At 40.7% G+C, this 71851-nt stretch overlaps 2 protein-coding genes across 3 annotated transcripts in view; both read left to right on the top strand.

The window, feature by feature from the left end:
* Positions 1-40988: 40988 nt before the first annotated feature.
* ZBTB41 (zinc finger and BTB domain containing 41) lies at positions 40989-54338 on the top strand. 2 transcript variants are annotated; one of them, XM_066324615.1, is made up of 11 exons: positions 40989-41088; positions 41752-42955; positions 44121-44328; positions 45047-45116; positions 47552-47699; positions 48395-48524; positions 49140-49235; positions 49761-49867; positions 51287-51392; positions 52441-52529; positions 53283-54338. In XM_066324615.1, exons 2-11 carry the CDS (start codon positions 41833-41835, stop codon positions 53924-53926), a joined length of 2721 nt encoding a protein of 906 aa, XP_066180712.1. In that variant the 5' UTR covers positions 40989-41088; positions 41752-41832; the 3' UTR covers positions 53927-54338. The 2 variants fall into 2 exon arrangements, with proteins under 2 accessions (XP_066180712.1, XP_066180711.1); XM_066324614.1 differs by having other exon boundaries at positions 40995-41088; positions 41720-42955.
* A 12068-nt stretch (positions 54339-66406) lies between these two features.
* ASPM (assembly factor for spindle microtubules) overlaps positions 66407-71851 on the top strand; it is a 26929-nt gene continuing 21484 nt past the window's right edge. Inside the window, exons 1-4 of the mRNA XM_066324631.1 lie at positions 66407-66727; positions 67858-68001; positions 68363-69719; positions 71589-71690. Coding sequence (XP_066180728.1) covers positions 66425-66727; positions 67858-68001; positions 68363-69719; positions 71589-71690 — 1906 coding nt within the window. The 5' untranslated portion in view covers positions 66407-66424. The remainder of the gene's footprint in view (positions 66728-67857; positions 68002-68362; positions 69720-71588; positions 71691-71851) is intronic.

Below are 71851 nucleotides of genomic sequence, written 5' to 3' on the forward strand. Positions count from 1 at the left end.
ATTCAGACCCAGCAGTCTCTGATTTCTTCCCAGTTCTTGAACTGAGATTTGGGAGAGCAGACACAGTAGAGATGGAAATGGGGCACTGAAAGAGAAGTGGTGAGCAGAGATGGAGACTCCAATAACTGGAGTTAGAGCAGTGCTGATAAAGGTCTGTGACAGACTTCTGGAAAAGGGAGAGGCTTGGGTTGGTCACCTGAGTATAGCAGCCAACCAACCAACCAACCACGAGGGAGTGTCAGAGAATACAAACTGACTGGTCCTGGTGTGTTTCCATAGTGTGCATTTTAATGTATAATACAATTTAACCTAGTTTTCTCCTAGGAGGGGGAAATGGAGGAAGAAAGTATTAGAAGGGTTAAGTAGCTCAGGAAAGACTGTGTAGATTTGACACTAAGATAATAAATGGAAAGGCTGAAAAATTATCTGTGCATGACTGTTGTGCTTTCTGACTTGAGGTGGACACAGGAGCAGCAGTGCCTCTGAGAATTAGAAGCACAGTCTGAATGAACTTGATGTTCATGAATAGGCACATTTACTGAGCCAAATAACTGATTAATACTTGCTTGAACAAGGGGAATAGAGATTTATGTAGTAACACTGATAGCAACAGTGATACCATGATTTAAAACCAATAGTGGTCTTAAGGATTACATAGAAAGTAAGCAAAACATTGATTAGCAGGAGGAGAACTTCAGCGTTACCTCATGTTCTCTGAAGGAAAACAGGAAAAAAGTAGTACTTTGGGATTAGCTTGCCTTAAAAATGACCATCCCCAAAGCTGTTCATAATCAGTTTTGGAGCAAGTATTTCATCCTGATGTGGTTGCATGTGCTCTAGCTCAGAGCTCTCACTGAATGCAAAAATTCGAGACATTGGTCATGTGTACTGACCTGCACTACTGCCAGCAGTAATTCAGACCCTTCTCTTCCTCAGCACACTCTCATTTATGTTCTGATGTCCTGGTTTACATAATTTTGTGCTTTACCCACGCATTTAAGTTTTTTCTTTAGCCTGGATAATAGAGAACTTGCTGCAATCTATTAATTGCAGTTAAAATGAGCAAAATTGTGTTCCTTAGGAACTTCTGCATCCTGTGTTTACCTTGCACAACTTTATAGAGCTTTCCTTTCAGCCTGTGTACCTACTTAAAATTCATTAAGTGCATGTTTGGGAAACATTGCAAATTTGAAGAAATTAATTATGATCATGTTGTAATGTTGTCTAACTGTTGTACTGTGTAAGCTACAAGAGGTGAGGTTAATCATTCAAGTGCTTTCTTACACAGGACCACGGTGACATGAGAAGCAATTTATTTAATTATTACTGCTTTTCCAGAGATAATTGCATGCAACAGGCTCAGTTTGTTATAATGACTGTGTGAGGACATGACATGTTTGCCAGTCTGCAGGTTTGATAGCAGGAGTAGCTGTGAGCACTGGTTAAAAAGCTTCATAGCTCTTGGAGGTAGTAAGATTGGAGGGAAAATGAGGGAAGGGGAAGGACAGCCCTAAAAGCACTGCCTGAATGTGGTGAAGGCAACCAGTTTGTCTCCAGGGTGACATCACTGTGGGAAAAATACAAAACAAAAACCTTTCCTAGTTTTGGTGGGGTTTTTTTAAGCAGTATTTTAATTTCAATTTTTGTAGCTTTTATTAAGCGAATTTCATATGCAGAAATTGCCAACAGATTATTCAATAAACCAAATGCTCCCTAGAGGATACTCTTGTCTGATTTGTACAACAAGTTATAGTGAAAGAGCAACATTTCTGGCATTGTCTTTATTCTAATGCGCTGTGCCATGGTTTTTTATTATTTGTATAGTTTCTGAGGAGTTCTGAAGGTCTTAGCAGAGATGTAACCATGCCAAGTTTTAGCTTCGTTGTGGTTTTAATGCTGGCACCAAGAGTTAAAGGTACTCTATAGCAGTTTGTCTCAGCAGCAAAACTGCATCTCAAGAAGGTGATCATCAAAGGTATGCAGTTACCACACCATGGTTAACAAATGGTATGCAGTTCACCTGGACTTTTCCATGACTTTTTTTTTTTTTTTTTTAATGAATTATGTGAGTGGTTCAGCTAATCCTTGGATTCTGGCCTGCTAGTTCAAACATCATTTTCCACCTATTTCAGGTAAGTTATTTGCACTACCTCCCTTGCTGCCCTGGGGAAACTGAGTTTCCCTGCTGCTCTGGAGTGATGTGGAAGGATGGATTGGGAACCTCCTGAGCTAAGAGCTGCATGGAAGTGGGATGAAAAAAAGAGTATGGCAGGTGGAAGCTCCTGTGTGCCCTGTGATGCAATGGGATGATGCAAAGACTGTCTCAGTTTAAGCAGATGCCTAAAAAATACTCACTTCTTTCACAGAAAGAGCTGCAGAGGGACAGAATGTTTCAGTGGCATTTGGTTTTTGGCCAGGTTGCGGAAGGATAACCAGGAAAAGCCTCGTGCTCTACCTCAGACGTGCAGAGGAGTCATTTTTCATTCCTAAGCAATTAAGGTCGCTTCAGCAGTGACTTGTTCTGACAGAGTCTTAAAACTTGTACATAAGGTTAGGAAAAATGGAAACAAAATGCTGATTGCTTTGGATTTACACTGACTGACACTTGAGGTAATTATCAGTCTCTTTATAAACAGTGGTACATTAATCTAATTACGAGAGGATTGAGTGCCAAGCGTTTTGCCCCATGGTTAAATCCTTGAGATGCAGATGAGATGGTTGGCAGTGAAATTCTTTGCAGTAAAGCTTGCCATCTACTGGCACATCATCCATACTACCAGAAACATGGCCATACTTGCAGCTATTACTGGAATTGGCACAAATAACTTAATATAAGAAATGCCAAGAAAAAGACAGTTTTAGCTTTGTTTTTTTTTGCTCTTGGATAGGATTATTTAAATTCATTGAAGTGATCTTGTTAGTGTATTGCGCTTATACAGCTAATCAGCACAAAAAATGCATGATTTTGGCTGGTAAAGGTTTCTGAATGATCAGAAACTACTGTAGGGATACAAACCAATTTTTATGATGTTAGAAATGCATGGCAATGAGGATAGAAGGTCAAAATTGAATTAGGGAAAAGTTATCATGAACAGGGCAGGGATTTTGAAATGGCCAAAGCATTTTGGCACAGACAATCTGATTGTTAAACTACTTTTCCTCAGTAAAGCAGGTAATTTTGAAAAGCTCCTCTGCATATTTTTCCTGAAAATTTCGAGGGCTTTTTCATAGATCCTGTTTTTGAATCAGAGATTTACTGAGTTCATGTCTATTTTTCAAAATATTCTTCTAAGTTGATAAGATCAAAAGTAAAGTGAATTGATGATCCCAGATTCTGGCAATTAGCAATCTCAGCCACTCAAGGCCCCCAGATAAATCATTTGCAATCTGTTTTGGGCTCTTTGTGTCAGAAATGTCTTTCAGCAAAGACTTGTTCTTTCAGGACATGACTCGTCCTACGAGTTGGTGAAATATCATAATCAGTGGGAGCATTTAAAATTAAATTTCAATCACTGCTAATCACGCTGTTATGAACCAGAGTTCACTTCGCTGTGGCCATGCCTGCACTTTGCTAATCATCTCATCGTGTCTGAAGGCTGCTTGTAATTTGCAGTGCTGTTCTTCAGATGTGCTTCTGCCCCTGAAGGAGCACTCTGAGCTTCACAGAAGCTCTCAACACTAACAACTTCAGAATCTTTTACATATGCTGCAAGATTTTCTGATCTTCTTAACAGAGCCAGTCTGTTTTCTAGGGGGAAAAAAATCTGTGGTAAGATAGAGAACGTCTTGATACCCATATAGTCATCATCACTGATGATTTTACTGTGCTTTGACTACTTTCTTCCTTTCCTTTTTTTTTTTTTTTTTTTTGTTTTAGCAAAGATTTATTACTTTACACGTTTGAATTAAAACTAGGAAGCTACACCAGCCAGTGCAGATAAAGCAGTTCAAAACAAAACCTGACTTTTTACTAAGTCATACATCTTGGGAAAAAATGAAGAGCAAAAAAAAACCTCTGGTCTATGTGTTGAGAGAATAAATTTAAAAAATAATCTTAAGGAAAGAAGGATTGAATTGAAATAGCAAGATGTTTCTATAAAAAAAAACCACTGCAACATCAGAAAACGTGTTACCTGTGAGTTTGTTTGTTTTGGTTTTGTTTTGTTTTGTTTTTTTTAATTTGTTGGAATGGCATGTATAATTGACATCTTGGTGGTGGTCAGTCACTAGAAAGAAAATCAGATCACAAATGAAGCAACCACTGCTTCTCTTAGTGCTGTTATTTCAGTCTGGATTCTGTTGAATCAAAACCAGCGTACAGCATTTGTTCACAGCTAAAGGCTTACATTGTGATCAAATCAGCTCACCAAAAACGTCACAGGATAACATGATGGTAGCAAGGGTTTAGATAGCCCAGTGGCTGGAGTCAGAGACATGAACCTTCAATGCCTGTGCTCATTACTTGTTTGAAACCTGCCCTTGGGATTTTAAAACAAGTGTGTGAATCTGTGTCACTGAAATATCAAGCTCTGTTACTATACTGAGATCTTGAAATAATTATCATTTAACTGGAAATATTAAAACATTGCCCAAGGCATTTAGTGCTGCATTGAGGAGCTGTGGCTTTGGTGTAACTAGTCCTCTCTCCATTTATCTGCAGTGCACTGTGCCACAAAAAATACAGTTCATCACTATGACAATAACTTCCCTGCAAAGACAGCCTTAGAAAGTTGTGGGCGTGCAGATGGATGTTCAGTGGTGATGGATCATGAAGACCTAGGGAAGAGATAAGCACAGCTGCATAATCAGCAGGGACAGAGATTGGGATCAGGTACCTTGGACTAAAAGGCAAAGATGTCACTCCTGAATCAGCATTTGGCAAATGGGGAAGGAAAGGACAGGAAACCCTGTTCTGGATAAAACAGAGCCAGGTAAGGGGCTATCTTAGCCCTCAAAATAGCTTTTCCATGTAAACAAATCATTTCAGTTTTTCCACAGAGCCTCAAACTTTCTAAGTATTGCACTTACACAATTTTACCCTTTTCCATCTCCCAATACGTTTGTTTTACCATCTTAATAATTCACTGTAATGAGCAGCTGGTAATTACTGTCGTGACATTTGTCCTTTGCAAGCTTCACCTGTGAGTCAGTCACCACCCCCCAGACCCTACTGCTCTATCCACAGCTGGAATCATCATTACTCAATGTGCTCAATAGGAAGTCTTACTTTGGGAAGGGATGATCAAACTTTTGCCAAACAAGCAAGCACTTTCTGTGTTTACAAATGCTGTGGTCATAAAGAGTTAATCCTGAATCTTTAACTTCAGTTGTGTGTCCAAAACATCCTAGCATGTTGTTATAGAAACCACTTTCAGGCTTTAAATCTTGAGTCACCTTTATTACCATAGTAACCAGCACCACACACAGGCAGGAAAGAAACAGGGCGGTTACACAAATATTCCATTACTATCAAAAAAGCCAAATTTGGTTTTAGGTACATTTGTATCAGCAAAATCAAGGCAATTAACTTATTTTCTGAAGAAAACGATGGTGTGTGTATATATATATGTATAAAAATAACAATGGAAAAGCATTAAAATTTTAAAATGTTGTTCAGGCAACACTTTAGGATTAAAGCTATTTGTGACTGAAATTGCAGAACTGGTTATTAAACCAATGTCTCCATCTTACTCTTCCCTAAACTTTTTTGTTCACACTGACTTGCTGCTGGTTCCTGAGAATAAAGGCAGTTAAAGGCTGGCTGTTGTTGTCCTTCACTGTCTTTTAACATTTGCACCACCCCACGCTCCCTTACCCCCTGAGCACTGCAGCAGCAGCCCTTACAGCACCCACTGACTGAGCACCACAGCAATGGCACCAGCTGTCCCAAATAAACAAACAAAAATGAGGTAAATGCTTTCTTTACTTCTAAGTGTAAATCATTTTTGGCTTTCACTTTATTTGGCATCATACCCTAGTGTTTGTGCTGGGAACAGGAGGAGAATCAGGCCTATAAGTTCATTTTCATTGAATTTGGAGGACTTTTGGTTCAATTAGCCTTCAAGGCACAGTGCTACTAGCAATGCAAATAGACTGGTTTCTAACGAGAATGAAAGATTTTGTGCTCTGCTGCTTTACCTTTACGTTTAGCACTACAGCACTGCAGTTTAAGGTGATAGTGTACAGTGATCGTCCTCCTTTTACTGTGCACAGATATTTTTGTTTGTCTAAAATGTAGACAGTGGCTGATCAGGCCAGGAGACAGCTGATATCCATTGCAGTAAGTTATGTGGACGCAGAGGTAGAATCTGAACTGATTTCTGCTGTGCAGTCCTTGCTACTGCACACACTTTCTGTGACTGTAGCTCTCCCCTTTAAAAGTTTCGTTATATCTGTCCTCATTTTTGTCTTCTAAGTCTGCAGAAGAGAAGCCATATGAGTATAATGAAGTATTCCTTGTCCCTCAAGAAGTGCTGAATTTTTTTTTTTTTTTATTTGAGGTCACACAGCAGAATTTACTCTTAATAGTGCAGAACAGGACTCTTCCACCCAGGGACACAGGAGATAAATAGATAGGTGAGCAGCAACTGCAATACATGGTAGCAGGACCTGTGGGCCAGCTTCAAACTTATCTATCGGCTCTTCAGAGGTAAAGAACATAGAAAATTCATTTTGCTCAAAATCTGAAGCAGTTTTATTTAGGTAATAAGCTTGACTGCTTATAGGAAAGATTTGGTGATTCTGTGGGTTAAATGTCTTTATCCCAAGGATTCAATCAATATCTTTGCTGCCTGAACTGCTCTTAAGGCTTCATTAAAGCTGGGGACTTCCTTAGCATGTAACTCAGGATAGAGCCACATGTGTAAAGATCTCTCTTGTGAGATCAAAGGTTTTGCCAGAAATAAAGAGAGAAAACCTTAGTGGTTTAGTTAGGGGTGTGAATTATGTCTTACACTTTAAAATGTTATCCTGGGTTGCCTTTGGTGAGGTTTCTTGGCATGCCTACATGAACTTGTTTGGATGGGTGGATTTGTGGTGCCTTTGTGAGAGGTGTTGCTCCTGTCTTGCTCTCTAAAGCCACAAGCATCTACATCAAGTCTTGTAAAATGAATGGAAGCGCAATCTGCTGTTTGTAAACCCAGTACCAGAACACACTGAGGGGTGCAAGTGGTGCTGGGGAAGAGGAAAGATGAAAGCAGTGCTTGCAGTTGGGAAGACAGAAGCTGTGTTTGCAGCTGTGCTAGGAAGGAAGGCTGAAGTGTCCACCTGGGAAGTGGATGCCTTCCAAAATAACAAGGGAAATGGTGCCAGAGCTAGAAAGGGTTGCAGAAAGACCAAAGCATTGTCTCCTCTGTATCAGGGGGGAAATTTCAGGAACACAGAAGGAATAACACAGCATAAAAGTGTCAGTTTGTGCATTTGGGTGAAATCCAGTTGTTCCTGCTTCTGTATGAATTCCAAATAGTGGAAAATAGGGAGCAAAGGAGCCGTTTGTCTCTTGAAGAGGCCAAATATCACCTTGAGAGACACAAGGTCTTACAGCTTCTCTGGAGTGTGGAAAGAGTTTAAAGGATTTTTGTAAAACAGAGGCCTCCAGCTGCCACTGAACTCCTGGCTCCTCTTGAATGTAGCCTCAGGAAGGAGCTGAGGGCTTGGCTGAGCTGGAGATGCTGCCCCTAAAGCAGACCAACTGCTGCTCACTTGCAGCACTGAGGTTTGGTTTAGGTGAGAACATGCAAGCAACCAAGCTCCCAATGTGCTCAACTGCTAACACAGAAGAGAAAAAGCACTCAGAAATGCTGCCAAATGCTGCTAAGAATCCTTCCCAGTAGAGGGGCTAAAAACTGAGGGGCTATCAACAAAATTGATTTCATGTCAAATTCTGTGTCCATGTGTTGTTTGCATTTGAAAGGCATTGTAAGACATCCTCTTCAGTCTCCTTCAGTTGTGGTTCTGACATTCATTCCTTCTTTCCTTTTTTTACTATGAAAAGAGCATGAAGCAGTGATTCTGATAATACAGTGGCACATAAAGGTGCTGTGATTTTAAAATGTAGCCTCAAATATCTGGAACACTGGCCAGGTACGATTTCTTTCTGTGAGTCGTAACTGGATAAGCTTAAAGCCCCAATGGTTAGAAATGCATTGTAGCAGTCTGTAACATGGGGCAACTCATTTAAAGTCTCTGGGTGCAAAGCCATGTTTTGATGTGTGAAGATATTGAGATTGCCTGCAGTAGCTTCTCAGTAACACAACTGAGGACTAGACAGATGTTCCTGATGACATCAAACTGCAGTGTATCAGAGTCCTGATGCTGCTTCTCCCATCTTTCCAGACTTAAAATATGTAATACAGAGCAGCATTATGTGGCTGGAAATGCAGTACACTGTGCCTTAAATGCCACAGGTCTCAGAAGAAAGCTTCAATGTGGCTACAGTGGGCAGTAAATACAGAGAAAGCAAGGCCATGCTTTTCCAGCATGAACTTTGTACAAGAGTTCGCATTCCAGGCCTTTCTGCAATGTGCTAAATTGTTTTCAATAGAAATCACCTACAATTAGCTCTGCATGAACTAATTACCAACTGGGATTTCAAGACTGCTTGGGGAACATTGCAGCTCCTGTGTTTTGGGACAGGCTGGAGAGTCACAGGGAACTGGCACAACCCGAATTTCCTCAGCTGTCCTGCTGAGCTCCTGTGCTGAGAGCAGCTTCCCCTCAGAGCCAAGGGCATAACACATCATTGTGATGTGATTGTGAGCTGCACAAGTTGCCCTCACCAAATTCATACAGACAGAAATAGTCCCAGGCCCAGCAGAAGGATATTATCATGTGAACTGCAGAGGGCTGGCCTTTTGAACACTAGTTCCAGTGACCCGTGAAAGTGAACAGAGTCATGGCTCTGACACAGAATCTGTGGCAGCTTTCCTGACCTGCAGACTGTATTGTAGCATCCTAAAAACTCTACTGACTTGTAACAGAGCATGAATGAATTTATTTCATGGTTTTACCACTTTTTATTTCCAGAGCAGGCTCAAGGACTGAGGAGGAGAGACTGACCCAAAAGAAAAATAGGTATTGAAAACCCACTATATAATTAGGGATACCTTTCCTCTTAAACCTTTTTTAAGATGCTTTACTGTAGAAGTAAAACAAAACCTTAATATTCACCAGCATCAGGGTACACCCAGGAGCCTTCCTTGGGGAATATGCTAAGAAATAAGCCTTCCATATTAGAAGAATATCACTAAAAGTCAAATTGTTAAAGCTTAAGGTGATGGTATGCTTTAGCAATAAAAACACCTGCCACTAGGGCATTAAATAACTGCTACAAGTGAAGAGGTATCCAGCAGGCCTTTATCAAAATTAGATCAGTACCATTTTTGCCAGTAAAATGACAAAAAAATTAAACCATGAATAAATGAATGAATGTTTATTCACCAGTACCAATCAGTATAGTAGAGTAATTTCTTGAAGGCTTTTTAAATTTTTATTTCCCCGTTAATAGTCTCCTTTATTTTCTCTGTCTATTTAATGTATGGAAGAGGTAGCTCTAACTCCTCATCTCTCTTTCCTTTCCTAGTTCTCCCTTCTCTGCCTTAGATTTTTTTTCCATGCACTCTCTTCTTCTTCCTCTGAAGACTGATCCAAAGCAGACTTGGGTTTCCAGGACAAGGATGAGAAATTACAGTAAGTTTGTGTGGCTGGTGAGTGAGCCCGCAGTAATTGTAGCCCCAGAACACAATGTCAGCAGTGGCACCAGCTCCACAGACTCCTCTCTGCTCTGCTGAAGTGCTCACACTCCTCAGGATGATCCAGAGGACAATGATGCTGCTCTGGCCTGCTATTCCCCTGGATGTGACATTTAGCCATCCTGTTGCAGTGACAGGGGGGGGTTATTTCACACAAATCTGCTCTAAAGACACAGGGAGAGCTCTGGGTGTTGGTGGTGCTGTGGCTGGGGAGTGGGAAATAAGATCAGCAAGCAGGAGCAGGGAACTAAAGCCTCCACAGCTTGACATCCAGGTGCTTAGTCTATTTCAAGAAACTTTGGTGCAGTACAATGATTAAAAAACAAATACCCTATTTTGGGGAATGGAGCCTTCCTCACAATATCAGTCTAGACCTGCCAGTACAGAGTACATTATAGGACAGCATCCTGCCCTACTTTATATTAAATTATGCTAAATAAATAAAGGAAATCTATGTGACAGTAAGGGTCTGGCCAGGAAAAGAAATAAGGAAGATTTCATGGCAATAATGAATAAGTGATAAATATCTAGTGACTATCTTGCTGGGGGCATTTTTTTTTCACAGAGATCTATGATGAGGCTTGTTTTATGACCCCAAAGGGCATCACACGTCATAGTGTGCTGAGAGGCTGCAGAACAGATTGCGAAGTAGTTCTCAGTACTTAATACCTAGGGATCCTCAAAAGCCATTTCCTCTCAGGATCACATTTCCTTTGATCATTGGGGTCATTAATTATAGATATCTTGAACAGAACAAGGCCCTGCTACTGTACTCCTCAAACAGTGTCTCATTTAAAAGGAACAAAATATTGTACTTAATTAGGGGTTCAGCTCTGGTGTCTTTTCAAGGCACTTTGGTATTGATTTGACCATGATAGCCTACTGTAGCAAATATTATGCCATTAATAATAAAGGGAGCTTGTAGAGATAAAAGTGTAGGAAGAAAGCACCAATATATTTGTCATTCAGCTTGCCAGAGCAGTTGGAGTATAACTATCCAATATTGCATTTAGAATAAAGGCTATATTCAATGGTTCAGAAGTGTCTGCATTTATGTGGAGACCTTTCCTTTGTGCCATTTTCTTAATTGTATCAAGACCATGCTCCATCAAGTGAATTCAAGCAGAAGCATTTGAAGCTTAATTTTCTCTCTGGATAAATGGAAGCATGTTGTTTCTGCCTTGGCTCTTTAGGCTAATTTTGCCTTTGTTCTGTTTATGTCTTACTGGAGCTTTGGTCATCATGATTACACATATGAAATTAGCCATAAGATTAACCAGGCGAGCATCAATCTGCATATGTGAATGTTCACTTTACTCTTGGCATGTGCTGATTCATTCTTGTCATCAAAAATTGTATTAATTGACTGAGAGAGGTTTATTTCTGTAAGTTCTGGTCTGGTAAGAAGCTTTCATTAACATTTTCTTCATGCTGCAATCTTAGAGGTGTGAGGCAGAGCTACGCTCAGGATTTACTGAATTGCATTCCTTGGTTACCTCTCAGAAAGCAGAGGGTTTTGCTCTCCAGTGTGTGGTGGATATGGAGAGGCAGGGACAGGTCTGTCAGCAGGTTACAAATTAGCACCTCCAGGCCCCTGGCTTGGGGTTAAGGAGGGAGATTGGGTTAAGGTCTCATGGAGCCCTGAAGCCCAAACCTGTGCCACCTCGTTTGGCTGTTGGATGCCAGGATGGCCCTGAAGTTTGGGAGGTGCTGAAGAAGAGCCTCTCTTTGTGAGGAGAGCCCTGCTGCTCCCAGGGGCTCTGAGAGAAAGGGAACAAGCTTAAGATGCCTTCCCTCCCTAATTTATTTAGGGAGAAGACAGCAATCTGTGGTAATGGAGAAGGAGAGGGGAAAAGATGCTCCTCCTGGAGGTGCAGTGCTTGTGTGACCTGCAGGGAACACCACAGGGGCCCTACAGAGAAGTGTTGATGAGCTTCTGCTTTGTGAGGGATGAACTTTAACTGCGCTTTTCAGGTAAGATGTGGCTTGTATGCATGCCAAGATAGTATAATATATAGATTCTTTAGGTAAGATTTTAATTACCTAGGTGTTCTTGTAACTAGTAAGAATTTGAACTAGTATCAAAACTATATATGCAGGGATTTCTTTTCTAAAACAATCCAATTAAAAAACCAGAAAATAAAACCCATCAACCCTCCCCACATGGTTCCTGATGATCAGAATTCCTACTAAAATCAACAGTAATTTTGTCAATTGTTGAACCACAAAGCTTAACTTGTCAGGTATAGCACTTTAGTATGTCCATACTCTATGCAGTTAAGGAGTTGCTCAGAAGTTTAATTCAAGCAGAGAAATAGATACTAAACTTGCCCCACTTGTGCTGGATTTTTTACCTGTTACTACAACCTTTGGCATTTGTCAGACTGATTGCAATGCTTTCTTTCTAGGATCCTCTCTTCTAATTTGTGAGCCAACAAAACAAAATCCTATTTTATTATTAGCAAAGGGAACTAAAGCTCCAGTTAACCTGATTTCTTTTTTCTGTGGCCACCTTTCTTTTCTGGTTGCCTCCAAAAAGGGTCCCAGTTTGAACGACATGCTTGAGAGAAAGTGTGGCTAGAAGAGTTCCAAAGCAGCATTTCAGAGCAATTCCGCATCCCTGCTCCCCAGGAGAAGGGCTCCCATAATGTTCCTGAACTCACAGCAGTAAGAGGGATTGTTATCTTGGAAAATCTGAATTTCAGGTACAGAATCCATAACTGCCAATCGCCTTTGAGATGACTTTTGCCAGCCTTGGCTGAAGACTTTCTTAAATCAGCTTTTTATTAAAAACTCACTAGGACTGTGGTTTAGAAAAAGTAAAATCTTGTTTTCACTGGCCTGTAAATCTTCACAGTTCCTCAACAATTTTCATAACACTTTTCCTTTTTCTTCTCCGCATTGTCATGGCTGCTTGCTGCAGTGATTGAGTTTTCTTAACTGTCAGAACAATGTCAAGACAATGTGAAGACAGTGTCAAGGCAAATATAGAAAGGTGACAGTGTGAAGGAGGGAAAGAGAAAAGAGCTGTCAGTACTCAGAGTGCTCTCTAGAGAAAATATTTCCCTGATAAAACCATCGTCACCATGCACTGAGCAAGAGAGAATAAAGTGGAGGTAATTAAGTTACTGCACTAGGAACATATCTGGATGACAACTTGGAGGTGAAGAAAAACTTAGAAAAGCAGTTTGTGAGGATGTCTTTTGTCCATTACTCTTGTCCCACATCATCTCCTAGATGACGCTCCCTAATACTTTTTCTAAGCTGTGTACCTCAGGGAGGAAAGGTAAGGCATTGCCCACTGAGGGGAGAGGGTGCTCCTACTTGATGTGATTGCCAGACACTTTATTAGGTGTCATGAGACAAGACCTCTGCTTGTGGGTAGTCAGCACTGAAAGGTGCTGAGTGTCCTCCTCCCAAATCAGTTTGGAGTTAAGGCACAATTTACCTCCACAGTGTATATTTTTTCTGAGATATCCTTGGAAAGGTGACACATTGTCACAAGGATGAGCAAAGTACAGAAGTGTGGCTCATCTGGGGCTAAATTCTGGTACCAAAGCCCTGTAGTACAGTACCTATCTACTGAAGGATTGTGCAGAGTGAGGTGTTAACTTTTAGAACGTTTTCAAATTAGGCACTGGTCTTGCAGAAAATCTGTGAATTTTGTTTTTGTGCGTGTGCTCTTCCTCCCTCCTCAGCCTTAGATATGGGGAAAATGAAAGGGTTTTTTACTATTTCTGTCCTTTTTTCTGGACATCAGGATAATTGGATATGAGGGCTTAAATGGACATTTGTCAATATATTGCAGTTCTGGAAAAACAGACACCTTGTTGTCAATGATTTCTAAATAACATTATAAATCCTACTGGAGAGGTTTAGGAAAAAATTAATCATAAATAGTTCCATAAACTCTAACAAATACTTCAGGGATTATATTTTCAGATAAAAGAATTAAGTGTTAACTATTCAAAATTGAAAAGGCCAAGTATTTTCCATATATTGCATTTACATATTTATTATAATTTAAAGGAGGTAGGTCGAATAGTTAACAGATTTTCTTACTTGTTGCATATGAAATAACTGAACCATAAAAATGCTTGCTTTTTTACCGTTATCCTGTTGCTGGGTTATGCTTATTTGCAATTCATTAAGTATAAAAACATCAAGCCTGGGTGACCCGTTTAGATGAACTGCAAATTTTATCCCCAGCTGCAGCAGCAATGCTCAAAGGGAGCTGCTTAAGCTGATTGCAGCCTGGGTTATGTATCACTGAAGGCTGACTTTTCCCCCTCGCCCAGTTAAGGTTTTTTAACCTGAAAATAGTCTGCCATTTTGGATTGAGCATCAGCTGGAGAAGAGTGTGTTTCTTGCCTGGGGCTCAGATGCCTCCTCCCATTAGTGTTCACACCTCAGCCATCATGTGCCTCTAGTATAATCGCTGGATCTCTCCAATCCTCACAAAGGGAGGGCTGTGGCATGGTGAGTGAGTGACCTGATCCCTTCCAAAGAGGCAGCTAAGAGTGAGCAAATGAAAGGAGTGATATGTAGATTCTTACAGTCAGCAATAGAAATTGCACATGCAAAAAGTGCCTCCATTTGTTGTAAGGGTGAGTAAACAATAATGCCATTTTTAAAAAAGAAATGCTTGCCGTATTACAGATCTCTCAGGCAGAAGAAGAATCTAGAAAACTATGTGTGTGTCCTCCTGCTAATACATATCTATATTAATGTGTGTGTATAACATATGAAGGGAGAAACACAAGATCTAAATTTAGTGATTTGAACAGGGAGATCACTTGGATTGTGTTCACAGCTCTCTCACTGCAAGCAAGGTATTCACCTTGTCCTTCTCAGCTCAGCTTTCTCACCTATAAAACTGTCATGTGCCTCCCTGCAGGCTCTGAGGCCCAATCTGCTTATGTGTTGTAAAACATGCAAAATACCTCACAAGGAAAAAGCTGAAAGTATTTTCAGGGGAGAAATTGTCTCTGCACATTTGCAAGGAAGAGAAAGAATCTAAACGAAGTCTGTTCCTCCACACTTGTATAACTCTGCTGGACACGACCACACCTCTAAGGAAAACTTTAAAGTCAGTGAATGTCTTTGAGAGAGTCTAAACTGATGTCTAAACTCAAACTCGAGGTATAAGGGTAAGTGCAGGGAGACAACTGAGTTTTACAAGGTGAAATGCTCGACTGACCCTGAACATGAAAGCAGAGCCCTTGGTATTAGCAAAGGAAAATGTTAGATTCTAAGACTTCACTTGAGAAGCAGAACTAATTAGAGAAGATTAACAGAAATGAAGCATGTAATAGCTGGAATAGGGCATGACTGCAGTTTGAAAGGCTGAATCACTGGACCTCTCATCGAGGTCAAGATTTTAAAAACACTAGACCTTTTTTAAAGGAAAGTGACAAGTTTTACAGATGTCCCTGTGGTAGCTGAACATTCATTATAGAATTCAAGCTCTGTTCTGCACGTAGGAGTTTCCTCTGCATTAAGACTGTTTTCATCCTTGATGTCTGGACACATTTCTGAGCATGGGGTCTTATTCAGGGCCACATTCACATTCCTACTACTTTGCAGGGGTCCTGAAGAGATAGTAACCGAGTCTGCACTAAAGTGGTAACACAGTGGAGACTTTTTCTTTGGTGGTGGGTTTTTTTTCAATAAATCTAGTAACTGATTTTTTTTTTTCAAAAGGAGTCTGAAATATGCATTGCAGTCTCTTCTCTCATACTTTCCACTTTGCAATTTTTCCTGTCACTAGCCAGCTTCCAACAAACTCTAAAGACCTTGCATTACTGAATGGTAAAAAAAAAAAAGTCAGAATTGGTGAGACAGCACTTCTGATACACTCCCTGCAGTGACTGCTTTACCAGCATTGTAGTAATGGGCTCAGCTAAAACCCAAGTGGTTCACATGGAACAGAAAGCATTGGAAGGGACTTTTGGTGATCATCTAGTCCAAAACATTGCATCAACTAGAGCAGAAAGCTCAGCACCCATTGCCCATGATGTGACTGCTTCTCGGAACTTTCTGTAATGATTTAGTAGAAATTTCTTACTTTTGGAAAGCCAGGTTTACTGTAAGCATGTGTAACCACATGCCTGTGGTTAATGAAAGTGTTGGTTCTCATCAGGGATTGCAGAAAAGAAGCAGTCACCCATGAAGACCCAGAATTCTTCAGGCTGATTCAGAGCCCTTGCATAAAAGATGTGCAGGTCTAAAAGACAGGGAAATCCATTTCTCAGCTCTCTGAGTGTTTGAAGTTATGCTAATAAAAGTAAAGAAAGGGTTCCCCTGGCTATAGAAATGTTGACACAATATGTCTGAAACTGAAGCACAATTAAATAGCATTGGCAGTTGTTGTGTGCGTGCCCTCTAGAACATGTTTTTATGTTAGACCATAGAAGAAATTGAGCAATTCAAGATGCAACAAATTTGGGATGCTGCTTATCTCTTGCACAAAAAAATCTCAGTAAGTATAATAATAATCTCAGTAAGTATAATATATAGTCACCATTTGCTTGTAATAGTATTGAAGAATGCAGTTCCCTCAAAGTTTAGTTTAAGAGCTGGAATATACTAAGCAGAGTAATTGTCGCCAGCCAATCAAAGTGTCAGTCTCAAATACCTCAAAAGACATCATTCTCCATATTCCTGAAAAGTAACCACTCTTGATTACAACCTCTGACTTCCTGGTTTCATAAGCAAAGCCATGCTGGTCCTTGCTGGACATAACCAAAATGAATGGACTTAGGAAGTTAAACCAGAAAAAAATAAAACTGAAATCAACTCTGCTCAAGGTTCTTTATGGAATAGCAGAATTATAGGCAACATCTGCCTGTGTGACTGCAGCAAAACCATTGCCAGCTTGGAGGTGTTGGCTGGGGATACAGGAGGGCCACTGTAGGGTGGGTATTTTCCTTGGTACCTGGGCTGTGAGGACACTTAGAGAGATGTCTGGGAACACAAAGTGCCTGCATGAATCTATGGGCAATTCCTCAAACAAAATGAAGAATGGAGTGTTTATGGCTTTAAGGCTGTAATAGAAGCACTGTAAAAATAGATCTGATTTTGTTCTGCTGTGTGCAGAAAACTACATTTCTCCTTTTTATTCCTTTCTATCATTTGTCAGATTATCAGGTCAGTCTGTTTGCTGGAAAGATTTTTATATCCAGATCCTTCAAAGGTGTTCAGTGTCAATCCTTCCTTCTCCTATTTAATTCCATTAAAGTTTTGTGCCAAACACCTCTCAGTCTTGTCACTTCACTACTGTGGAAAATGTTGGCAGTTCCAAGTTGCCCACTTGTTTTTTAGGAAACACTATATTCTTTGGAAACAGCCTTTTGAATGTGAAAATGGCAATTGATTTTAGTAACTTTAATCTTCTTGCACTTTTCCACGAGCTCCAAAATGGGAAGATGTTAGACTAAATTGAAACAGACATTTAAGACATACTCATGAGAAAACAGAACAGATAGTTCTTGTTATATCAAACTGAGGGGATTTTTACATGGATTGAGGCTTGCAAAATGTTCAGTACCATTAGTATAACAACTCGAATTACAAATGTCAGCTGTATTTAATGAGAGAAAAGGGGTGGGCTTAGTTAGAAAAACTGAATTGGTGAGTCCTACAAAATGATGGCAAGACATTTGCTTTTTGCAGTTGCATTGCAGAGGCACCTACTTGCATTCTGCTCCAAATATATATATGCAGACAAGGATCGAAAAAGCTTGGATTATCATTCCACAAACACGTTTTTCATATTTTCCTACATTTTATGGCAGGAATCCTTGGAGGCTAGCTTTCAGAATTCTTTTAAGATTGAACAAAGAAAAAAGAGTTTACAAGGGCTTTGCATATTTTCATCCCATTTAAGAGCTCTGTGATACATCAGTGTCATCCCCTGGCTTCTCTTCACTGGCATTGCACATTTCTTTTGTTATGCAGCTTCTGTTCACTTATTCCACAAGATTGGTGCCTTCTCTGTCTGTATCTTATTTATGAGGTTATGAAAGGAAATTAAGGGGCTGTTGGAGAAGAGCAGGCACAGTTAGGATTTCTTTACACCGTGTCAGACCTCTGTAGTGTTTTTGCCTTTCTCACAGCCAGCATAGCTGTAGCCTTCCTGTAACAGAGGTGGCTGATGCCCAAGGAGCAGCAAGGTGATGTGCATTAGTTCAGACACACTCTCAGGGGCTCTCTTTCCAGCTGTTGGGAGGGTGGTGAGTTATACTGCAGGCTCTTCACTGCAGATAACAGAGCCTCATCTCTTCTTTCAGCTGTGTGGACACATTGTGCTCAGACTCATGATGGTTTGTCATCTGGGGAGTGCTATCACAGCTGCTTTTGAAGCACCTACAAATTGCCACAAAGCTTAGCTAAACACGTCTGAAGCTACTGCTGTATCCAGATGTCTTTTCAAGGCTACATTATTACAGTGAGAGTTTCGGGTTCCCTGCTGTGAGTAATCTGTCAGTGCCGGTTACTAAAATTGCAGTTGCTTGAATCCTTGCAGACTGATGACTGTCTGTCATTCTGAGTCCTTGCTTTGGCTTCCTGTCAAATTATGTTGTTTTCAAAGTCCTCTAGCTCCTCTAGCATTCAAAGAAGGAAAGAAATGTATCTCAAATTCAGAGCTAGGGCCCTCCTTGTGGAAGAAAGAGCTAATGAAGGGTTCTGTGTCATCCTGTTGGAAACCCCAACGAGGGAGACTGGAAGTGTCAAGGAAAGAGGGTGGTCAGTGTACGCTGCCTCTTATGCTGCCTATAGCCTCCTTGGCAATCTGAGTGTGAATTACAGCTTCTCTGGCCTTTATTTCAGAGGACAGTCAGACTTTGGTAGCACCACAGTATAGGAACATAGTGGTACCTCTCAAACCTCAGCAAAGGAACTGACACGCCCTTGTATCCATGGCTGAGCTCTAAGGGAGGGGTTACAAAGTTTTGTTTGTTTACTCGCAGCCTTGATCTCGGTCACTGTGATTGAGGGCACTTTGAAGGAATGTGTCCTGTCTGCAAAGCCCCTGACTAATGCAGTTAAAGATGCTTTGTCTGTCTCCTTATTCAAGGAAAAGTTTAAGGGACTAGGCTGCAAGTATGCTCAGCCTTGGGCAGGCAAGCAACAGCAGTAAAAAGAAGCAAGGAGTTTCTCCCCTTGCCTGCCAGCATCCATCCAGGCCACAATTATTCAGGCACAGCATTTCCCAGCACAGAAGGATGCACCAGGCAAGTGCCCTGATCCTTAGCTGCTGGAGAGGGAACACTCTAACGGGTTAGCAGCCCATGCCCCTTTTCTACCCACAGAAATATTTAGCCCTTGAAATATTCTGATTTCTGTCCCCGCTGATAAGATTCCAGGCAGGCAGAAGCTGCCCTAACCCTGAAGTTGCAGCAGCCTTGCTTTGTTGATGCCTGGAGAGGGACGTTTTGCTGGGCCTGGAGGAGCCCTGCAGAGCTGCAGTGGCAGCTGCGTGGTGCCTGCCCAGAGGCTCTGTCAGCTGAAGTCTTTGTCAAAAGATGGAAGCAGCTTCCTGTTGACCCATTTTATGGGTGAGTAAGATATAATCAATATAAAGTGAACTTAAGAATCTCATTGGAAAAGGGTTTATCTGGGTTGTTGGGGTTTTTTTTTTGCTGTTTGCTGGTGTGAGCGGGCTTTCATGTGATACAGCACTGGTAATGGCTGAGGAAACAGAGAAGTACAGTGAGAACTGACAAAACGTATCAATCCCTAAACCCAACGAATTAATCTGTGATCTCAATCTGGAAAATAATATGTATCACTTATCTCCTTGCTGCCTACCGTCTGTGACTCCAGATGAGTCAATTAGTTTTAAAGGCTTCCCTCATAAAATGTAAATATCAGGACCTTTTTTTCCATTTTGGGGCCACCACAAAGAGCAAAGGGAATACTCAAGGTTGTCTAGAGATTGAGGCATTGTCTAAAAGATTTTCTTAATGCTGGGATATGAATTATAAAAACAAACCCAAAAGTAGAAATATCCCTGGGAGGTCTTTGGCTGCAACCCCCTGTAGGCAGGATCAGAGGCGCTTAGGTTGCTATTTCTCTAACTTATTCATTAGAGAGAGTTAAGTAACATAGACTAAGACATGTTTATTTACTGCTTTGTAGCTGGCTGGAGATATACATATATATTTAAACCCTGATATTTCATAAATAAATTTGATTTTTGCTGCCATCAAAATAAAATGTTAAACTTCTCTTAGATGAAGCAGAACTCTAATGTTAATTTGTTGCACTGTGTCCAGAATGGCCAGTTAGAACAGAAAGTAGATCCCTAGTTTCCTAGGAATCTACTGCTATTTGTTTTTTGGGCAGTAAGTTCCAGTCTTGCATTACTTTTTTATATGAAGTGAAAAGCTGGCAGGTTCAGCAGGCAAAGCATATTTTCCATTCCTTTTCAGGTTTCTGACCAGGAAATTTTTGATATTGGTAATCCATTCATTAATTATATTTTTCTGTATCATACTGTCAACCTATCAAGTATACTCAAAATGCCAGTAAAAATATAAGTGATTTCACTGCAAAAGCTGGAAATCAAACTACATGATCTCTAGCATGGGGGTACTTTCTGTTCTTATTGTAATCACTGCCTTCAGTAGCCAAGTGCTTATTTTAAGTCTAAGGGCACTGAAACATAAGGGTTCTTGATGTCTCAAAGAATGAGAGTAAACTATTTTCTCCTTGAAATTTAAACAATTCTGGTTTTGCTGCAGCACCGGAGGTTAGGTACAGGGCTGCCTTTGTTTTGCACAGCACATAATCCCCAGTTGTGCAGAAGGGAAGGAGCCATCGGCTCACCCTGTCCCAGAGCTCTGCCCTGAGCTGCCCTGGAGCCTCAGTGCCACCACAGCCTTTGGGGCAAGTCCCCACCAGTGTCCCTCTGGGGCTGTGTCTCCTGAGACCTTCACAGATCCCCTCCAGGGAGGGTGCTGCTGACTGCCCGTGGTCTGTGTAACACCAGCTGTGAGACAGCAGTCTAGACAATCTCTGGCAGATATTTATCTTACCCATTCATTTAAAAGTTCTGATACAGCGTCTTAATTATCCTTCAGTTGGGAAAGTTCACACAAATCTTCCCTGATGTACATGGAATCTATTATTTTCCAGAGCCTGCCCTTCTAGAGGTCACAGGGAGTAACTGATCTCATCAAGACCATCCTTGATTGTCATTCTCTTTTGTGGAGGTAAGACTGTAATCATGTCTTCCCTCAGGCTTCTCTTCCTGTGACCCTTTCTCAGTGGGCACATCTTTCTAAATGTCTTTCTATTTTTTCTGTCCCTTTCCAGCATTTTCCTAATTGCCTCTCTCTTGCTCACAGCAGCACTCAAAACTGGATACAGCCAGTACTGAACAGTGGTTTGATTGCTCTCCTGTGTCTTACATGTCATTTCACTGTCAACACACAACAGCAAAATATTTGCCTTTCCCTGTAACTTTTCAGTGGGGAAGTGCCCAATTTGGCTATCAAAATTTGAGCACTCTCTAAACAGCACTCGGTTGTATGTTTTTCTGAGCTTCCTCTAAGAGAGAGGAAAAGGTGTAGAGATTTGCACAAGGAAAAGACTCCCTAGGTGCTTTAGGTTTACCAAAGTAACTCAGGGAGAACAAAAACCAGATAGATGGATAGATAGATAGATAGATAGATAGATAGATAGATAGATAGATAGATAGATAGATAGATAGATAGACAGATAGATAGGTAAATGTGTGTGGGGACACCTTTGAAAGGTTTATGTAATATTAAAACCATAGGTTTATATCCTCTGCTTGTATGAAATACTTTAACTTTCCAGAATCAGTTTCTCCAGCACATAATCACAGATTCAGAATAATATCCATGAGTGTTTCAGGATCTTCATGAGGTGTCTGTGGCTGGTTAAGCATAAATAATAAAACACCTTTTTGCACAACTGCTTTTCTCGCCTGTCAGACTCTTTCCTAATATGTCATTTGTCACAAACAACCTGCTTACAGAGATTGATCCTGCTTAGAGAGATTGTGTCCTTGCTGCAGAATTCCCATTTTATCTCGTGACTGAATACTGCATTCAGTGGTTTGTCCTGTATTGCCAAAATCACTGTCATTTGAGGGCTAAAGTTTTGAAGAAGCTGGTATCTTGCACTGTAATTTCTGAATGACAAAATGGGATATGGAAGAATGTTTAATCTTCAGAGGTTCTCAGTGGTGACAGTTCCCAAGCTACAGAGCACACAGCAGAGAGAGGATCTGTAACGTGGTATCCTTACTCTGCTCTTGGAATGGTAGGTGTAGCACCCTAAGGGTGCCTTGTAAGAATTTGAACTGAGTGGCTCAAGCACTGTTATGGCTGGGATGTTCTTAATGTCATTTTTACACATTTATCTTGTTGAAGTTGCAGCCTTTTTTTAAAGTTACAGGGCTACTAGTTTTCATTCTTAAGATTTAATTTCATTCCAGAGATGGGGATGTTATCCATAATAAAATACATAAATGAAAAAGAAAAAAAAACCCACCCAACCCAGCACTGTTAAAACTGGGTCTAGAAGCTGTTGCTCTTAACTTACTGGAGGTGATGGCAGACATCTGAAGGATGTTTCATTTTTGCTGTGCTCCAGATGCCATGTGTGACAGCCAGGAGGGAGGCAGGGCTGCAGGGCTGCTGCTGCCTGTGCTCAGAGGCTGCTGAGTGCAGCTCTCACAGGCTCAGCTCCACGGAGGGCTAATGAGGAGCTGCTGAATGGGCCGTAAACTCATCAAACCACACTAACAAGACTTTGCTGGAAAGCTCCTTACATCATCCGGGTGTGCATGAGGGATGAGCAGTGTGAGCAAAACCACAAACCTCTTTATAAGCAGAGCTTTATTCCTAACACAGTAATTAAGCAGTAATTAGAAGTTTCGTGAGTAATGGGAATAGTTGTGCGAAATTAAGAGTTCTTGTCCACGGGGAAAAATTGCGTAGTGCCAGCATCTCAGAGGGGTGGAAAAAGGCTGCAAGTAAAGCTCAGATACTTTGCTCACATTAACAGCAATTCCAAATGAATTTCCATTCTTAATTTATGAACATTTGAACAATTTATGAAGTATTCATTTTGAAGTAAATAATACGTTTTTTCAGCTCTGCTGAAAGGTGACTAAAAATAGAGAAAAACAGAATCACAGAATGGTTTGGGTTGAAAAGGACCTTAAAGATCATCTAGTTTAAACACCCCTGCTGTGGGCAGGGACAATTTCCACTAGACCAGGCCTTGAACACTTTCAGAGATGGAGTATCCACAGCTTATATGGGTGATAGTTTTGACCTTAAAATATTATTTTTCTGTATTTTTCCCAAAAGGAAGACAATTCTGCAGTACTGATAGGTAATCTTGTTAAAAAAACTTGTTTAAAAAATCAGTACTTTAACGTTGAATTAAAAGATTTTGAACTTGACTTCAGACAGTATCACTTGCAAAACTGATGTGTAAATATACCTGTATTTATCAGAATTTCTCTTCCTCTATTTCATAAGCAACTCTCTGCCCACAGTTTCATGCTTGTAATTCCTGTTAGATAGTAGTATGGCAGCAAGGAGTTATCAGTGTTGTTCTGGATTTGGGACATGCTTCCTGTCACCTGTTGTACATAATGATTCATGGTCCCTCCTCACACAGAACTGGGCATCTCTGGATGCCCCCAGATTGATTTTCTGTGAGTAGTTCATTTAGTATGATTTGTAGAAACAAATGATGTTCACAAAATGTCATATAAATCCAACTGGTTGGGTTCATTCAGTAATGCTTGCATACAGAGTTCATGGCTTCTAAATACTATTTATTTTCCAAAGTGTTTAGAATAAATAGCTATAAGGAACATTCTGCCTTTAAGCAGGACCTAAGATTACAATCCTTTGGGGGAGGACAAATCCAGTAAACTGATTTTAAAAACATAATGGCTGATACAACTTCTATAAATATCATCCATCACCTCTGTTCTGTTTTATCCTCAGCTTTTCTGTCTTGGTCTTTCTCAGCTTTAATTTTTAAGTAGGGAAATAATTGCAGTCAATTCTTCTGCTTCTATTTCTGTCTTATCTGTTCACAGTTACACTTTTATTAACAGAAACTGTTAGCAGTTTCAGACGGGGTACAAACTTTCTAAAGAGAAAACACCTATGAAGAGCATTAAATACGCAGCACTGACAGATAAGAGATATACTCCTGAGCCTGAATCTGGTTCCCTATGCAGCTGCTCCATCCTGGGATATCAATTTGTATCACACTGTGGCAACAGCCACAGTTCTACCTCAGAAAGTTCTCCAAGGCTGAAAAGCCCCTTGCTTGAGACTGGCCATATGGCCATAACCCAGAGAAAACCTGTGCCACATCCGAGATGTTATCCCAGTTAAGTGGGCTAAGGAAAAGGCATAAAATAATGTACAATTACTTTCCTCGCCTTTGGCATCCTGCATTGAGCAAAGCTCACCCGAGGTGAAAGCTGAAACTTGTGTTTATCTTCTTTCTTTAAACTGATTCCTGGGGGGATTTTCTCTTGTTTTCATTCTAGCAATGTTTTGTGCATGACGTTTTTAATGTGACCTTCAAATGTATAAGAACTTAACTTTTAATTCCCATTCCTAAAGCTTTTATATTTTGTTCTGATTTGCCTGCCTCATGGATAAATGAAATTATGAAATTTTATTAACTAATGCTACTACTATTACTTTCCTTTACTTATATAGCACTCTGTCTTAGAGACTTTTCTGGTTGCTCATCCTACAGGATGTAGACTTTGAAAATTGCTTTATGAAAGTTAAAGGTCTAGTCTCTCTCTCCCTCTCTCTATATTTTTTTTTTTTTGGGGGGGGGTATGTCCTGTTCCGAGTTAATTTAGAAAAAAGCACTTTTGCTTTCCTGATTCACTCCAGTACATCCCCAAAAAGAAAATTACTGGCATAAAATGATGTTTCTATGACATTCTGTATTTTTCTTATATTTTCAAGTGTGGGATTTTTTTTCAGTGCTGGTTGATTCAACTGCATCTGTTTGCTTTTTAGTCTTTAATTTATGTTGGGCTGCAAACTGTCCAAGTAACAATTTGAGTGATGCAGCAACAGAAGGTGACCCAGATTACACAACACTGTACGTTAATGCCAAGTCTTCTTGTTTAATGGCAGCTGCTCAAAGCTTTGTGTTATTGCTATTCACATGCAACAGACACAAATCAAACAGCCTCCTCAGGCACACATCCCACAGATCTTCTTTTTAAACATGTTCAAGAGCTGCTGCTTTTCACACACACAGAGCAGCCTCACCAGCTGAGGCCATTTAGCCTCCTTGGCTTGTATTTACTCTCAGCCATCTGACACAATTATCAAGGAAACCCATTGTGACTTCCACTATTTTGCACGCTTCTGTTTATGTGGAAGTTTGCCGAGAACATTTTTTTCTACGTAAAAGTAGTTGGACTTTCATGCTCCCTCCTAATTTTACAACACCAAATACATCACAGTTGTTTAATAACTGCTTTCTCTAGAGGCTGTCGTTTAAAAAGTATATATAATAAAGCAATACTACTAAAAAGCATAACATGAACAGTTAAGCAGAGGATAAATTAGTCTAGATTTCAATCAGAGAGGTTTAGATTTACTGAGTGAGTAGTATCAAAAGCAGACTTTAAGGTATAGGTACAGTTTTAGCAAAATAATTTATTGCTGTGCTTTGAATATGCGAAGCAACAAAATGCTTTCATTCTTTATTAAAAAAAAAAAAAAGTCGAAGCATGGAGATCAGGAAAGCTATCAAGCAGCGAGTTCATACAACTTAGTTTCACGGACCAAATTTTTTTGGCATCTCCATCAAATTTTTAAAGCCTTCTGACAACACAAGCTTTCTGCTAGGAGTGCCTGTCTAACCATCCCCCCAGAGGACATGTCAGAACAATAAAAAAAAAAGTGCAAATCTTACTTTTTAAATGGATGAGCAGCAAAAAACTGAGGTAGAAGATGAGTAGAGAGTTAATTCTTGAATGAGCCATATTCATCTTGATAGGACATCCTCTGCCGAGTCGCCTGTTGTCCAAAGGGCTGGAGCTGATGCTCAGTGCTTTCTCCTCGTGTGTGAAGCGGAGGGCACACCCGGGGCAGGCAGCCCCCTAGGAGCCATCTCATCAGCCTGCTCGCTACAAACCCGCACACTTGGATTCAAAAGGCAGTTGCGCTCGTTAAGGTTTTACTTCGGCAGGTCCGAGTGGTATTTCAAACCCGGCGCAGATCTGTGTGGGAGCCGGACTGGAGTCTTTCCCGGCTGCCTGGGGACGCCGTGGGGAATGGTGCTCCCGCAGCGCAGCGTCGGCACGGCGCTGTGTGCCCGAGTGCCCGAAGCCGAGCGCTCCTTCGGCAGCGCCCAGCCAGCCCCGGCCACACGGCAAACACTCCACGTGTTCTTGCACAGTCCGCTCACAGTCGCTTTCTGCTTTCTGCATTTCTTCTGTTACATTACACCGTCAGCGCGTGAAGTGAAAAGATGAAACATCCACATTCTTTGTCTTTTCAATAGTGAGATGTTAGCCTGCTCTCTTTCTCAGTACTAATTTTTTGGTTTTGTGGGTGTTGCTTACACCGGAGTGACTACAAAGGACGCTCCGAGGAGCAGGACCTCTGAGCCTCATCCGATTGTGTTACAATCTTGGACTGCTCATGGAGGAACCAGTCACTTACAGAACCAGGAGGTGTCACAGCAGGATCGATAAGAGAAGGGGGTGGTGGCAGGGCATGGACTCCATTTGGTCGCAGCCAGGGCTGGTATTAAACAGCTGCTGTTAAGTGCCACCAGCCTGCCCGCACTTGGAGAACCTTCCGCAGCTGCCACGGCGGCCCCTCAGCCCTGCAGGGCACAGGCAAAGCCTGTTTGTGCCCAGCGCTGTGTGTGTGCAGTGCCTCATCCATGGATCACGGCTGTGTTCACAGATACAACCCTTGTCCTGCTCCAGCAGAAGGGAAAGTGAGGGCAGACAGCAGCAGCCCCAGGAGCTGTATTCATACCGTGAGCCAGCACAAAGCACAAACTCTGGCCCTCTGGCCCTCACACCCCCAGGCTGTGGGGAAGCTGGGCCACAGCAATTGTGCCACAGCACCATTGTGGCTCTGAGGCCAAGACAGAGACGAGCTGCCTGTTTGGCAGTGAACCTCCTCTTTCCACCACCTTCACCTCTACCAGTTCTCCTGGTCTTTGCCTCTTGGCACTTACCCTCCTTGCCTCAGTGAGAATCCAGACATTCCCAAGCCCAGGAACGGCCTGAAGAATCTGTTTGGTCACTGCTATGTTTTGTTACTGTCAAACAGGTAACACTCAATACATCTGGTGTTGTGTTTGTCCTCCCCACTTCAGCGAAATGTTAATCCCCAGTTCAGGAAGCCTTTGATAATGAGTTTAATTTTACACAGACACTTAACTGAACAAAGTACAAGCTGAAAGTCAAGTATATGCTGAAGGCCTCAGCTGAGTAGGGAGCAGACTGTTGATGCCAACATGAATTCACTGAAGCTGTTTATAATAGGTATAATAGGTAGGTAGTTTCACATCACTCATTAAGCTCAGTGAACGGATTCATTTAAAAATTTCTCCTGCAGCAAAGCTCCTCCTTCTTTCCCATCTCATTTATGTGGAGCTGCACTCACCCACTGCTGACCTTGTGACATGCCTTTCCAGACCCTCTCTCCCTTCTCCTGGCACCAGCAGTTCAAGCAGCTCTATCACCTACTTCCCAGGAAGCCTCTACTCTCCCACTACTCTGAGCCTCCGTACTCTGCTCACCAGCTCTGATCTCTCTGATGACAACCCAGGCTGGATTTCCTGGCCAAATGTCATGGGCTATGAACATTATGATGAATAGGGGTCATTCTAGTGGAAAGTACTTAGATAACTATCAAGTTAAATATAATTAAATGGCTAATTGTAGTTTTCAGCACTTTCACTTTTTGTAATCCCCTTTCTTTCATATTTACTTTTGTCGTTGTTTGTGTGTTTTCTTCTCTTTGCCATCTGTCTGCTTCATTTCTGATTGAAATTACGCAGTAAGATATATAATCATTACAACGTGAGCTTGAAAATACCACTGTCATCTGGGCAATCTTTTGTCAGGCTAAATTATGCAGTTTAGCTCAGTTCTGATTGCCTGTTTTAAGTGCATTATTATTTAAATTTGTCACTATATAACTTACTTAGAACAACAATATTTTCTGGATTCGTATTCTAGTCAATTTGAAAAAGAAATCCTGTGAATATTGAGAAAGATAGGCCCCAAATTTAAGCAAATACAAAGTTTTCAATTCTGAGGAATATATGGTAAGTATTTTAAGAAAACAGTCGCGTCTATTAAATCTGGATGCCTTTCTGAAAAATACACAAGCACCTGTAAAATCTGTACTCTAAGGAAACTTAGAAGTTCTCAGACATAAGGATATGCTACCAATCTGAGAACTTAAATGTATTGTGCTAACACATATGTTGACATTGGAATTAAATACTCTGCTGTTTAACTCTGTGGTAATTACAAAACATACAGCAAGTATATTAACACCTCTTAGGTTTTTTGAAAGTTATTAAAATGTAATCACTTTGTAATCAGAATAAGCAAAAGATCTGCTTTTTTCAACCGGTTTGAAACTTAGCTCTGCATTTCCCAATGCCTTTTTTTCAAACGTTTCTTCTTCTTCATGAGCTATTCATATCCCAGAATTTAATGGGGAATAAAGTAAATTAACTTATCACTGCCATATTTCCTTGAAGTTGCCTACAGGAGGAGGTTTGAATTTCTGCATGCATATAATTTGTACACAGTGAAACATAACATCTACATGTAATTTCTATGCTTTCTCAGTACAGCTTAGCTTTGATGAGATTCTGCAGTCACAAAAGTCAGAGGCTATGCCATTTTCTTAGGGAAAAGGGATTTGTGCTGTCATTTGCTTTCAGTGAAGTGCTGCCTTTTCTGTTCTGATTGCTTCCATGCAATAATGACAGAGTGGTGTGGTATCAGACTACACTAGTCAGTGTCATCTCTTCTAAGACATTTTATGCAACTCTGTCCAGCTAATTTCATTATCTAGCATCTTTTGCTTCCTGATATAACTAGTGTTTTCAATTTTCAGATGACAGCAGTACTAATTAATTGTGTGTCTTCTGCTTCACACTGCTAGGCATGTTTTCTGATTGTTCAATGTTGCTCCAATTTAAAGTGCAGTTTTTATTGACGCTATCCTGTGCCTTCTAAGTCAAATATATTTACAGGTGATTTTCCTAAGTAATTGGCACTTCTTTTCCAATGTTTTGGTAGTTTTAATGTAAACTACAAAATGAACAGAAAGTAGAATAGTTAAGTAATTCATGTAAAGTGTCAAATTATCTTGCAAGAGCAAGATGTGAGTTTACAAAATCACTGATGCTGACTAACCTGAAGCTTTTATTAAAAATCCCTTTGTTCACTGGCAAGTAAGGCACTGGTAATACTCAAGAACAGGTGGGTGATTTCATGGAAGAGTGGAAGAGTGACTGAACTAAAGATAACATTTGTCCTAGTGAGGTATTGGATATGCAGAACTCAGCTGGACAGTCACCCTTTGTGACCTGCTCAAACTAGATGTGCTTTGAGCAGGTGGTCCCTTCCCACCATATATTCCTGCAATTCTCTCAATATAGAGATTTCCTAAGGCATTAGATTAGATCCAGACTACATCAGCTCAGTCCCCAGTTCTGCATGCACCTAATGCAGAAGGCCTCTATTTATAAAATAGTCCCTGATTTTCCCTAGGGTCTTTCATTTTCTTACTCGTATTCATGGTGGTTCTTGTGTACATCTTCTCTTAAGTTCTTGCTGAATTTCATCAGGGATGAAATTGGGATTCTAAATTTCACTGGTATTTCCAGTTCACCAATGGGAGAGCTTTATTTAAAAAAAAAACTATGGAGCATTCAAACATGAAATCACTCTGGTCTGACATCCTGGTTTGGGCCTTAAAATACATTCTGAAGTATTTATTGAAAATTGAGGATGATGGAGTTTCCTGGAACAATGGACCTGACCAAGTCATCCAGATCATCTTCCTGTTTATGGTACTTTATGTACCTCTTCATTGAACAACTGATAGATAATTTTTTCTCCAGCTGGTTGCACCATAGGTAATTATGAGCAGACAAACCAAGGCAATGGATAAACCAATGTGAATAAGGGATGGCTGAAAGGTCTTGTAGATAGAGTTGTATTGAAAGAAGTAGTTGCTTACCTCATTAACAAAACCTCTATAGATCTATTTGCATTTTAATTAGGCTCCTTGCAACAAGAACAACTCTGATTGCATTGGTTTCCTGCAACACTTGCAAAGTTAACCACCCCCAAAAGAGCTGGGCAAGAGACAACTGGAATCTCCTTTGGCCAATACTTTTCCAGAGACAAATATTTGATGACTATATTTAACTTCTTAGTCTATAAATGTTACTTCTTTTGAGCTTTCTTTTCCTTTTTATTAGGGTGTACAGATATTTGGGGTTTTGAACTCTTGCTTTGCCCCTTTTATGTCCATCTCATCCAGAGTAAAGCACCAGAGTGTGAGCTGTCAGTTCTGCCTATTTTCAGATTACTAATGTTTTTATGAAACTGAAGGGATTTATCTGAAAATGTAAAATTATTTTGCAAAACCTGCTAAGCATATTGCTTTCTTAAATGTAATACATTTTTTGAAGTTATTACTACTTTTTTTGATTCCCATGGTAGCCACTTTCCTACTCAGTAATGAAGGATTTCTATGTGCCAACCTAAAATACAAATCTAACCAAAGATTACAGGAGCATCAAACTGATTTGCTCAGATAGATCTAATTTTGGATGTGCTAGAAATGGTGGGAGCAATAAAAGCTGGTTTCACATGAAGTCTCTCCTGAGTATTTTACACACAGGCAGACAAAACAAAGTGGCTGTGCAAGGTAGGACAGGATTCCCCTGGGACTTAGAGAAGTCAAAAAAGTGTGTGATTCACTTACTCTTATCTTTGATGAATTTCTGTGAAATAACATGTTTTTATCATATTGTGAGTGGCTGGGAAGCTGGGCTCAGGAAGCAGGGAAGCAAGAGGCATCACCAGGGAAGCAATTTCAATCAGATGAATGCTAGGTCAGGCCTTGTCAATGCAGATGAAAATTGGCAATTAGTATTCTGTGCCTTGCTGCTAATGAACCATCTAATCAGGAAGTTTCTGTCTGTACCAATAAGCTTCCTGTGAGTGCCAAGGTTATAGGATGCTTGAGAAAATGAGGCAAATTGTGTTTTTACAAAAGCACTGATATATTAAGCTCTCTATGGGTTGTACATTTATTTTTCCCTCTATGCTTTTCCCTTCAGCAGACTAGACGTGTTAACAGTCTTACAAATCCTCTTCTAATTCTCTTTCCTAATTTCCTTCAGAGTGAGGTAACTCATACTACAAACCAGAAAGACCTAAACAGGAAAGTATTGGAATTAAATTGAAAATCCCATCTGTTACAGGGGACATAGTTGTATAATTCAGCCACAGTTTCAAAGGTATTTGGAGAAGATTTACATAGGCTTGTAGCATGATTTCATCTGATCGATACAAAGTAGTTTTAGAAGGAATTTAAACGCAACAATTCCAGCGGGCGGCAGTGTAGAGGAGTAGAAAGAGCAAGACTCAGAAAGGCAGGATTAGAAACCAAATATGCTTCATTTTAACACACACTTTGCATGTAAACATTGTACTTCTGGCAAACACTGCAGCTGTCCTGGGGACAGGCAGGATGATGACTACAGCTGTGTGGAGAGGCTGGAAAGGAAGAGATGCTTCCAAAACTGTTTTGTTTGAATTTTGGTCTTTGCAAACAGAGAAAAGTGACAACACACTTGGTTTCACAGACAAGCACGGGGCTGAGGGACAAAAAACTAATTCTTTCCCTGGTGTTCTTCACTGTACTTGCAGTGTTAAATCATTTTGAGTCAATGATTGTAGTTAAATTTGCAATGCAAAACACCATAACACTCAAAAAGTAACTTTTGTAACAGGCAAATAGAGAAGTTTCTTAATTTTTCCTCATCTCGAATATCCCTTATATTTTTTTCCACCTCTTCCGTATTCAGTCATTGTATATTGAGTGTGACAAGGTTTTGAAAAGCATCTGACGATTTGGATCTCCTGGATTTGCAGGTTTTAAGTTGAAGGATGTGACTTGCAGAAAGCGTAGAGCAAATTTTCCCTGTAGGCATCTCTGAAGCGTCTCGGTGAGGATCGTGGCAAGCACTAAATTCCTCTTGGAAATCTTGGCCTCTGTGTTAAAGTATTAGATAATATTATGGGAACAATAAGCAGCGGTAGGTGCCCCAAAGGGATTTCAAGTTCCTGCTAAGATTGGGTAAGACAGCATTCATCTTAATGCCAATGCCTTTCTCAAAGGCTGCAGTTTTGGACTGAACTAAATCCTGAAAGTTTGTCAGTTTGAATTACATTGTTCACAAGGTAAAAGGAAATATTCTGGCTTCCAAACTTGTGCTGATTTTGATTATCTCACACCTACTTTAACCACTGCTGGTGGCGCTGACCTCAGTGATGATGACATATGTGATGTCACCATGTTCCAATGGCAGTGAAAGGAAAATACTCCCTGGATGGAGGGGGCACAGTTTGACCTCTAAACATCCTATTCGATGTAGAAGGGGCAAGGAGGAGACATTACTACTGTAGTTGACTTACATTCTTCAAGTGTCCAGAGAGCCCTTCAAATCACTGGGTGGTTTGTTGCTGAACTGCATCTTAATTTTTGTGTGTGGGCAAGCTGAGATCTTTGCATATGTTGAACTTAATGCAGTGCTCGCCATTTCTTGGATATCAAGTCTTTTTCATGTTTTTTCTCCTTTTTTTTTTTTTTTTTTTTTTTAAGGCATTTTTATAGTAAGTTCTTCCAATACACTGAAAGCTTGGGTGAATATGCTTTTGTTGTGCATGGACAGGTGCTGAGACCTCTGGTCTTAGCACCCAGATTTGACTTTAGCACCAACATTCACCCAATAAGTTTTGTGGGACTGAGACTTCTAAATCTGAGAGTTTCTGAGTTTCTGGGGTACAAGAATTTCTAAGCCAGGACTTCCAATGTAATTACCATTATCAGAGAAAAAAGATTTTGCTGTCAACTTTATCTTCAGTGCCTTGCCTATAAGCAAGTTGTTCAAAAAAGATGTGTTCACAGTAGCAAACAAAAAATCCTCACAGCAGCATGGCCCATATGTGTTGCAGGAGCTTCTCATGGTGGCAGGGTAAGATTTCCTCTTAGCTTCCCAACTGCACTCAGAATTGAGGACGTTGCCAGTGGTGTGACAGAGTGATGAGAAGCTCCACACCCCCACAGCACTTCTGAAAGATTTTTAGTAGCCAGCTAAACCTATGGGCAGGACTCACGTGCCTGAAGAGCAGCAAATGATGAGCTCTTTCAGAAATGTAGCCCTGCAAGTTGCTAAATGGACTGTAGTCTAGACACAGCTTATACAGCTCACTTGTCCAAAATAAGATTAATTGGAATGAATGAAACAGTCTCTGGCAGCATCTGACTACTGAAAAACAGATAAACATGAGCCCATGTTAAGCTTGACCCCCTCGACTCCTGCAGCAGCAAAGTTAGACTTCAGTATTAATTTGGTGAAGTAGATTAATGTAACATGCCCTTATATAACACTGTCTTTAAATAAGCTGGGAAATCAATAACCCACCAGAATGATACCAAATTCCATTCTGACATGCCAATCACAAGTGTTCAAGAAATGGAATTAGCTTTCTGAAGGCTGGGCATGCAGATGTACTGCATTTGCCCTTCTCTCCATTAGAAGCTATGGAAATAATGAGTCTAGGAGACTGCACAATTAGTGCTCACTCAGTGTGATTCTTAACAGTTTGGCATTTATTTAGGACCATATTCCTCTATGTGTCACAAGCCACAGTTATTCTGAAAATAGGTGTTATACTTGTAATTCAAGACAGGAAAGAAAAAAATTTTATCTGACCAAATTGATGCAAATTTGACATGTTCTCTAGCAACAGTATGTGAATTTATCCACTCACATTTAGCATGTATGTACTGTATGCCATTTAAATGTGAGAGCCCTCTTCCTGAGCAGAAATTCAGTTAGATGGTGGTCTCACTAAACCACCTGGTCTTTGAAGTGAAGCCGGCCAGAAATTTTTGAAGCTTTTCAGAAGGAAGAGGTGAAGTTTTGTACTTTTTTTTTCTATGTGTTGTGTGTGTGTGTGTGGTTGTGAGGGTTTTTACAGCATATTTTGTTTAAAATTTTCTGAAAAAGAGGTTTTGGCAATCTAAAAAGGTATTACCTTCTTGCTATTTTTTCCTTATGAACACGTAAAATAATTCTAAGGTGTTTTGAAAAGTTTAAAACATAAGTTAAGATTCCTCCGATCAAACCTTTCAACTAATCCAATGCACTTCTGATATCCAATGCACTTCTGATAGCACATATTTTCAAAGTAATAAACAAATAGTAAAGATTTCAATTTGTGGTTTAGTTCAGAAAAAGAAAAATATTTTCAAAGGAGAAGAAAGCAATCTCACTCTTAGATTTACTTTGAAGTCTCTTCTCCATTTCTTGATTCAAATAACATGCACTAGTGGAAACAGAATTTAAATACCACTCAGAAGGAGAAAAGCAGTATCAGATCTTTAGCATGTAAAGGCACCCAAGCTCCTGTCAGCCCTTTTGCCACAGAACCCAACAGCACTAGAAACACCCTTGGTTTTTGTGGCTGAGGTTGGCAAGTGGATGGGTGGCATAAAATTCTACCACAGAAAAGAATGAGCAACCATAACTGCTCCAGAAAGAAAGCAAGTAGCCTTTTGAAGGGCTACAGTGCTCTATCAAGTTTGCCTAATGAAAGGAAATTAATTTACAAACTGGTTCCCTTCCACTGTTTTTATTGGAAATTAATGCTTCTTTCCAAATAACATTACTCTTGGGATAGCAACAAACTACACTGATGGAGCCAAGTACAACCAATCATAACATACCAAAATCCACTGAAAGGGGTTTAGCTCCAGTGACACCCCAGGCAGCCAGTGGGTTTGGTTCATTTTTTCATTTGGGAAGGTCACTGTTACAAGGGGATTGTTATGGGATTATTTCATAGGGTTATGCTTACTTTGGAATGACTACAAGAAGTTCTTTTGCAGCTACCGCATTTATTTATACAGACATTTTACTAATTCAGTTGTCATTTAATGGTTAGGTTTTTTACTTTGGTTAGTATCATTCCTTAAAAAATAACTTTCCTGTAGCCATTTCTTGTACAAGCCTGTTGTACAAGCTGGCTGGTTTTGTGCATTGGATTGCTAACAAAGCTGAATTAATTCCATATTTCCTTATTTTTTTAGTTAAAACATTTTTCTCTGATGTGTGCTTGCTTTTTTGACAGGAAGCACTTTTGTCTTGCTCCAGGTTTTTAACAGTGGCCTCAAAGCCTAATTAATGTACTTGCAGTCTGCCTCTTGATATCAGAATCTAATTATACTTTCTTAGGAAAATATATTAATTACTATTCCAATGTAATTAAGAGAACAGATAATGAATGTCACCTAAAATGAAATTGGGTTCTGAAATTCTCACTTACAAGATAGTGTTGCTCCAGAAACAGATATAATGCTTTCATTATGTAATGTTTGTTTCAACAGTGGGCAGAGTTACACAAGAGTCATAAGCTTCATAACTGCAGCCTTTTATCCTGACTGTGAGTAAATGGGCAATACATCATGGAATATGTAAATTCAGACAAATGGAGAATGGCAGCTAAAACCCTCATCTAACAGTAAAACATCCCTGAGTTTCTGCAATTGTATGTCTTTGGGGAAAAATGTGTCGTACAGTATACATACTTTTGACTTTATAATTCAAAGCAAATAGCTTCTACAAATTACAAGGACAGTGATTCAGGAGGGTGCAGAATAGCATTTTAATCTCTCCTACACCTTGAAGTACCCTGCCTGTCTAGCAGAGAGATTGAGTTTGGTTCCCTGACAACTGTAGCCATGTGAAGGTTCATCACAAAGGGAAGGAGAAGAGCTCTGGGAGGCCTTGATAAACACTGAGCTGATAGGCCTATCTGAGTGCTTCTAGCTGTCCTTATAATTACACAGCAGATATTTTCTGAAGGCACAAAGGCTTAATAGCTGCTGGTAATTTGTCAGCTTCATGTGCTAACCTTCCAACGAATTACCACCATCAGCTTTCCAATTTTTTTATCCCATTCAGAAAGGTCTATGCATTATACTCTATTTCTGAAAAGTCTTCAATAGCAAATGCATTTTTTTTTTCTTCTTCAATAAAAACTACTGAGCACATTGTACACCCCAGTTTCTACATGCACATATAGTTGTATCTTACCCTGTGTACCAAATTCTGCTTTCAAATTCATGGGCAATGCATGAAGCTTTTAACCTTGGTGATTTAAGTGAACTAGCTAGTTCAGTACCACTTCCTTGTGTTCATCAAGACCTTGGAGGGCCACAACTAAGTGCTAACCTGAACTAGAGTGGACTTAGACACCTTAGTGCCTCCCTTTTTCTGCTCCAAGCATCCATGAAGTGAACTAGGCAGCCCCTCAGTAAATCAGCCTGACACTATGTCAAACAGGCTCTTAAACTCCAAAGTATAAGCTAAAAACTGTCTATATCCTTGCAAGAGTACTAGATAAAAATCTGGGATCTCAAGTACAAACCAGTACAAAGTTGCCACCTGAGGCCTTCCATGGCAGAACTCCTAATTCCATGTTCTCTATAAACTTGGACAGACAGAAGGATCTGTTAATATTACGTATATGAAAAGATGAGCATTTTTCATGTAAAACACAACTACTTTTCTCGGGGATTAAAAATTAAAAAATAATGCTTATGGAAAGGATGAAAAGAGAGAGACAGACCAGAATGGCCCTTGGGTCTATTCTGTGGCCCAACAAACAGCACCAGGTCTGAGTGCAATAAAGCCCCAATTACCTAATCTAGGGGAGGATAGCTGGCATCTCCTTCTACCCGATGATTTAATTTGGCCTGTCAGCCAGGGATAATTGGTTTCTGGTTGACTGAAAAAAGTGACAGTGACATCAGCTCCCTGCTACCCTCCATGACTGAAATTCTTGTTGTCATGTACCAGGGCCTCAGCACTCAGGGTGCTCCTGCAGCTTTACAGGTCTCTCACCGGGCAGTGCAATGGAAATGCAGCAATGTAAGATAGAGAAATGCTTTCATGCTGTTTACTCCATACATTTTCACAATATATTTGAGAAGCAAGATTATTTCTGTACAGAAGAGTCTGGTTATGCTTGTTTTACTTGATGATTTGGTAATGTTGCAATTATGATGGTTTAAGGCAATAAATAGAGCAAGATTTATTGGGAGAGGCAATACCTTTTACTAACCAGCTGATATGGCTGGAAAAATAAAGATTATTTTGGGCACATGAAGTCTTCTCAAGGTCACGTTCTCAAAGCTAGGGCACTGTTTTTAGTTCCAGTGGTGACATATACCAGCTGAACTAATAAAAGATATTTCACTTCTCCCAGTTCTTGCCTTGTTTAAAGGAAAATACCTCTCATGCTAGTGGTATGTTACTGCAAAAGCACCCAAAACAACAGAAAATAAACCTGTTAAGTCCCTTTTTCTTCTTTACACAGCTTCAGGCAGGGGTATAGCTTCAATTTACAGTAATTTTGTAGCACTGCTTAAGTTTTACATCAGTAGAGGGCAGACAGGTATTTCCTCCAGTGCTATTCTCTCTGGTTCAGCTTTCTTCTCACCCTCCTTTCCCCTGAGCTGTCAGGCACTAGTGGATCGGGTGGAGCAGGCAGGGATGGCAGGAAAACACACAGGCAATTTCCCTCTACACAGGATTTCTTCAGTTGCTGTATTTTAAGTGTGAAGGCAATGCAGTGCACCTGTGAAGCTACCTGTAGAGCTGGCCTAGTACTGAGTTCAGAATTAACAGACCTAGCATTTCTGCTTTATTGTGACAGCAGGGAGTGTCTTGTTCCCGGCCCCTGCTGATTTCACCTCAGGGCTGCGCTGGATTAGCATTCCATGAGGAAATCTGTTCTGTGGAGTCTGTAGACATACAGCTCTCTGCAACTTCCACACTGTATGAATCCCCCGGAAAAAGATGGCAGTGGCCAACATCATTTTTATTCAACTCATGTCTGCCTACAGAACACTCCAGAGAACAAAACCCAAGCAGAGGTGGTGTCCACCCTTCCATGCACTAAACTTCCTGGATGGAACAAGGCAGGCTGACACAGTCAGAGTGGATCTGACCTCCTTCTCTCCACGTTCCACTTGCTGCACTTTAGAGAGGAGACAAGGGGAGAAGCCTGATCAACATGATTCACATGTCAAGCATCCATAATAGTACAGCCAGCGTCCAGCTGATTAGTGCCCCAGAGAGTGCTGAATTGAGAGACCAGGGTGGTCTTTTCATGACCTATGTGAAAGAATTTCTTGGCAATGGTTCCAGCAACGGACTTTATTCAGTACTGTTGGCTAGAAAACTTGTTGGAGTCTCTAGACAATCTTATAACCCTTTCACTTCACAGCCTAATTTAAAACATTTGTGTGTAGGTGGTGATTGGCAATAAAATACAGAAAAATCTCAGACTAGAGGAAGTATAGGCTTTGTGGGTTCTTCCCTAGGTCCCATCCATCACTGACACATCTGGGATACAAAAAGGAAGAATGACAGCACGGGTAATGTTTCAGCAGTGTCATGCACTATGAACCCATGGCAAATTAGTTATAAAATTCCTAGAGAGAGAGAGACATTTGCCTTAGCAAAAATGTTGTGGTCAAAGTAAAGGCTGTTTGAAGGAGGATGTAAATGTATGTGCTCCTAGATTTATAACTGAGTGCTTAGAGTGATCTGTTCTTAAGGAATATATTGGCAATAAACTGAAATAACTCAGCCAGGTATTAAAATTTGCATGCTATTTTTATGTAATTTTATTTCTGCTTAGTTGGCAGCTAACTACTTAACTTAAGAGATGATTCCCTACCTGCTTATTGTTTAAATAGTATTTGATTCAAGTATCTGTCATTTCTAGTTTCACTGTATCTCAGAAGGGAGGATTTTGAGCTGGAGAACAAGTACTTTAAGATGAAACCCCCTCCTTCAACACCAAACCATCTTGCACAAAGCTACTTCTTAATTTCCAACAGTTCAAAACTATTTATTTGATAAACATACCGTTTTCCTGGACAAATCAAAGCAGCTGTGTTTGCAGATTCTATACAGTAGGTGAGCAAGTGCTTATTCTTTGATTGAGGCTGTCTTTAACTAAAGTAAAAGCCAGCTTTTTAACCTATGTGGGATAGTCTATGAACTGGCAAAAAAATGTAGCATGAATAAGCATTGGAACAAAAGGGATTAATGTAGTTAAATTTTGTCAGTACTGCTTGTACTTTGCACCAACTGCAGAAGACTTAATGCTGAAAGAACTATAATGACCTGAGATTTCAAGGACATTTTGTTTCCAGAGCATAATTATTGCAGCAGTGCCAGGCATGGTAATGGATCACTTAGCACTGCACAGTTTTTCTTTGAACTAAATCCTTCATTTATCATAAAGTAGCAAGAGGAAAAAAAGGTGTTACCTAGGCTTGCAACAAGTCCAAATGCCCACTGAAGCTGTACAATTTGGCAATAAGCTTGTAGATGCTTTCTAGACTGCCAAGAAATCACATTGTACTCAACAGAGAGTAAATAACAGCAGTAGCAAATAAAGAAAAAATCAGGTCGTTATCTATGGAAAAAAAAAAAAACCCAAACCCTTCTCCAAACCCCACAACAATACATAAGAAACTATGCAAATCTCAGGCCCGGGGAGCACTTCCCTAGCTTGGTTATGCTTGCTGGCAAAACAGTTCTCATCAAAGCTGCATTTTCCTTATGTATTTCACTCGTGAAAACTGATGAAGCACTTAGTTTTATACCTTCCAAATGAGGGATTTGCTATGGAAACAGTAAGACCCAAGAAGCCAATTACCCACTAATGATGTTTTTATGTGCTTGTTATTCAGATTAGAGTGAAATGTAAGGCTCAGCTTAAATTCTGAAGTAAACTCTAGAACTTTCTTTTTCCATGCAAAATCAAACCAGAGAAACTTACCAAACAGAGAAATGTATTTTTACAGTTTATGTACAGTTTAACTATTCTGCAGAGATAAAAGGAAGGCATGCACAAGGAACATCCTGAAAGAGCAGATGGCTGAGAGGTAAGCAGATTTTTGTCTTCAGTGCAAGAAAACCATAGTAATCTTCATTGCTCTATTTTTATTGACACCACTGTTTCACTATAGAATAACTGAATAAAAGAACTGATACTACTTAGAATATTATTTGAAGTAGTTTGCTAATGAATTAATTTGATTTTAATATACTATTAAAAATGAAAAAAAAAAACCCAAAACCCAACAATAACCGCAAAGCTGAAGTTAAATATTTGTAGACTTCAAGGAAACTGCAGGGCTGTGAGTACAGGCAGAACAGCAACACTCAAGAGGTAACGAATGCTTTAAGATCATTATTTTCATTGTATTTTTATTTAAAAACGCAAGACCTTCGAGTCACAGTTTATTCAGTATCCATTTACAGATCATAAACACAGAACGCATGTCGTGGAATAAAGCTTAATCCTGCATTAATCCTTCTTTAAGGCTGTCAGGAAAACAAGCTCTCTTTCGGTGTCACATTGTCGCTGGCAATTGGTTCTCCCGGGAGAGGGATGGAGCAGGAATAACGGGAGGCAGCGCTTTCCACACGCCGAGGAGCTGCCCCTCTGAGGCCGCTCCTTTGCCACCCGGGAAATCACGGGCAGTGGGGATTTCCTGTCAAGTGCTTCAGCATACTCAAGCAGAGAACAAGTGAAAACTCGTATTACTGAGCAGAACTACGGGCAGCACGAAACCCGGGGATTTCACAAGCCGCTGTGCGCGGTGCTGCAAAGCAGGAGGCAGGCTCCGTGTGTGTGTGACGGGCGCGGAGCCGGCGGCAGCTCGGCCCTCCCGAGGCGCTGTCGGAACCGGCTCTCCGCGCCCTCGCTCGCTATTTTGACCCCGCGGGCCGCGTCCCGGCGCTGGGCCCCTGACGGCCCCCTCACGGCCCCGCCCGCCGCCCCGCCCCGCTCGGAAGCGCCGCCGTGACCCCGCTGACGCGGGCGGCGGGCCCGGAAGCGGCGGGCGCGGGGCCGGAGCGGGGGCGGCGGCGTTGGGCGGCCGAGCGGCCCCGGGGAGCGCCCGGCGCCGCGCAGGTGCGACACGCGGGGCAGCGCCGGGGCAGCGCGGGGGGAACGGGACGGGACCGGGCGGGACGGAACAGAGCGGCGGGCGCGGCCATTTTAAGCACCGCGGGACCACGGCGACCTCGATGCCCCCGCGCTCGGTGCCGCTGATCCCGCTCGGCCCGGCCCCGCCCCGCCCCGCCCTCGGCGGGGGACAAAGGCGGCGGCCCCGGGGCCCCGGGCTGGGCCAGCGCGGCCGCTCGGCGGGGACAGGCGGCACGGCGGGGACAGGCGGCCCCGGCCCGGCCCGAGGAGCTGCTGCGGTGGCTTTGCCCTGTTGGGGTGAAACGGAAAGAGAACGAGCTTCGGTGTAATAATAATAACAACATGCCCGCCCGTCCCGGAGCGGGGCACAGGCTAAATGCGGCCGGGAGCCGAGCGAAGCCAGCCCGGCCGCCGCCTCAGAGCTAATAATAGGCGGTGTCTGCTCACTGGCTCGCCCCGGGTTATGCTGTGGTCTGCAACGCGGAGATTCTCCTGATTTAATAAAAGCTTCGGTTATGCAGATGCATAAAACTAACAGTGAAATACAGAAGGTGTTATTGAAAATTAAAGTAGCGTCTAAGTGCTAAGAGTAATTTTTATCATAATTCTTTTGCAGAGTATGAAATTACTGTTGCATATTTTCTTAAGGTCCGGAGCAGAACCAAGTCTTCACGGGAATTCTTTGCTAATCACCTATGAAGCTCCTGATCCTGAAGTTGCACTTTTGCAATGAAGAAAAGGAGACGGCTCGCTGCAAGTCTAAATGAAAAGGTTCATCTTGGCCATGAGAAAGATACTTCAGAACAGATTCTTGTAGTGGACTGTGCAAAAGAAATTGTCTCCAAATCTGCAGAAATAGCTCCTGCAGATCAGCTCGAATCTTCGCAAGAACTTTCACCATCACCAGAACAAAGAAAGCTCCTAAGCTCATTGCAATATAACAAAAATCTGCTTAAATACTTAAATGATGACAGACAGAAACATCCATCGTTTTGTGATTTACTCATAATTGTAGAAGGAAAAGAATTTAGTGCTCACAAAGTTGTTGTGGCTGTTGGGAGTAGTTATTTTCATGCCTGTTTGAGCAAAAATCCAAGCACCGATGTTGTCACGTTAGATCATGTCACTCATTCTGTCTTTCAACATTTGCTCGAGTTTCTTTACACTTCTGAGTTTTTTGTGTATAAAAATGAAATTCCATTAGTGCTGGAAGCAGCAAAATTTTTAGACATCATAGATGCAGTGAAGCTACTAAATAACGAAAGCGTTTCCAGCGTACAGACTGATGTGGTAAGTGATGCACCTACACCAGTAGAAACACTCAGTGAACTGACAGGTAAACTATTAAATAGCCATCAGTGCACTTTCTGCGGTCGAAGTTTCTGTTACAAGAAGTCCTTAGAAAACCATTTGGCTAAAGCCCACCGAGCCCTTTCCCTGGAGCGAAAGCATGGGTTAAAAATGGTTGAGAAGGCCAGCTTCTCCACCCGGCGCTCCACCAGAAGCCGCAAATGCCCAGCTAAATTCGACATCAGTGACAATGAAAGCGGTGATGCCTCTGACAGCAATTTGGAAAAAGTCAGTTCTGACAAGGAGACATCTGAGAGAAGTGAATTTGAAGACAGTGAAAGTGAGTGCAATGTGGATGAAGATGGTCAGGAGGAGGAAATGTCTGGTGAAGATTCAGAATCTGAAGAACAAAGCGAAAAGGAACAGAATGATGCTGAAGAGGGTTCTGAGGCAGCTGACTCAATGGGGAATATTTCTGAAGGCTTAGCTCCAGTCATCATTCAGACCAGTAGCAAGAAGCTACTGCAGTGTCCCAAGTGTGACAAAAAGTTTGATCGAATAGGTAAGAGTGAGTTAGGTTGATCTTGTTCGTGGTGGTGCTGATTGTGTGGGAAATAAATCAAGCCTTTTCTCTGTCCTGGAGAGTGAATATAAGAATTTTTGGATCATCTCACTGATCCAGTGTGCTGCTGTTTTCTTGAAGTGTATTAGTTATTTCTGTGGTGCTAAATAGTTTGAATAAGTTATTGCGAGCACATTATTTTAAAAATATGCAAGTACTGCATTTATTTCTCTTCCACTGCTCTGGATTCTGATAGTTAGCACAGTGTGTAAAAGCACAGCTACTGTGCAGAAATAAATGGCCTGTGAGTATTTAGGGTTGAAATGGTATACTTTGGTTCTGCACACATTGGAAGCCCTTTTCTCTTTGCACTTCCGTAACTTAGAATTCTAGTACTGTGCTAAAAAAATCCTTGACAAGCATGCATTAAAACAAGCAATACATAAAGTATTTCTTTATAAGCTTGCATTACAATGGACAATTGACTTGTTAAATTTATGAGCTGCAGAAGCTCATGAATTTACAGTAGAATGCAGCAGCATGCATGTATGTTCTACAGAGAGAAAAGTAAAATCTTGTACAAAACAGAGAGGCTGCTATTGACTCGAAGTAGAGTTACCTACAGGACAGAATTTTGTCTGCAGAAAAATTAGCAAACAGAAGAGGGAATACAAGCCGTGTGAAAGAAATGAGAGAGTAGCATTTTTGTTTCTGGAAGTCTGTTGGCTCCCAAATACAGATTGTGTGCAAGGTTTTGTATATTTCGTTCAGAGTTCTGCTATTTGAAAGTACCCTAAGATTGCCAGTTTGTTGTGAGGCTGTTCCCCATTCTGCAAAGGTGCTCATGTTCATTGTGGTGAAAGAATTGGGCTGTAACTTGCAGTATTTAAGAACAGACTGTGCTGTGGGGTTGAACAAGAGTGACTTGCAACTCTTGCACAGACTTATAGGCAGATGAAAATGTTTGGAGGGACCGTGGATCAAACACACAGGTGAGCACTGGGCAGTTTTCAGTGGTGTAAGCCCGCAGGAATCTTTGGATGGATGTAGAAGGTACTCAGAGCTTTTCTACATGTGAGAGAGGTTATAGAACAAACTCCAAACGTGCCTATTGCAGGTGACACCTGTTGCATTTGATGCTAACAGATTTGACCTCGTTGTGCAGGCAAATACGAGAGCCACACACGCGTCCACACGGGGGAGAAGCCTTTTGAATGTGATATTTGTCACCAGCGCTACTCAACCAAGTCCAACCTGACAGTGCATAGGAAGAAACACTCCAGTGACACTGACTTCCATAAGAAGGAGCACAAGTGTCCCTACTGCAATAAGCTGCATGCAAGCAAAAAGACCTTGGCGAAGCACGTGAAGAGGCAAGTATGACATAATGTGTCTGGCATTTCTGAAGCAGCTTTTTTTAAATTTAAAAAGTGAAGATAAGCATATATATATATAAACACAGCACATTCTGCATTATTTTTATAACTGTTTCTTCAAATAACTGCCTTTTCAAAGGGCATGGGCATTACCAGTATCACCTAATCTGCTGTGAGAAATAGAAGTAGTGCTTCTATTTGGGTTCTGCCAGAGGTTTTTCTTATAAATTTTAGGATCTTTCAGATGAGCTAGCAGAGTCAGAACGCATCAGACTTAAAAATTACCTGTACTGCTTTTAATTTGAAGGCAGAGTAAAATACCTTCTTTAGTTTTAGATGTCAGTGCTTTACTGTTAATGATTATAATATGTGAACTATTTCTGTGGAGATTCTTTTAGATAAACAAGTTATGACAGGTCTAATTATAAGGTACTATTACTTACACACTGCTTTCTTTCTTTTTTCTTTGTGAATAATCATAAGTTGAATTTGCCTTCTGTCTTGTCAGATGTTGTGTGAAGTTCTACAGGAGTCCATAGTCAACACTGCTTTCCAGTTACTTGTGTCACTAGAATTGTTTCAGCATCAGCATTCTGTTCTGCCTGTGTAGTGATCAACTTCCATGACATTTAAAGCTTAGGAACAGATATTTAGTATTTGGATTATCTTCATCTTGAAAAGCTAGGAATACTTTCAGCTTCTGTCTTTCTCCTAGGTTTCATCCAGAGAATGTACAAGAATTTCTTTCTATCAAGAAGACAAAGAGTGAAGGTTGGAAGTGTGATGTAAGTAATCCTTCAGTACTTTTGGGTTTTTCATACAGAGTTTACCTTCTGTAAACTTTAATGAAAATCTGATATGTGTTTCTGTGAAATCTCAGAAAGCTTTCAAAGGGAGAGGCTTTCTGAGGCTTTCAATGGCTTTTCCTCCATCTGCTGATTTAAGGACTGAACTTTGTCTATATGTACAGCTTCTGGTTGGATAAATAATCCCAATTTGAATTCTAAAATAGAGGCAGTATTTCTTCAAATACATCAGATTACAGATTATTAGACTTGAGTATTATAAATGCTTTAAAAACAATATTTGCCCTCCTGTTAGTTACACACGTCGAGCACTGACCGTAAAGGATACTGTTATAGGAAGGATCTCTCAACTGATAGGAAAATATATGTTAAATATTAAACACTTCCTCATTTAGCTGTGTATGCATGTCAACAGAGTTGTAAATCTGAGCTAAATTTATCTCTAGTTGTAAAATCACAGAATAATTTCCTTGATTTTTCCCTGGGAGAGGTGTATGTGTGAAACTACATCTGCTCTAAAAAGGAGTTTGTAGAATTTCCATTCTCTATGTATATGCTGCCAAATAATGTATTAAGGTTTCAGATGTGAGGTTTTGTTGTTACTATTTTTGAAGGAAATCGGTTTCCTTTTTGATTTTTGATTCTTTTTTCGTTTATGCAGGCTGCTGTATGCTGCTGTATGTCTGTAATATTAGGGGCTGTAACATAATTACTAACCTTGCTTTATTTGGGAACTTTCACTTGTAAACATACAGTTGGAAGTTGGGAGGTGTCAGCTGTAGGAGTTTGTATCATTCATTGTGCATGTGGGGTCATGGTTCAGGGTGGGATCACAGTTCAGGGTTATTACATGGTTCATCAAAGGGTGTTATCTTCCAGGTGCAGTGTGAATGTGTTACAGATTCTGTTTGTTATTAGATAAGAAACATTTTAATGGTGGGAATCAATTATGCAACCTTGTTGGCATTCGTTCTGGGGAAAGTGTGTCACCAGAGGAGTGATTTGGTAAACTCCACTTCCTGGTTTGTGGGTTTGTTGTTTTTCTTTAATTAAAAATTGTAAGTAGAAATTTTTAAAGAAGTGAGCTGCTGCTCTTGTGCAGTTCATGTGCATTGAAAATGGATTTGAATTGAAACCAGCTAGAATTCCAACTTTTACAGCAGTTTGACATTGAACAGGACCCCTGGGTGCTGTGCTGTGACTGTTTTCAGTTTGTGTGGTGTGTTCTTAGGGCAAAGGTGCCACAGATGTAAGTTGCAGGATTCACTATGGTTATTGGTTTATGCTGTAATCTGTTTGTGAACAACAGGATTTGCTGACCATATTTTAATCCTTGAGGAATATGAGCAAATTTACACAAACAATAGTTATTAATAGTAAGGAAAAGCAAGAGGGCTATTATACTTTCTACAAATATGGGATTTGCTTACACCTGTATTTGACATTAATGAGGTTTTGGACAAATAAAGCTGCTGGTTTTGATTTCCTTATTCATGTGTGCTCTGAGAAGCTGATTGCAGGAGTTAATGTGTGGGAGTTGTAGTGCTCAGCTGAGCTGTTATAAACAACAGCAGGAGTCTCACAGGGAAAATGGGAGCACTGTTGGTTTATGTTGAACTGTAGGACCCTGATGATAAATTGTAATACCTGGTTTAAATGCCTAAATGTGGGCTGTGGGTTCAGTTCTGTGATTGTACTGTGTGCTTACTTAAGTCACTACTAATAATTCTTGAACATTTAGGTTTTGGTTAATCTGAAAGCATTACTAAAAAGTGCACATAATGTTAGGCTTGTGATGGTCCTGTAGTTCTAAAACACATTTTGAATTTTATTTCTTTGTTGGTATTGGCATTTTCTCTACAATATCTGCTGTCAGAGAATTTCCCAGAGGAAATAAAGAAACAGGTATGACTCTGGTTCTACAGTAGCTTATACTGCAACAGTTTTTGTTGAGCTTTTTACAACAGCTTATACTACAACAGTCCAACTAAACTGTTTCAGCATCCAAAACTAAGCCAAAGCTATTTGCTTTTTTCCATTGGGTTCTTTTCTGCTGAGTTACTGTGTTGAAACACGCTGGGAAAAGAGTCTGGGAGGTGCTGGGGTCAGTTGGAAGAAGGACTGGGGAGGAACATAAAACTGCATGCAGGAGTTGCCTAGTTGATTTGGGCTGCCATGGATCTGCATCCCAATCTACACAGTGCAGTCCCCACTATGGTTTATGTAGAGCACAGGTTGGTTTTGATGTTGACTGTGAGGCTTTACATTCTGGCATAGAGTAGGGTTTTGAAGAATATGTGTTTAAACTTACATTGGTGCACAGAGCAGATGAAATAAGCTGTTCTGAGTTTATGAATAGGAAAAGAATGTGGTTATAACTGATGTATCTTTGACAAAATGTGTTATTATTCCAGATTTGTAAGAAATCTTTCACTCGAAGACCTCACTTAGAAGAGCATATGATCCTTCATTCTCAGGATAAACCCTTCAAATGCACCTACTGTGAAGAGCATTTTAAATCCCGGTTTGCAAGACTGAAACATCAAGAAAAATTCCATCTCGGTATAGAAACCTCCTTCTGACATGTAAACACTAGATTTAAAGTAAAACATTCCCCCACCATTTCATGCCCTGGTCAGTCTGGTTTCTATCCCACCTCCTTTTACAATTCTCTCTTCCATTCTTGGGGGAGAGTTGTTTGAAGGATTTTTGTTGGTTGGGTTTTTACTTTTGTGTTCAGCTGTCTTTTTGAGCCATTCTCTTGTACCCAAAAAAATCAGAATTTTGAGGGAGAAGAATTAAAGTTAGTGTGGTTTGAAACTTTTTTGCACAAAATTGATTCTCAGCTAGGGAGTCAGATTCCTCCTGGAGTTTTCCAAAGACCTCTTCTTTCCTCCTGAAATATTCTGCAGACTTCTTTATACTAGTGATTATTTCTGCTGGGTAGGAACTAGATGGGTGATAAGATTTTTTTTATTTCAAGTGGTCTAAAGTGGGCTTAATTGCTTTTGATGATGAATTCTAAATTTCTGCGCTTTACAGTCATGGAATTTGCCAAAATGCCAGATCTTAAAACTAACTTAGCAGAAAGCTCACAAAATCTATCTAAAGTATGCTGACTGTGCTAAAGATGAATCATTTGTCAGACAAAACTTTTGCTTTATAAATTGATGAGGATTTTCGAAAGTGACCAGTCTGGGCTTGTTGTTTAGTTTAGCTGACAGTCAATCCTACTCTGTGTGTCTGTCTCCCTTCAGGGCCTTTTCCTTGTGACATTTGTGGCCGCCAGTTCAACGACACCGGGAATCTGAAGCGGCACATAGAATGTACTCACGGGGGAAAGAGGAAATGGACGTGTTTCATCTGTGGGAAATCCGTCAGGGAACGGTAAGGGCTTGGCTGACTGTTTGAACTTCAGCAGAGCACAGCAGTGCTTAGCAGACTGGGATTGCTGTTGACCATGCTTGGAGTTTTTAACACAAGTGAGACCATTTCAGAGCGTTATACACGTTAATACACATTAAAACGTAGTGTCAGAGCCACAAGTAGCCTGGGACTTTCTGATCACCTCTAAAATTAAAGGTGACAGCTGTAGGTAATTAATCATGAAGTGCAAATACATTAGGAAAGTCTTACCTCTCATTCACTTCACTTAAGTTTCTTACTGTTTCAAGAAACTTAAGTTTCTTTGTTGTGCAACAACATCTTGCAATTTTTTGGGAAAGATGTTTTCTTTAATGTATGTTTTCCAAATTTACGTTGGGACAGTAAAAAAGACAGTTTTATTTCTTTCCTGATAGTGTTTCTAGACCCAGTTGGTTCAGTAGGTAGGTTGCCAGACTGTCTTTGAATGCATGTGTCGGTGTGTGTATCTGAATTTATACAGTCACTGGATATATTGTGATCATCACAGTAAAAGAAATTGAGAAAATGATAGTATATTTCACTTTAAAGCGGCAAGGACATTGTTTAAAATTAAATTTTTCTGGCTTTGTTAAACAGAACAACTTTGAAAGAGCATCTGAGAATTCACAGTGGAGAGAAGCCTCATCTTTGCAGTATTTGTGGGCAGAGTTTTCGTCATGGAAGCTCTTACAGGTATAGATTTTTATTAAGCTGCTAAACTGTTTTGCTTGTTTGATGATATATATGCCTTCCTTTTATTGACATAATTCTTTGTAACCTATGTGTTTGATGTACTGCACCTCTGAGGGCTTTAGTAGATGTTCTCAACATCTTTCAGTATTAAAAATGTATTACTAATCTGTGAGAATACATTTCATTTGTAATACATTAGTGACTTTAACACAAACAAAACCCTCTACAAATCTTTTGTCACAGTTGAGGGGTTTGCACATGTAAAACTTCTGTCATTTTGTTATTCGAAGACAAAATAAGCAGAGGACTAAAATACTCTACTAAATTAATTCCACATAGCAGAGTTCAGCTCAGTTCTTTCTTGCTTTCTAAGAACAATTCAGGTGCACCTCAGCTGCAAATTACTTCCTGATACTTACGTGAAGCATTAAAGACTGCATTTTCTGCTATTTTGCATTGAATTAACAGTACAGATTATGTTAACAAAATTGCATTTTATGGTCATGTTTATGGCTAACTATGCAGACTTCATCTAAGAGTGCATCATGACGACAAGAGATATGAATGTGAAGAATGTGGGAAAACATTTATTCGGCATGACCATCTGACAAAACACAAAAAAATACATTCAGGTAGGTATTTTCTTTGGAAATTGGCTTCAAAATTACTATTTTGAAATAAAAACTTAATCATGGATTTTTTTTCAGTATGTGCAATGTTTTAGGCCTGATAAAAAGTTCCTGCCACTCTTTTAAAAGTCTACTAAAGTAGAGATAATCTTACATGTTTTAAAGGTTTAAAAGCCAAATATTTCCTCCATGATACCATAGAAAGCCAAGGGACAGTCAAAAACATGTAACAATGAATTGCTTTAACAATCATAAAGACAGAAAGCAAAAGTGAAAAAGGAGGATTTTTTTAATGATTTCAGATTTCTTTTTTTAATAGCAATTGTGTGAAACATTATTGCCACAACACAGAAGGAGCTGTCAGAGTCTGTCAAAGTTTGTACACTGATCACTTCCATGTAAGAATATCACATAGGTGTTTCTCAAGTCTTTCTTGTGGGAAAGAGGGAAGGAAGGCTGAGGGAATCTGCCCTATGAACAGATGGGGATGATCAGGAGGAAGAAAAAAAATCTGTTGCTCTAACAGCAGAAAGGTTATCAAATGTATAGGAAAAGCAAAGATTCACCAGTGACTTTTTCACAACAGGATCCAGAGGAAATATGACCTTCTAGGAGGTGAAACACTTTATAGGCAGCAGCGTGGAAGTATGAAAGTGATCAGAGTCTAAACTTTCTGAGCTTTTATGTGAAAGACAGCTTCTTCCCTGGTGTTTGAAATCAAATCATTTCTGCTATGAAATAAAGAAATCTTTGAAAACTCAAAGTAAAAAAAAAAAAAAAAAAAAAAAAAGAAAAAAAGTCCTCTTTTCTGCTCTATTTGCTTTCCCCCTCTAGAAAGTTACATTCTTTGACTGTCCACACCCCTATTTACATGAGAAGAAATACTCTGCCACTTTGTGGAGGATCTCAAGATGACTAAAAAAGCATCAAGATACTTTTAAACAGCAGCATAAAAGAAAAAGGTAACTATGTCCATCAGGATGATTAAAATGATAACTACTGAGGTGTAATTTTAAATTATACAAATTAGTAGCTGAAAATGATTGTTATGTTTCAATAAGCTCTTGAAAACAGCTGAAATAGTGAAGGTACTAAATTTCAGGTCATAATGAAGAGAGTACATTCCCAGTCATTCACTTGTACCTCCCACGCAGTGAGTGTTTGGGGAAATGTCTCTTGACTTGGAACACAAAAGTTCTTTGTAGGAATGATAGGCACCAGTCCTATATAAGTAGTAGTAATATCCTTACTCTGATAGCACCACCATGCTGTCTAAATTTTCTTGAATAAGAGAGAATCCTTCTCCAAGTGAGGTGTGGAAGAGCTTGATTGGCTGAACTTTGGGAACATGATTATAGGTCATAGACATTCAATGAGTTCCAAAAAGATTTAACCAAAATTTATTCAATTTTGCCCTTGCAGGTGAAAAAGCACATCAGTGTGAGGAATGTGGAAAATGTTTTGGCCGTCGAGATCACCTTACTGTTCATTATAAAAGTGTTCATCTGGGAGAAAAGGTTTGGCAGAAGTAAGTGTTGGGTTTTTACATCTGCATAAATGCTTCTGTACTGTAACTGATTTTGGTAGGACTTGCATGTGTAAGCAGAACTCTGCTAATGTGTGTGTTTGTCATGCCTGCACTTCAGGCTTCACAGAAATATTATTTCAGTTGGAAGGGAATGTCAGAAAATTGCTTTCACAATTTAAGGTAGATATTTCTTTTGTAGCACAATTAAGTAAATGAAAGCATTAAAAAGCATCAGATTTTGATTTGTCAGTTATCTGCCTCAGCGTTGTTTTTAATTGATGGTGTGCTGTAATATTCTCATTGCAGACTAGTTAAAACTGAATTAGTAGTCATCATGTAGGCACGTATTTTAGAATGTAAGCATGTATTTTAGAAGCTGGCAGCAGATTAGTGGCACTAAAAGGGGGTGAAAACTTTGAAAGCTGAGTTGTAAGTTGTACCTCTTAACTTGAAAATGCAATAGGGTTTTAAAACTCTTGAGCTCTGAAAACAAACCTCTCAGAGGTTTGAAATAAACAGCTCTGGCTGTTTTTCAAATGATGTGCTTTAGCTGTTAGTACTCATTAGTGTTGTGTAGAAGCCATTAAAGACGTGTCAGACTTAAAAGTACTTATTTATTGCTTATTCTGCTTTATTGGGTTATATTTATATGGTTGCTTATTCAGGGGTTTTTTCTTCCCTTGGTAGGCAGTAGCCTACCTAGAAATTCTCCCATGCCTAGAATGTTATTTATGGCCTGATTCTGTCTAAGCCTCTTGTGGATGTTGGGCAAAAAAATGTTACTTAAGAAGATTTTTGGAGTTAAAAAAGAAGTTTTAGTAGTTTGAATACTTAAGTGCCATCCTGATAGAGAATAAAATTGAATATTGAAAAGAATCTAATTGACCTTATTGGTATGTAGATGTCAGGAAGGAGGACCAGAAGTAAGGAAATTTGTAAAGTTTGGTATTTAGCTGCTTTGCAGTTAAAGATTTCAGAAAGGACTGTGGACATAACTTTACTGTTGGTTACAAAAAAATAACATGAAATATCTTTTTTTTCTTTAAAGATATAAAGCAACATTTCACCAGTGTGAAGTCTGTAAGAAAGTTTTTAAAGGGAAATCAAGTTTGGAAATGCATTTTAGGACACATTCAGGTAAAAAGAAAATAAACCCAAACAAAACCACAAAACATGTAGGAATGTATTTTTATGCATCAGCATTGATTCAATTGTTTTATTCGTTATGGTTGTTGAGCATTCAGAACAAGAGTAGGAGAAAGCAGCAAGATTTTATTCATTCTTATATATTAGCCATTCCTGAATACTGTTCTATGGTTGTTTAGCTGGAATTCTGATTAGCTCAGCTCAGGTTTGTGGGACACTTTCTGCACCTCCTCCTTTATTTCACTGGTATGTGTGCTCTTGCCAAATATACCCAGACCTTCTAAAAGTTTCTGTGCTCCAGAGATTACTGCATTTCTAGTGGTAATCTAACCAAGGAGTGAACTCCCTTTGGAGTTATGTCCTTTCTGTTTGATTTTGGGTGTTTTTTGCCTCATATTTAGGAAAATCGTTATCTTTTGAAATGTATAGACATACAAACTGAGCTCATTTAATCCCAATATAATAACAGTTAAAAGAGTGTTCTTTTTAATTTAATTTGTATTCTAACATAAGTCCAGAGTATTGAGAGAATCGTATGTAAGGAGAAGAGAATGTCAGTATAACTTACAAACAAATTCCTGATGATTCTCTTGACTCCAGAATAGATGATAAAATTAGAGTTTGTTTTCGGTACAATTGTTTTATAGTAGGTCTTGATGCTGTAATCCATGGAAGGTATTTGCCCATTTCTGTGTGGTTTGATATTAGTCAGAATCACTAATGGTTACTTTTCTATCTTTACAGGTGAGAAGCCCTACAAGTGTCAGATCTGTAATCAGTCTTTCAGAATTAAGAAGACACTAACGAAACACATGGTTATTCATTCAGATGCTCGACCTTTTAACTGCCAACACTGCAACGCAACATTTAAACGAAAAGACAAGCTGAAGTATCACATTGATCACGTTCATGGATCTAAGGCTGCAGAAGAGGCATTGGCATCTTCTCCAGAGGAAAAGCTGGTCTCCTTACCCGTGCAGTACACCTCTGATGACAAAGTTTACCAAACTGAGGCTAAGCAGTACGTGGAACAGTCCAAAGCATATCAATCAGAAGCCAAAACTTTGCTGCAGAATGTATCCCCAGAAGTGTGTGTGCCTGTGACTCTGGTCCCCGTTCCCATGCCAGACCCCCAAGCAGAGCTGGTGCAGCACAGTGCTCAGCCCCACGGCATTCTCCCCCCGCAGCCCGAGCAGCCGGATTATCAGCGAGCCACAGAGCTCTCCTTCCTCGAGAAATACACCCTGACTCCACAGCCTGCAAACATTGTTCATCCTGTAAGGCCTGAGCAAATGCTGGATCCCAGAGACCAGTCATACCTTGGGACTTTACTGGGGCTAGATACAACTCCCACTGTACAGAATATTTCAAACGACGAACATTCATGATCAGACCATAACATTCCACCGAATTTACGAAGCCGTCGGCCACCAGAAGGCTGGTGTGGCAACTAAGTTTTATATTTTATATTTTATTTGGACTCATTAAGTCTCCTGCATAGTTTTGGGAAAACAATTTGTTTACATAATATTTGAACATTTAGGCGCGTTTTGATGCATATGAAAGAGTGTTTCTTGTGATTTTAAGAGTTTTTAAAAATCTTATAGATGGTCTTTTAAAAATAATGCTCGGAAATATCTTTTAAGGATAGTGGCTGAAAATGTAATTACATATCTGGCTATTAATTTAAAAAATTGTTTGCCTTTCTGCATCTCACTCGGAGTTAATGTTTTAAGTGGAATAGAAAGCATTCTAAAAGAATAAGGACTATTTAAAATTCATGAAAATTTATAATGGCAGGTATTTGCCCATTTGCAGGCAGGCAGGGCTATGAAACACAAACTTTGAATTATGTTTCACACAGAAATTAATATATAATTTCCTTGAACCTGAGACATTTTTGAAGGGTTTTAAAGGTGGCTGGACTCTGGAGCCTAGCCAGTGAACACAGGCACTAGGTTCTTCTGAAAAGTGATTTATGATACTTTATGAAGACACTAAACAAGATATTTGATGGTCCCCAAGTACAATTAGGCTGCCTAAATTTGGCCTCTTAGTTCTTCTTTGATCTTTAATATTCAATACTGTGGGAAGAGCTAGACAATGGTGGTGTCTAATTTTCTACACTTAGTTCTATACAATTTTAAGATGCATTTTTTTCTTGCATTTTCAATCTTTGTCTTCTAAAGTGTACCCCACACTCTAACTTTGAAAGAAATGGGAGTATTTGCAAGGTCGTTTTAATCCATGAACAGTCATAAAGGATTGGCATGGTTGACCCTTGCTAGAGCATAAATGATATCAGGGTCCCACATTAATGTGCCCATTTTCAGGTTATCTGTGGCAGAGTAGAAATTTAAAGATTGTTCCAGAACAGTACTTAGTTTCTATTAAAAAAAAAAAAAAAAATCAGTAATCATAAATCTCTTGTGAGTTGCTAATTAAATTGTTTTGTTTCTCACTTTCTTGTACTGTGTTTATAAACCAAAGTTAAACTCTTGAGAGTATTTTATGTCTAATTATTTTTAGCTCTTTCCTTACTAGACAGAAGGGTTTTTTTCAAAAAAACCCATTTGGAACTATAAGTCTGCTGCCACCATGAAATCTAGTATAGTTTAACCTCATCAAGCTTTCTCTTTTAAGTCTGCTTTAAAAATAATTATTCTGTGTTTGTTCGGTGAATATGATGCCAAAGAAAATATCTGAAGTCATTTTATAATCTTCATAATTCCTCACAAGAATTGCATAATAAGATTCCCATCTTACTAAGATGAGAATTAAGATTGAAATTTCCCCCCAGTTTTCCCTATTCTTAAATTATTATCTCAAAGAATCTTTAAAATAGGAAACTGGATTTATGTGTATTGTTGTAACTGTTAAATTTATTCAATGACCTGAGCACAAGGGAGTTGTGGTGATAAGGTGACTCTCTTATCACAGTTTTACAAACTCTAAAGTGGCACAGATCATTTGAGATTGTATTCAGATACTTTGGTGTTAGATTCTATCAATTATCTACTTCAGTACTGAGCAGTTTGCAGGAGAGGGGCCAGAGCTGCCTGAATGTCTATATTTTGAAGCTTGTACCCTAATGGATTCTTAACCTAAATACACCAAAGATTTCTGTTAGCTGTTAAATAGTGGCAGAGTTATAGAATTTTAAGTGTTACCAATATTTAAATAGGACTTAGCCAAAGAAGCACAATAGAAGTCTTAAACTTTAAAAGTTTAGTTTCTAAAACAGGATTACATATGTTTAACTGTTCTATGTTTGTATCTCTGAAGTAAAATTTAGAGCTGTGCTCTGGGAATGTTCAGACTGACATGCTGTAAATAGATCTGGGAAGAAGCTGAAGACTAGCAAATACACAGCAATAACAAGGCCATTGAATGCCACCTTCTGAAAGGATACTATCAAGTACTACCCTTCCTGCTTTCTAACTCCACCTTTCGTCTCCTTTCAAAATAAAACTCTTCCTGTCACCTTTACACTCCATGGCTTGAAAATGGCTGTTTTATGTGTAGTTTTCAAGTCTACATGTGTGTATCATATTCATACTATTCATTGCACATGGAACATGATTTCTACTGTAATTTCTAATTGTGATTGTACTGTTGAAAGTAACTCAACATCAGTGGTGTCAGTGCAGTGCTCAGACTAAAAGCCTAATTCTTTCTTATTTCTTGTCTTTGCTGTCCTACAGTAGAAGTAAGTATTGTAGGATGCTGACAAAAACAGTAGCTTCAAAGTGGTTGGTAAATAATTGTTTCTTTTCAAGTCCAGTCTGTTTGGAAGGCACTCTAGGAAAACACTGAAACAGAATTTGGAGTGTATTTACTTGATAATGTCCTTTAAAAAAATTCTTTCATAATTGTGCCTTTTATATCTATTCTAAAAGAATGGCTTTTTTCTCTAGTTGAGTTGTTTATTCAGAAAACATTAAGGTCAAAAACTTTCTAAGGGCTCCATGTTTGTGCATGCCCAACAAGAAATGGACTATAAAAGGCCTCGTTTTTCAGAAAAACGAGCCTGCTCTTTGCTGTTTGGGTGACCAGAATTACTAGTCATTCCTGAAAAAAAATACCTACTAGTTCTTTGGTGTTCTTTTTGTTTGCAGATAACCCTGCTAGTTGGTTTGTACCTGCTGGTCAGGCTGGATCATTGCCAGTTGACAGTGAAAAGACAATAGGAAAGCTTATGTGCTAGATGCATAGTTTTTATTTTTATTTAATATCATGAGCTATAATTCATATGGCTTTACATCTACTTAAAATTCATATATGAGCAAAGTAAATGTTCATGGACTGGAACTTTGTTTGGTAGGTGAAAGTATCTGGTTTCTGCTTGATAGAAGACAGTCCCTGTTAGGAAGGCTGGAGTTGGAGGGCAGAGGTCTGCACCTTGCAGCTCATGGGCTGGAGCTCCTTCGTGTCTGCTCCCCCCATTTCAGTATGTGCTCATCAGAGAGTGTGTGCACTGTTGATGTGGAGGGGGCATTTATTTACAATAAATGTTTTATCTGGCAGTCCCAAGATCAGTGGAGTGTTTATTGCCAAAGAAGGAAGAAGCAGGTGTCTCCTAAAAAGATCTCTAAAGAGTGTTTAGTGGCACATTACAAAAAGTTGATCTTTTCCACGTGCTGACCTTTGGGAAGAAGAGTGGAGTCCATGCTGGTACTCCAGACTGCTGTGTGGTTCTGAGAACTTACTGCACTTGTTTTGTTCAAACATTAAATTCTATATTTTTTTGCTATACAAATTTCTGGTTGTACACTGCGTTACTGCCTTTAATTCTTTTAGTGGGTTTTGATGTTCATTTTATTTATTTATATTGGAATTTCCTCTTTGAGCACTGACACTTTTCTTACAGAGGTGCATCCCTCATGGGTTCTTTTCATGCTGAACATCAGTCATTGTAATGGTGAACATATTTTTCTGTAAGGCAGTGGTTTCTTTAATAATATGGCACTACAATAGTCTGGATTATAATTCCAGTTTCTAAAGATGGGCCATGCCAGACCACAATGACAAAAGATATATTTGGTGCCATCAAAGAGCTGAGCTTCTTTCCCTATAACAAATGTGAAAGAGCCTCCAGAACTGAAGAACCCTTCCAGGGAGTCGCCTCGCAATGTGCTTGATTGAACATGTGTTACAGACTAAGGAATAAAAGACCCTCAAGTTTTTAAATTTAAAATAACTTCTGTGTAGAAGTTCATGAATGTAGAATTATGAATGAATTCTGTTGTAGATGAATAGAATTTTTTTCTCCCTGATAACAATAAAAAAGATGTGAATTTTTTCTGTGTGGAACACACAAGCTTACCCGATGCAGACTGTGTGTTCCCATATGCCTGAGGCCAAAGGGAAGCTGAGTGTTTTTCTGTAGGTCCTTGTGACTGTTTGTTACCAATTTATGACCAAAAGCCAATTATGGTTTCCAATTGAAATTTTATTAATTACAGCAAGCAAAGCAAAAGCAGTTTCAGCGCTGGGCGACAGGTGGGCTCTTCGTCCCACAAACCCGCCGCGCCGATCCGGGGTCTCTGGTGTCCTCTTATACAGTTCTGTTCCTTGTCGACGTGACTGTCCTCGATGTACTCTGCGCATGTCCATCCTGTGTTGCTAGGGTCTTGATTAGCCTTTCCTCAGATGCAGTTAATCATCGCAATTAGCGTGTCCCTGAAAATGTTTATCTCAACAGGAAGGGGTCAGTAAAGTTATACAATTTATCTATCTCTTGATTTAGTGAGCAGACATTCTTTATCTATCTCCCTTCATCCTTGATTTAGTGAACGGACATACCTTACTTATCTCCCTTCACTCCTTCTAGTGAACAAATGTACTTTATTACATCTATATCCTATTACCCTTCTAGTGAATAAAACATCTATTTCCCTTCACCCTTCTAGTGAGCAAAGCATCTATATCCCTTCACCCAGATTTAGTGAACAAACACACTTTATCACAATCCCCCCTTTTTCTTTCAGGCTATTTTGTTTTGTTCATTAAATCGCTTTAGCTCTTGTCTGCTCCATCAAATAAACTTAACATGATAGTCATCTTAATTGTCAGCCTTAAACTAGTGGTCTCTCCTTTGTAATAACAGGTACGATTTTGGATAGGAGGGTCATTCCCACTCTTGGGGCATTTCCTGGACCATAACCTCTTGATTCCACTGATATCGGGGCGACCTCCTCCACAGTCTTTGTCTCCTCTGCCTCGCCCGTCGACTCGGTTGCTTCGAGCCACGGGGTGTACCATCTTCTCGGCAGCAAGAGTATTCTTCAGGAGGGGAGTTTTGCCCCCTTCGGGTTGTCTTTTGAATGTAAGTGTTCCAATTATGGTCTTTGACCTCTGGAACGTTACAATTGATGCTCTTTGCCCTTTTGCGGCACAGTCCTGCTATAATGTGCGCCACGAAAGGCACTGGTTCGTTTGAATGATAACAGTAAAGGTCCGGATTAACCCCTTCTGCAAAAATATTCCACCATTCATTAGATCCTAATATTAAGTTTCCAGTGGCCACCCTCTGGGCCAATGTCCAATTAGTTATTTCTCGTTGGAGAGACCAACAGGAATAACAAACTCCTTTTGGTGGGTACCCGTTATTACAATGGGTCCACCACCTGTCTTTACACACTAAGCATTGATAGCATACAAATGGATAACAGGTTCCCCTACAATATAAATCCGTACACTTTATTTGCACATCTTGTGCATATACATTCCCCTTATCATCCCTTCTAGCCCCAGGTAAATATTTTATTCTAAAGGTTCTATGCTTATGTTCCCTATCCATTAACCACTTCTCTTTTATTCCATAAGGTTAAACAATATATATGTATCCTTTGTATGTTTCCCCAATGTCTGTATTTAAAAGATGTAGAAGTCAAGAGGACCAGAATCAGTCAGATTCAATCGGTGTCTTTCTCAAGTGGGGTTCCCCCCCCCTTTACGAGCCAGTTTAAGTTTCAAGTCTCCGGCTGGGCTCTTGACCTCCCACTCGTCCTTGGGTATAGGCCCTTTTATGCGGCTGGCATGAGTCCACCCTCTCTCTGCAGTTCGCACCGCTGTATTGGTGGTCAATAATACCAAGTACGGGCCATCCCACCGAGGTTGCAGAGTGGTTTCTTTCCACGTTTTTATAAGGATCCAATCTCCGGGCTTTACCTGGTGTAAGGTAATATCAAGAGGGGGACGCTGGATTAATTGTCCTTTTTTCCATAATTCTTGTCTGTATCTCATCAATTCATTAATATATGTTTGAATGATTTTGTCTGTAATTCCAGGGTGATCCTGTGGTATTCCAGCATCATAGGGCATTCCATATAACATCTCAAAAGGAGATATTCCTATATCAGCTCGAGGTTGGGCCCTAAGATTTAATAAGGCAAGGGGAATACACTTTATCCAAGAGAGCTTGGTTTCTATCGTTAACTTGGCTAATTGCTTCTTCAATTCCCCATTCATTCTTTCTACTCTTCCAGAACTTTGAGGATGCCAAGGGGTGTGTTCATCCCACCTTATTCCCAAAGCCTCAGCAAGGTTTTTGACTATCTTGGAGGTAAAGTGTGGTCCCTGATCAGAATCTATAACCTCAGTTACCCCGTACCTAGGTATTATTTGTTCCAACAAAATTTTAGACACCGTTTGCGCAGTTGCTCTAGTGGTAGGGAAAGCTTCAACATAATGGGTTAGGTGGTCTACTATAACTAGTACATATTTATATCTTCCTACTTTAGGGAATTCAGTAAAGTCTATTTGAATTTTAGAAAATGGTCTGGTAGCTAAAGGTCTCCCCCCCAATGGCAATTTTCTTTGTACTAATCTGTTAACTCTCAAGCAGGTGGGGCATCCCTGGGTAATGTGCTTAGCTAAGTCGTGCAGTCCGATACACATGTATTTGGTGGCAAAATGGTCTATCAAAGCCTGGCTTCCCCAGTGTGTTTGTTTATGTAACCTGGTTAGCACTCGAGTAGCTATTGATTTAGATAACACCTCTCGCCCATCTGCTAAGTGCCACTTCCCTTCTGCGTTCTTTGAAATACCCATCCGGGTCAATTTCTGTTCTTCTTGTGTCGTAAATAATAGGGCCGAGGAATCCTGTCTGGGCTCCTCTTGTTCTTTCTGAGTTACAATTAACTCTTTAAATGCTGCCTGTTTGGCCTCTTGATCAGCAGCGTTATTCCCTCTGGTTTTAAAATCCACTCCCCTTTGATGTCCTCTGAGATGTACCACTGCTACCCTTTTTGGCTTACGTAGAGCTACTAACACCTTCTTTATTAATTCTTGATGCACCAAATCTTTCCCCTGTGAGTTTACTAGCCCTCTTTCTTCCCAGATTTTTCCAAAAGTATGTATTATTCCATAGCTATATTTGGAGTCTGTGTATATTGTTCCTTCCTTCCCTTGTAATCTGTTTAGGGCCTGCAATACAGCATATAGTTCGCAGGCTTGGGCTGACCAGGTGCCACTCAGGGGTCCTGATTCTAACACTTTAAGGGTTTTCCCGTCTATCACAGCATATCCCGACTTCCTTTTGCCTTCCACTACTCTGGAGGACCCATCTACAAAAATCCTTTCTCCCTCTTCTAATTCTTCTTCCTCTAAGTCAGGCCTAATTTTTGTTTGTTCTTCTATAGTCTGGAGACAATTATGTACTAATTTTGTGTCATCTGGTTCCCCATACAAAAATTGTGCAGGATTTTGCAAGCTGGTAGTTTCTAAAGTCAGATTGGGGGCTTCTAGTAAGATACTTTCATACTTTAAGAGCCGAGTATCCGATATCCATTTCTCAGCCTTTTGTTGGAGTACATTCCTAACATTGTGGGGAGATAGTACTTTAAGATTGCTATTGAAAGTGATTTTTTTAGCTTCCCCTACCAGGAGGGCACATCCTACTATTGCCTGTAAGCAAGTGGGCCATCCCCGGCTCACAGGATCTAATAACTTTGACAAGTATCCCACCGGCTTCTTTTTCCCTGCCCAATCTTGGGTTAGGACCCCATAAGCTGTACCATTATCTATGTTGACAAACAGATAAAAGGGTCTTTTTAAGTCTGGTAGGCTTAGGACCGGAGCGTTAACGAGATCCTCCCGTAGCCTCTGTAGTTTTCCCTTATCTTCCTCACTCCATTTTAATAACCCGTCTGTGCTAAGTTTCTGGTACAGGAACTTTACCTTGCTACTATAGTTCTCAATCCATTGCCTACAGTACCCTACTAACCCCAGCAATTGTCTGATCTGCTTCTTATTCCCCGGAGTTGGTAAGGATAATATTCCTTTTATTCTTTCCGGATCTATCTTTTTTTCCCCCTTACTGATATAATGGCCCAAATATCTCACTTCTTCTTCTACAAACTGTAATTTCGTTTTTGATACTTTAAGTCCTTTCAATCCCAAAAAATTTAACAATTTAATGCTTTCTTTTCTGACTTTTTCTTCCTCTTTTCCTGCAATCAATAAATCATCCACATATTGGATTAATGTTATTTCAGGGTGGGGTTGATATTCTTGCAGGAGTTGCTCCAGGGCCTGCCCAAATAGATTGGGTGACTCCGTGAAGCCCTGGGGAAGAACTCGCCACCTTAATTGTTGTTTTCTATTGGTATCAGGATCCTCCCATTCAAAGGCAAAGTAATCTCTACATGATTCGTCCAGGGGGCAGGCCCAAAAGGCATCTTTTAGGTCAATCACACTATACCATAAATTATCAGGTCCCAGTTTGCTCAGTAGGGTATATGGATTCGCTACCACCGGGAACCGGGAAACCGTTCGCTTATTGATTTCCCTTAAATCATGGACTAGTCTGTATGTCCCATCCGGTTTTTTTACTGGTAAGATGGGAGTGTTAAATGGGGACATGCAGGGTTCTAGCAATCCCCTGTTTATTAATCTTTCTACTTCAGGCTTTAATCCTCTCCTACCTTCCAAGGATATAGGGTACTGTTTTAATTTTATCGGGATCTCAGGGTTTTTAATTTTGACCATAAAGGGAGGTATCTTTAATTGTCCTGCACTTTCAGGTGTATACCAAACTTCAGGATTTATTTCTTGTTCATCTTCTACTCTAAGAGGACAGAGTCTTATTTTCAGTTCTTTTCCCTTAACTTCCAAATTTATTCCCAATTCAATTATCAAGTCTCGTCCCAATAGATTAAATTCAGCTTCGGGTACTATCAAAAAATCCCCCACCCCCAGTTTGGATTCTGCTTCTATTAAAATGTCTTTAGCCACCCCGGCTTTGAACGGAATCCCACTCGCTCCCACAACGAGGGCTGTTTCCCGTGATGAATTACACCCGGGAGGCAGACTCTGTAAGGTGGACCTTTCAGCCCCCGAATCCACCAGAAACTCTACCTCCTTAGCTTGGGGACCTAGTTTTAATTTTATCAAGGGCTCTGGATGTTTCGGGGTCCCCAATATGTAGAGCCCCTGACTCCCCTAATCTTCTTTAAACATTTTTTTCATCCTGTATCCTGACTCTGCAGTCTCTTTTAAAGTGTCCCCGTTTACCACAATAGAAGCAAGTCTTTTCTTCTTTCTTCTCTACCGGTCCCCCTTGCTTTGGGGGTGGTCTCCGGGTTCTCTCCCCCTTACCCTGCCTATCCGATTCTCTACTTTCCCTGACTGCAGCCACCATCATTCTAACTTGTCTCTTATGACCCTCTTCTTCCCTCCTAACATATACCCTCTGTGCTTCTCTTAATAGCTCATCCAAACCTCTATCTTGCCAATCTTCCAATTTTTCAAGTTTCTTCCGAATATCCTCCCATGATTTTGCTACAAAATGTGTTTTTAGTAATGCTTGTCCTAACGGTGTTTCAGGGTCTAGGCCCGAATACAACTGCAGATTTTTTCGTAATCTCTCCAGCCATTCCGTGGGGGTTTCATCTTTCTTTTGTCTTTCATTGAATGCTTTATTAATATTTTGGCCTCTTGGAACAGCCTCTCTAATACCCTGGATGATAATAGTCCTAAGGTCTTGCATGTGTCCTCTATGGTTTTGGTCTTGATGATTCCAGAGAGGATTCTGTAAGGGCCATTTGGTATCGGCTAAGGGCCCCTGGACATGCTGGGCGTCCCAAATGCGCATCCCAGCACGTCTGATCATATTCTTTTCCTCTGCGGTAAATAATATGTTCAGAATGGACTGCAACTCCTCCCATGTGTATATGTTAGGTCCTAGGAATTGATCCACTCTTTCTGCTACCCCTAAAGGGTCTTCCAGGATGTTTCCCATCTCTCTTTTAAAATCCCGTACGTCACCTGAGTTAAGGGGTACGGATATAAATCCCATCTGTGGTTGGGGACCCCCCATCGGCATTTCCCTTAAGGGAAATAGGTTATGTTGCCGGGTTTTGCTACGTGTTTGCGGTCCCTGCTCCAGTTCCTCCTGCTCACTTTGCTCGGGGTGAGGCGGAGGGGGAGCCAGTGGTGACGGGGGTATATAAGGTGGGGGTCCCATGGGAATTTCTTCCTCTTTTCGAGCCTTATGTTCCTTAGATCTTTTTTCCTCTGAAAGTTTGAAAATAGCGACCCCTGGTGTCGTCAGCCAAACTGCCGCATAGTCACTTTCCTCCTGACTGAAAGGGGTTTTGGAGTTCACCCAAAAGTTCAATAACTGCTGTACCCTATCATCAGCTGACCCATACATCGGCCAACACACATCTTTTGATATTTTCTGCCCTCCCCAAACCTTTACACAATAATGTATCATTTTAGACTTATCTTTCTCCCTTATCCCGGGATAATGTTCCCAATTCTCCAGCATGAATCCTAGCGGGGAGTTCCTAAGTACTGGAGGGGGCTTTATGGGTGGAGGGGGCTTGCTTTTCCCCTGTCCCATCTTCCGGAGTGCCTTCTTTTCACACGTATTCACTCGCTTCCCCTGGTTCGTGGCTCACGCCCTCGCGGGCAATGAGAAACGCACTACTGAGGGTCCGCTCTCACTTGGGAAATCCGGCTGCCGGTTTCCCTCTCACACACACATCATACGTCACACTCCGGGATTCCCGACCCCGACCGAACGGATTCCCCTGCTCAACGGGCAGTACTCACGCGCTCCTGCGTCTTCGTCCGGACTCCTGTGCACAGAATTTATAGGGTCGACCGGTCTTTTCCCTGCCTTTGCTTTGAATTTCGGATCGTCGGTGGGAGTGGGGTGAAGACCGGGAGCCAAGGCCACCTATTATTGTAGGTGGGGCGCCTCCTCAAGCCCCTCACGAGTCCACCAGCATTCCCATCCGAGTCACGGCACCAAATTGTTACCAATTTATGACCAAAAGCCAATTATGGTTTCCAATTGAAATTTTATTAATTACAGCAAGCAAAGCAAAAGCAGTTTCAGCGCTGGGCGACAGGTGGGCTCTTCGTCCCACAAACCCGCCGCGCCGATCCGGGGTCTCTGGTGTCCTCTTATACAGTTCTGTTCCTTGTCGACGTGACTGTCCTCGATGTACTCTGCGCATGTCCATCCTGTGTTGCTAGGGTCTTGATTAGCCTTTCCTCAGATGCAGTTAATCATCGCAATTAGCGTGTCCCTGAAAATGTTTATCTCAACAGGAAGGGGTCAGTAAAGTTATACAATTTATCTATCTCTTGATTTAGTGAGCAGACATTCTTTATCTATCTCCCTTCATCCTTGATTTAGTGAACGGACATACCTTACTTATCTCCCTTCACTCCTTCTAGTGAACAAATGTACTTTATTACATCTATATCCTATTACCCTTCTAGTGAATAAAACATCTATTTCCCTTCACCCTTCTAGTGAGCAAAGCATCTATATCCCTTCACCCAGATTTAGTGAACAAACACACTTTATCACATGTTGTCCTTTGGGATCTTGCTCTATAACACATCAATCTGGTTATTTCATCATGTGCACGGAAGAATGTCACTGGCAGAACGTAGTGGAGAGCAGTCACCTTGCTTAAGGCCGAATGGGTCTTTTTCATGGTTCATTAGAAATGTTTGGGTTTAAAAGGTTTTGGTGGATTAAAGGTAAAAATGACAATTTTTTTTTTTTTTAATTTCCCCCAACCATTTTGATCATGTTAAATGTTGGTCCTTTTATATGAAAGAATAAGGTGAAAAGAACTCAGTATTTTGTCACTGGTATAATGTGTTTTAAATGTGATCTGTACAGGTTGGTATTTTAGATGGAAGTCTTTAAGGTTGTCCTTTTAGAGGAAATCCTTTGCTGTAAGGAAAAGTTAAGGAAGTGTACTGTAAACGTAGAAGTACTCAGTCCTATGTGTAATTTTGTTTGCTATGGAAAGGTAAAGTTCTTTTGTCTAAACATTGTGTGCTGCACAGGATTTCTTGCCGGGGTGCTTGCGCTAAGCTTTGGTTTCTGCCCCCTTTTATTTTGAAACAGCATGAAAACAGAGTATTCTGTGTGTCTTTTAATTTCAAAGCTCATGAAAGACAAACAGATGAGGCCGATGTTTTCATCAGATTCGTGTGTCTCATTCTACTTTTGACTTAAAAATATTTTGTAAATTAAATTTATTTACAAAAAAGCCCCACGCGAGCTTGGTTTTGCCTGGTCCGTTAGTTTGTGTTTCAGGGTGGGGCGGAGAGCTGTCCGTCACGGCAGTTGTTCACGCCGTCCTTTTGTGTTCCGGTCCCGAACCCGCGGCGCCTCACGGCCGCGCCAGCTCGGGCTGTTTAAAGGAAGCACCGGGCGCTGATTGGCGGGCGGGCGAGGGGGCGGGCTGGAACGGGCGCGAGCCGCGCTGTGATTGGCTGAGGAACGAGGGGCGGGGTTGGGGGGCGCTGCCCGCGCGGCGATTGGCGGAGCCCTGGGTTTGAACGCGCGAGCGGCGGTTTGATGCAGTGCTTCCTGTGCGGAGCCATTGCTCCGCTCCTGCCCGGCCATGGCCGCGGGCTCCGTCTCCGCAGCGGCGCGGGGCGACCGCAGCCCCGCCAACAACCCCGCCCGGCGGCGCTGGGCCCTGCGGGGCGGCGAGCAGGACGCGGATGAGGATCCCGCCGTGCTGGTCCTGAGCTACTTTTCCCGGCCGCCCTTCCTCAGCTTTGGCCGCCTGCGTGTGGGCGCGTCCCGCACGCGTGTGCTGGGCATTGACAACCCCAACGAGGATGACGCCGAGGTGGTCATCGACCGCTTTCCGGCCGCTGCCAGGGGCTTCAGCATCGAGCAGCGCCGCTTCTTCGTGGAGGTACGGGGCGGGAGCTGTGGCCGAGGGAGGAGCGGCGTGGGCCCGCCGGGGCAGGCAGCAGGCCCCGGGGCTGAGGCGGCTGAGGGCGGTGCGTGTGCGGGGCCGTGCCCGGGTGCGCCCCGCGGCCGGGACTGGCAGGGCCGGGCCCCCGGGCTGGGAGCTGTCAGCGCCCGCTTCGGCAGACAGGTGTTTGCAGTGAGGATACAAAAATGAAACGGAATTAACTGTGTTTTGGGAATTGTGTTTTAAAGGCAACCTTGTCAAAAAGTTTCAGGGCATGTGTTTAGGAAAAAGGCTGAGGGGAAGAGGATGTCAGTTCACTGTTCTGCGCGTTAATTAGTTGACAAAACAGAGAGCAAGGCACGCTTAAAATAGGATTAAGCATTTACGATACCTAAGGAAGTGCAAACTGTGGCTAGTCCAATCAATGCCAGTTTTTAAAAGAACAGTTTAGACGAAATAATCTACACTTATCTAGACTGTCCAGAGTGTTTGTGAGAGAGGAAGAAACACTCTGGGCATCTCTTGCAACAATAGGCTTGTAAAACCAGGGTGCAGTCTCACTGCAAAGTGCTTGAGTAATGTGTTCCTCTAGGAATTAATGAATAAAAAACTTCTTGACTTCTTTGATAATTTGCCATGTCTTTCTTTTTTTTCGAAGGACTTGTATGTCAAATTTGACTAAAAATCAACGTTTATAATTAGGGTTGGCTGGGATCGTAACTTAATCAACCTCTGATCGTTTGTCTCACCATAATTGTCTCAAAATTATTCTACAGGAATTATTTGGTTAATACATGCAAAAAATTTATGTAATTTCTTCTACTCACCTGAACTCAAACCTTCATCTATGTGTTGTATTTATATGTACTCTTTCTTGTTTTCCATTGTAGTTTGATTGAGAGGTGTACAACTTTTTAGTAAGACGTCGTTTTTTTAATAGGGGTTGCTTAAATGTGCATATCAAAGAGGGAAAACTGACATTTAAATATTTAACAATTTTTTATCGTTTCTTGTTGTCATAATATGTATTACTTCTATATGCTGCTCATTGGTTGATTGCTTGATCTTCAGTGTTACCTAAGTGTACCTAAATGCAGGATACTAAATGTTTCTTTTTTTTCCAATAGTCAGGACAAAGAATATTTGTTTCTGTCACATGGACACCATTAGAAGAAGGAAAAATCAGAGAACTGGTGACTTTTGTTGTTAATGATGTTGTAAAACATCAAGCTGTGCTCCTTGGTGCTGCTGAGCAGCCCCCAAAGAAAAAGGTGTGTATTTATCGTATCTTAACTCTGTTACTTTTACATTTCTGATGCAAATACTGTTTCTGTTTCAGTGAAGGAGGGCTATAAAATGATAAATAATGCTGTGGAAATACCCATGGTCCTCAAGTTTTTTTAGCTGTGTTGGAAAGCAGGTGCTGATAAACTACAGCTTAAAAAAATAAAACTGAAGCATGACCAAATAAATAGTTTTCCAAGCCTGAAAATAAGGTATTCCGAATTTTTGATCAGGGATTTTTTTATAGTGTTTTTAAACTTTGAATGGGTATGCTAATAATGTTTACTTTTATATGCAGAACAATTTAAAAATCCAGCACACTAACTTTTATGTATGGTTCTTTTTCAGAAGAGTCTTTGGGAAACATTAAAAAAGAAGAACTCTTCAGGAACGTCTGCAGTAAAAGTTACGAAGAGTACTTCAGAAACTAAAAATGTTAATAAAACATTTCAAGTTTCTCAGAAGGTGGAGAAACTTAGAAGTCCCCTTCAGTCATGTGAGAATCAGAGCACGGTGCAGAGCAGTATATCCCAAGGAAATGACCCTCCTGCTGGCTCAGAAAATCAGCTGCCTCCATCTCCTATTGCAGCAGTGCCAGAAGAACAAGGCAAGACTGTTCACACACCACTTGCCCTGAGAAGGTCTACTACATTTGGGGACATTGCTGCCTCTGGAAGTGAGGAGTTGTTGCCTGAATTAGCCATCTGTAATATCAATAAGTATGCTAATGAGCATGATCAATTGCAACCTGAAAGTGCCTCCAATTCTGCTGGATTAACACAATTGCCAATTTCAAGTGATGGAGAAGTTCTTAATTTTACGCTCTCACCAGTTTCCACTCCGGAGCAGTCTGCCCCTGCCCCTGTTTTAAGTACAAGGAGAATTTTAAGTCCAGATGCTTTTGTAAATGACAATTATCAAGTGGATGTAGAGGTAGTAGAACAGCCTGTTCCAATTCTGTCGCCTGATCAATTTGTGAAGGACAGTTTGTCAGATAAACCATCAAAGACTCCTAAACCTGAGGCAGCATTAATATCGTCCACCACAGAGACTTATATTGTTAAGAGATTTCTACCCTCAAAATGGAAAAAAGATGGAGGTGTAGAGACAGAAACACATGTTCACATAGAACATAGCTTAAATGAAGTCTTTGAGCTGCATAATGTAAAATCACAGGCATCTGATTGTGATAAACCCAAGGAAGATCACTGCAGTTTTCCTTCCGCACAGGAACATCAGACTGACAATCCTTCTCAGAGAAAACAAACAAAAAAGCGTCCAATTCTTTCTGCCACCGTCATAAAAAGTAAGGCTGGTGCTACTGAAGGAACAAGAACAGAAACCCACCAGCCAAAATCTAAAAAATGCCTTCATAAAGCAATAATGGGATGTGCTAATGTGGTGCCTGGACAGGAGGAAGCAGAAATGTCTAAACCCTTGCCGGTTGCAGCTCCCATTTCATCTGAAAATAAGTGTCACAATCACAAGGTAAATTCATCTCCTACTGGATCCACTTCCTCGTGTCGTAAGAGGAAAAGTGAAGCATACGCAGGAAATAGCAGAGTTACAGCTCCTGTGTGTGTGGAAGAAGTGGAAAGAAAAAGAGCTCTTACCTCTAACACTGACAATCAAACACGCACGGCCAGACGACCATCAGCCTTCAAACCGACGAATGGAGAGAGAGTAGGGCAGAGGAGGAAAGCTGGTGAGCAGTGTTTCTTCATTTACCATTTTCTGAGAGATGCCTTTGATTAGGAAATGTGTATAGCAAACTGAACTGTCTAGCAACTGTCAGCAATATTTCATATCTCTGAAATGTGGGCTTTTGCAATTTGTTAGGAATCGGTGTTTTAAAAAGCTGAAAACTAGGTTAGCGTTTTGGTTTATGTAATTGGCTTCAAATTTACTTTATTCCTGTGTAAATTTGTTAATGACAATAATAGGTAAAGTATCTAAAAACTCTTGAGCAGAGACCTTGTTATGTAAATCAGATTTTCTGAAAACTTACTGCACAAGATTTCTCACATGTACATTTACCATTGTGACTGTTCCCCTCCAGTGCTGTTGTCACATATTTTCAAAAGTAGAATCACAAAGGTTGGAGAAGATCTCTTCGTTGAGTCCAACCATTAACTTGGCACCACCATGTTCACCACTAAACTATAGTCCCAGGTGCCCCATCCACACACCTTTTCACACTTCTAGGGATGGTGTTTCCACCACTTTCCTGGGCAGCCTGTGATAATTCCAAAGCACCCTTCCAGTGAAGAAGTTCCTAAGTCTTTTTCATTCTGCCTGCTTTTTACTGTCCATGATTAACTTGTCAGCCTTTTGTAGTTCTCTCTGCCTTATTGTTTGCTGACACTTCACTTCTTGAAGATCAGAAAATGCTGATGGCTTGCCTTTCAGTTTATTTTGGGTTTTCTAACTGTTCCAACCCCAAATATGCTCTGGAATGTGAAAGGAATGAGGGTCTGGAACTGAAAGATGCATTTAATTTGCAAAATTTAACTACCATCATGGCTTTCAGATCAAAATAGCGCATGCTGTTTTCGTCAGTTAAATTATCTGTTCTGTGATCTGGATTTGATTTGAGGCTTTCAGTAATGCACTTCAATGTCAGGCTTTTTTAAATGGTCTGCATAAAAACATTGTGCTGAAAGTATTGATATGCAGCAGGAAAAGGTGTGTTATCTACTAGGTTATTTCTGTTAATCCATTAGGATAAATCTAGATGGGCTTGGACAAGGGCAGAGTAAAGGGGGACAATCCCCTCCCTTGACCTCTGGCCACCCCTCTTTTGACACAGTCCAGGATTCAGTTGGCCTTCTGAACTGTGTGTGCACACTGTTAGCTCATGTCCAGCAGAATCCCTAAGTCCTCCTCTGCAAGGCTGCTCTCTCTGAGTTCTTCTCCCAGTCTGCTGTGTCACCTGTACAGCTCAGCTTCATGTCGCCTGCAGACAAGTGCCAAGGGTGCACTCAATCTCTGTGTCAGTGATAAAATATTAAAGTGCTCCCATCCCAAGACAGATCCCTGAGGGACACCATCACCAGCCTTCACCCGAGCCATGGACCACAAGTCTCTGGATGCAATTTCTTATCCAGCCAATGGTACACCTTCCAAATCCGTATTTGTCCGATGTGGAGGTGAGGGTGTCATGTGGGTCTGTGTGGAAGGCTTTACAGAACTCTAGGTAGCTGACATCAGTCTGTTTCCCGTGTTGACTCTGTCAGTCTCTCCACTAGAGAAGGCCATTCGACAGGTCAGGGACAATTTGCTTTTAGTAAAGCCATGCTCACTGCCTTGAATCACATCCTTGTCTTGTATGTGCTTTAACGTCACTTCCCTGAGGATCTGTTCCATGGTATTCTCAGGCACAGAAGTGGGGCTCACCAGTCTGTAGTTCCCTGCATCCATACATCTTCCTTCCTCTCCTTTTTAGATCATCAGTATCTTGTGAGTGGTTCATGGGGAATTACTCTAGTTCAATACTTTAGAGGTGATATGAACTGTAATATGTTTACTTTCACTGACATATTTGCTGTTGATATTTGTGTTTTAATGCTTGTAGGTTCTTCACTTCAGAAGGCATCTAAAGCTACCAAGAGAATTAGTAAACCTGTCCCCGGGCTGGCCCAGTCACACCTGATATTTGTGAAGCCACTGAAAACAGGTAGGCAGACTCCTGGTGTTTGGTAAAACACTGAACAGAATGTCACAATTGTATTGCTGGTATCAGGTAAGACCTAACTGGTTAGAGCTGAGAGGAAATAGAAGATAGTACCTGAAATGAATCAATACTAATTAGAACAATATATGTAACCTTTTGTGATC

This window comes from Sylvia atricapilla, chromosome 9 (assembly GCF_009819655.1).
Source record: "Sylvia atricapilla isolate bSylAtr1 chromosome 9, bSylAtr1.pri, whole genome shotgun sequence".
NCBI lineage: Eukaryota > Metazoa > Chordata > Aves > Passeriformes > Sylviidae > Sylvia > Sylvia atricapilla.

Excerpts from the sequence above, each read along its gene's own strand:
- ZBTB41 (XM_066324615.1), top strand. The coding sequence starts at position 41,833 with ATGAAGAAAAGGAGACGGCTCGCTGCAAGTCTAAATGAAAAGGTTCAT. Across the intron at positions 49,868-51,286 it reads ACACAAAAAAATACATTCAG|GTGAAAAAGCACATCAGTGT; the intron begins GTAGGTATTTTC and ends TTGCCCTTGCAG. Across the intron at positions 52,530-53,282 it reads GCATTTTAGGACACATTCAG|GTGAGAAGCCCTACAAGTGT; the intron begins GTAAAAAGAAAA and ends CTATCTTTACAG.